This window comes from Lissotriton vulgaris, chromosome 2_1, assembly GCF_964263255.1.
Source record: "Lissotriton vulgaris chromosome 2_1, aLisVul1.2, whole genome shotgun sequence".
Lineage (NCBI taxonomy): Eukaryota > Metazoa > Chordata > Amphibia > Caudata > Salamandridae > Lissotriton > Lissotriton vulgaris.
In genome coordinates this window covers 1,351,479,240-1,351,551,328 of record NC_141687.1, presented here as the reverse complement: position 1 = coordinate 1,351,551,328, position 72,089 = coordinate 1,351,479,240, and the positions used below count along the sequence as shown (strand labels likewise).

The following is a 72,089-nucleotide window of genomic DNA, read 5'->3' as shown; positions in this document are numbered from 1 at the left end:
CCAGTGCTGCTCCTGCATGAGCAGGCCTCTGAAAGAAGGACCTGACCCACTCTGGTAGTGAAGTTGGAACAGGATGGGGTCTCTTCCCCCAAACTTGAACAGGAGTACAGAGCCCCAATGAATGGACTGTAGACAACGTGGGAGGTGCTGCCCTGACCAAGGTGCTCATTGTGGGGGAGACTGGTGCTGGGGGTACCCCGGATGGGCCTTGGCCATGGACCATACCGGCTAAGCTTGGGCAGCGCAGTCATGATCGTGTACATCGAGGGGAATCCTCAGCACCTGTGCTATGGGCAAGGATAAAGCAGTGTGCTCAACTGGTGCTAACACTATCACGCAGTATACTATGCTACCCTCTGCAGCCAAAACGAGACAGACGGGTGCCAGTGACTGGGAAGAAGATGGCAAAACAGCTTGGAACTCCTGGTGGCTATACGGGGTTCTAGGAAGGCCCTGGAAAGCCAAATTGTGACTGTCTATCGGCGTGAACCTTCTGAGGGCGGACTTATGTAAAGTGGCAGGCAAAGTGTCCACAGCCGAGGGAGACATTGTAGAGTTAAAAGGAAAGGTGGCGATCCTTAATCAGCAGGTTGTGCAGATTACCACGTCCACAAGGGCCCTAGAACATCGGGCTGAAGATGCTTAAGGACGAGCTAGACGCAGCAATATACAAATCCTGGAGTTCCCGGAATGTGTGGAGGAGTGTTCAACTGAAAAGTTCCTAGAACAGTGGATACACCTCAATTACCCCCCATGAGGACTGTTGAACTCTTTGTAGTGGAAAGAGCGTACAAGGCCCTGGTGTCACACCCCTTGCCCTGCCCCTATATGCTACTGTATTCGGCAAAACTGAAGGTATTGGCGCAAGGTAGACACCAGAGGAGATGTAGGAATGGTTAGAGATCCAGAGGGAAGAGCTCCCTGCCCGAGAACATTGGAGGCAGAGGTAGGGCAACCTCGCTATGAAAGGGACACAATGTAACATATATTCTACTGAGAATCCTGATGTGACTCCACTGGAGTAGCAAAGAATCACATGGTGATGATGGCACTATGCATCTTGGGACTGTGGAACTGGGGTGGCCGGCATCATCTGGTGCTTCATCAATGCTGGAACCAGGGACTCTGCTGGGAACACTGAACCTAAAGGCGGGTGTTGTCCCGGAAACTATGCTGGATGGAAACCCCTGTCACGGATATCGTCTGGGGGTGACGCACATAAAGACTCTGGTCTGCTGGTTGTGTTCATGTTACAGTTGAACGATTGGAGTGTGCCCGGTTCTTGGACCCAGGATGCAGCAACAATGGGGACGTGAGTGGGCTGTAAGTGAGCTGAATGGCAAAGCGGTGACGCTTGAGGAGGCAGCTGGGAAAGTGGCTGCAAATGTTGATCAATGACCTTAATGCAAACACCACTGGGATTGCACTACTTTTGCCCCTTGTTGGGCATTTGCTGGTTATGTTGATGGGTGGGAAAGGTTGGTAGGCTTATTCAATGGGGAGTTCATATGCCTCTGTTGGGCTGCAGGGGAAGCTGTGTATGTGTTGGCACAAGCATGGGGTGGGCATAGACGACTGTGCAGATGTACATTATTTTTCTGTCGGTGGGGATGGGGAACTTGTTACAGAATTGATTTTTAGTTATGAGGACATGCAGCTTTTTTGGACAGCAGGTGGAAAGCAGAGGTTGACGTGACAATTGAAATACAAAACATTTGGGTATGGCGACGGAGGTTAGATTTCTAAGTTGGAATGTTAGAGCTTTATATACATGCACAAAGCTGCAGGGTGCTCTTAATTCCTTAAACAGAAAAGGGGGTGGTGATGGACAGAGTATCTGAATTAAGCAGAACACTCCTACCCAGTCCAAAGATCAGGGCTTGATCCATCACCGTTTTTTAGCTCACTGCACCATCCCAGCTCAGAACCTGGCTATATGCAAATTAGTCTGTCCCTGGCCCAGTGCATCATGGGAACAGGGCAAACCAAACTGCCAAGCCAATTCTTATACTGGGAAGGAAACAAGCTTCCGGGGACCGGTTTCTGGCATTTCAGCCGTCTTCGGCCCGGCTTGCTTGAATCCTGATGGTGCAGTGAGCAAGGGACTCACATCTGAGTATACCCTTCCACGCTTATGGTGGACAAAATGATTCAGAAAAGGGGGTGGTGATGGACAGAGTATCTGAATTTGGTTTGGTTTGCCCTGTTCCCATCACGCACTGGGACAGGAACAGACTAATTTGCATGTAGCCAGGTTATGAGCTGGGATGGTGCAGTGAGCTAAAATACGGTGATGGATCAAGCCCTGATCTTTGGACTGGGTAAGAGTGGTCTGCTTAATTCAGACACTCTGTTCATCACCACCCCCTTTTCTGAATCTTAATTCCTTAAACGGCATAGTATATCTGTAGCTTCCCTAGACAAAACTCACCTAGATGATATGGTCGCCGCTAGATTGGCGAAGAATTGGTGGGTCAGATATTCCACTCCTATTTCACTTATGCTAAGGTTGTGTTGGTATGGGTGACTCCTGGGTGGCCGTTCACCCTGATTATATGGAGGCAGATGTGAACGGCTGCTATGTGCTGCTAAGGGGGACTGTAGACTGTTGTTTTGTCTGTATATGCTACAAAACTCATTACGCTCTGTTCCAAAAAGGGTTTTTAAGCAACTGAATTCTGTGCTTGTTTCATTGCTGTGGGCAGGCCTTCGCAGCAGGGTGACCTTGAGTGCCCTGACCCATTGGTATGAGGAGGAGGACTCAAGGCACCAAGACTGGACGTATATTACTACGCGGCATGTGACCCATTGGCTTGACGATGGGGACAACTGGGAGAAAAGATTTCTGGCAGGATGTGTCCACTCGGATAAATGTCTGGTGGCATTGATGGATGGTCACGAACGACATGCCCTACATAGTTTGTCGTACTGCGAGCATCTTTAAGCTGTACGTAGAAAGTGCCTACGACATGCCCTGTTTCATTATAAACTTCCTATATGGGTACTTGCTCTGATGCGGGAAATTATGGCTAACATGCCATTCCAGGCATGGAGGGAGGGGGCCTGTGAAATGTTGAAAAATTCATTTCATATGAGCAGAAGTATGGGGACTTTGAACTGGGACAAGGCCACTATCTACACTATGCTGGTCTGATGGACTTCCAACCCCCCCCCGGGCAAGGGTGGCGTGGGACACTGACTTAGCCGAGCCCCTTGGAGACAACACATGCACATCCATAAGTGCACTTACCCATACAGTATCCAGTTATGTATGTTTTGACAACAGGACCAATTACTATATAAGCGTGTGCACAGGACTTGTTTCTTTTCTGTTTGGTTTAGGCCCCCCTATGACAGTGCAGGGGTTGTTTGCTGTCTTGGAAATAGAAGATGGGAGCACACTGCTAGTCTCTCCGCCTTATCGCCCCTCTGCATTATGGTCAATGCAGTGCAAGTGTTTCAAAAAACGAGTCCAAAGTTTAGAAGTGTTTCACCACAATCAGTGCAAGTAAGTACTTGAAGTGTAGTTATTTCTAGACACGAGACATGGCTTGTGTTTCGGGATTGTTTCCCTCATCAGTAGAGACAGTTCTGGGGTAGCAGAGCAGGCCGCCAAACATCCGTCAAAGGTCTCGTTGCCCCTCCGGCGGCAAGTGCGTCTCCAAAAGCTCGTCAGCTTGGATGGCTCACGCGAGCCACTGTAGTACAAATAGAAGATGGGAGCACACTGCTAGCCTCTCCGCCGTATTGCCCCTCTGCATTATGGTCAATGCAGAGCAAGTGTTTCAAAAAACGAGTACAAAGTTCAGAAGTGTTTCACCACAATCGGTGCAAGTAAGTACTTGAGTGTATTTATCTCTAGACACGAGACATGGCTCGTGAGCCCCCAACCTGACGTGCTTTTGGAGACGCACATGCGCGCCTGAGAGGCAACGAAGCCTGTGACGGTTGTTTGGCGGCCTTCTCTGCCACCCCAGAACTTTTCTCTACTGATGAGGGATACTATCCCGAAACACGAGACATGCCTTGTGTTTAGAGATACTGGAAATATCAAGTACTTACTTGCACCAACCTTGGTGAAACACTCACAAACTTTTTCCCAACTCTTCAAGTCATACGCACTGCATATACCAGAGTGCAGAGGGGCGATCCGGCGGAGAGGCTAGCAGTGTGCTCCCATCGTTGATTCTTGTTTTCTGTCTGGGTTTAGTTTTCCTCTGACCTGTTTGCACCGCGTTATTGCTATACCAATAGACATACTCAGTGATCATACAGGCTTGAGCGTCAAATCCTCCTGTCCTTCAATCCAAACCCATTCTCTCTGTCCACACTACATTGTGTATTGGGATACATCAGGAAACCCAAGAAGCTCAAGATAGCTTACAAGTTGTTGTAATGTAATGTAATGTATAGGCATTTATATAGCGCACTACATACCCGTAGGGTCCCAAGGCGCTTCAACCACTGCGAAACCCTTCCTGGCTTCCCTGAGAGATGGTCCCTATTGGGTATCTCCAGGGTGAGACCAGGCATCCCCGGCGGTCTGGTGGGGCCGTTAGTGAAGATGAGGCAAGCTAATGCCCAGAGTTGCCGAGTGTGATCGCTGATCAGAGTGGGCACCGAGGCGAGAGAATTATCGAGTCCGCTGACCCTGGTCCAGAAACCTGCCGCACCGGGAATCGAACCCTGGTCCCGGGCCGTCCTCTGCTCTCGGGTCTGCCGCCTCTAACCAGTGAGCCACACTACTTCACTGTTGCAATTGCTCTTAGTGCTGGCGGAGCGTAGGGTCGCCATATCATGGATAGGACAGCATGCCCCGGATGTGGATGCATGGTATACGAACATTCGTGAATTGGACTCTGGCGGAACAAGTTCATATGAAGTTAAGCCGTAGAGATAATAAGCTGAAAGAGGATCTTAGAGACTGGCGGGAGTTGTGTAATGTATTTTTGAATCCCATACTGGATGCGAGTGAAATGTGAAGGATGAGAGACTTGTATATAACTCTACAGTGGTCTTGCAGAGCAGTAAGATGGCCACTCTGAGTGAGTTCTGCCGGACAAGCCATATATCTGCCATAATTCGTAGAAACTGGGGAGCCCATTAGTATTGCCACTAAGGGGGCTTCGCAAAGGACTCCACTGCCCCCAAATCTGCAGAGGCGTGAACTATGGGGCACCGCCTGCCAGGCCATGAGTGCACCAGGATACACAAACACTAAGTCCGTGGCCTACCTCCTGCACCGCCGGAACTGGACTGCTGCTGACTCTGGACTTGCAGAGCTGGCTTTGGCCAGACGGGGCTCTGGACTGCAGCTGACGGTGTCGGCCCTGCATTGAACTCCCTCAGAGCCTGTGACATTGCTCCTGATTGGACCGGTGAGGAGAGGGGGCTATGGAGGGCTGTACAAGGCAGCAGCTGCGCGGTCCCAAATCGGAAAGGCATACACATTCTCTCCTGAAACCGGTCACTGCCTAGTCTGACACATTGTGCCCCTGCTCCCTTGACCCACTCGGACAGCGCCTGCACTGGTGTTCCTGTGCTGGGCCCCATAACACTACATTTTACACAGACCCTGGTGCAAGGAGGCCATGATGCCGGTCCTAAGCATGCGTTTAGCTTGTCCTGAGCCCCGCAGCCGCCACCTACATCGACCGACCTGGGTCAGAGCAACCGCCAGCAACCTAGAGTGCAGACTTGCAATCTGTATAATAACTGTCGCGGGATGTTACTATGTTTTTTCTCCCCTGCTCATCTACTGACATCAGCACCCTGGCCCACAACGAGTGCAAGGCGCACAACCACTGCTGTGGCTGGCTAGACCTCGTTTGGCGGGCGGCCAGCTTGGCGCGGCCTTAGGATCCATCAGTGCTAGCAATCTCAGGATCTCCGCCATGTGGATTGAGAGTGTTTCTGCCTGACTGGGTGACACCGCAACACTGCCCCCCATGTAGTCTTTCACCTGGTCCTGTGCTGTTCTGGCACCACTTTGCTTAGAATGTATGGTCATCTACCTGTGATTTGGGCCTGCATGTGCCTCTTCAGTGGGACCGATTCGAGGGGGAATGGCGGGCCTGGGAAGACACCCTGCACATAACTGTTGAGTTTATTGCATCACATCTTAGGACGAGGGCCTTATCTGCACACTCACAGCATTTGACTGTTCTGTGTCACCACTCGCCATTATACGACCCTCACCACTCTGAAACAACTGCCTATGTACATGCAACTTTTATTTTTCAATAAAATCTTTTAAATCAAAAAAAAAAAAAAAGTAAGACAATCGATCCCTGGCACACTCACTGCACTCTTCTGCTGGACCGCAGCTGAGTGATAATGACTGATACTTTGATGTCCTTCAAACATGCGTGCCTCACTAAGATCGAGAATTAACGGAGGTGTCCTGTTACTTTGCTCATATTCTTGCAAATGCCACTTCCTTACTAGTGTTTTAAATGGGAAACAGCCACTTCAACGCGGCTGTTTCCACGAATACCCTTAACCACGCATGCAAAACAAAGCAGGCGAGGTTAGCACGCATGGCCTTTACCATGCATACCTTTACAACAAATTAAGTTATATGGGCATGTGTGTGGTACGGGTGGTGGAGGCTATCGGCGTTGTTGGACAACGTGCACCGCGCCTCAGAAGAACTTGTAGAGTAGACGTCATGGAGAGGTAAGAGTGATTTGACTTTTATAAATACAATTTATATTTGTCTGAATAAAGGGCTGGGGGTTGGGTCGCGCAGGGGGCTGTGTCTAGGTTTCATGGCAGAAGAGGGGTATTTGTTACAAGGGTTAGGTGGGGAGTCACACAAGGGTCAGTTTCTAGGGTTCAAAGCAGGGGAAGGATATATTTATTTGAAGGGTTTGGGGTGGGGGATTCGTGCAAAGGTCAATTTTTAGGGTTCAGGGCAGGGGTGGGGTATTTGTTAGTAGGGTTTGGGGGTGGGGGAATCACGCAGGGGTCCATTTTTATGGTTCAGGGGAGGGGTATTTCGTAGAAGGATTGGGGCCGATTGAGGGGATTGCGCAGGGGTACAGAGGGGTATTTTTTAATAAAAAAAGATCTTCAGGCTGGAGGTGGGAGGGTGCAAGGCACCAGTTATGGGACTTGAGGCAGGGGTATGAGATGACCTTTGCCATGAATATGACCTTACCATGCATGGTTTTACAGCAAACTTTGTTGTAAAGGTCTGAGCGGTAAAGATATATTTGTGGTAAAGGTTATGCATGGTAAAGGCATGCGTTGCAACGGAATGTTTTGTAACACCATACAACCGCTTGAAATTGTTATAAGTTGCTCTTAAACTTCTTCCAACATGCAGCCGCCAAGGGATCTCAGGCTCTGCCACCCATCCTCTTTGGCGGGTGTCAGCTACGTGTTACTGCTGTCCAGAGGGATAATTCTCATTTGTTGATATTTTGGGATGGGATTCCACAACCTATTTGGGGGGTTGGTGTAGGTGGAGGGGGAATGAGGAAAGGGTTTTTTCTAAAGTTGGGGCTCTGGGAGGCTGGTGTTTACAGGGTTTGAAAATTTGTTGGCTAATAGTTATGCATAGGTACCTCACTACAGGACGTTTTGGCACATAGCACTAGCACTGCAGACGGCTCTGTCAGACCATACTTGACTAGGCATATAACTAGGAACTCACAGCTCAGTCTTAGATAGGATGTCTCACACAACCTGCCTCACGTGGAATGTACGTGGGCTAAATGATGGGTGCAAGGTTAGACTGGTACATGCACATTTAGTCTGACTCACAATTGACATCTGTTACCAGCAGGAAACTTACCTAGCCAAAACCTCGCCCTTGGGCTTCTCTCACAAGATTTGGGTGGCAACATACTCCTCAACCTACACCAACTGCACAAGGGGGTCACCATCTTAATCAAAAAAGATTTACCATGGCAAACATACCACTGTTTCAGTGACAAGTATGTTTGATATGTTATACTTGCGGGCACCCTTTACTTGCACCCTGAAACGATGGCAGCAATCTATGGGCCCAGCACTGACGACCCAGGGTTCTTCCCATAGGTCTGATATTTAATAGCTGATATCGACCCCTGTACAATACTCTGGGGTGGAGATTTCAATGTCCCCCTAGATGACTCATTAGATAGGTCTGGCAGTTCTCCACTCCCCCACCACCAAGCGGCAAAGACCCTATAAACGATACTCACAAATGATCACCTGACAGATGCCTGGCACGCCGCGCACTGTACTGTACGGGTAGGCACCTGGCTGTGTTCTCATCACAACGCATGGTCCAGAACTGATTTCTGGCTGACCTCCAAAGATGTACACCAATGGACATCATCCATCATGCATTTGCCCCACCACCCTCTCGGACCATGTCCCCATGTAACTAGTCTTACATATCCCACATACTTTCTCCCCTCTCACTCACTTGGCGACTACCACCGGGTAGGCTCCAAAATGCGGTCTTTAAAGAAGAAATTTGCATGGCCATACTGGATTATTTTGAACAATACACTGACTTGGTCAGCTCTTTTTCTATCTATTGGGAAGCTTTCAAATTAGTCAGCAGGGGTATCTGTATTGCCAAGCGGAATGTACTAAGGGCAATCCGCGGATTGCTTACGCAATGGGAGGCTGACATTAGTGACCTGGAATCTGAACTTTTCTAATCCAATGAATCGGTCACGATGGCACAACAAGATGTTCGCTTGCCAGAAGGAAGCGCCGTGCAAGACACATTTTCTCGGTAAGGCGACTTGAGCCCAATGCCACATAGAAGGTGATCGCCCTGGTAAAGACTCTGGCCGGGTTGCTCCGGAAACCCCACACATCTGCCTTTTTCTCAGAACTCCGGACTCCTGAGGGCCAGCTCTGCTCCTCTCCCTCCGATCTCCTGGATACCATGTCCGCATTCTATGCCTGCATTTACTCCACTGCACTAGCAGCGGAGTCCACAAACCTCCGGGCATACTTGGACACCCTCCTGTTGGTTTGGCTGTCTGCTGCCCAATGGGAATTCCTAAACTCCCACATCACCGTAGAGAAAATACCTCAGGAAATTGCTGGGCTGCCCGCAGATAAGTCTCCAGACCTTGATGGACTAATTACTACTTTTAACAAAGAATATTCCTAGATTCTGGCCCTCAAACTCCTCGACATGTATCAGGACGCCCTGGACACTGGTTCTCTCCCTCCATCTCTGAGAGAAGCTGTCATAGTTACTCTTCTCAAACTTGATAAACCGAAAGACCTATGTCCTTTATCCCTTATCAACACAGACAATAAAATATTTGCCAAAGTATTGGCAAACAGACTACTACTACTGCTACCCATGATGGTACATCCTGATCAACCGGGCTACTCTCCGGGGAGATCTCATAATCTCCATACCCTCTTAGCAGTAATGCATCACCTAAACCCACGAGTCACGGCCGCAGCTATTCTGTTGGAAGCCACGAAGGCATTTGACTCACCAAAGAGTCGTACCTCTTCCCACTGCTACAGAGGATCGGACTGGGCACCTGGTTTATTGCACAAATCTGACTTTTATATACTCTCCCTGTCGCTCTGGTACAGCTCAATGGTCTCATTTCCGAGCCCTCTCCAGTCATGCGTGGCACGAGACAAGGATGTCCACTTTGAATATTGCTATTCACAGTTGCTATGGAGCCTCTTGCAGCTCAACCCTGCCAACACCACGCGGATAGGGGCATAGGCTTCTCATCTCATCGCCTAATAACATTTCTTCACGCAGATGATATTACATCCAGACCAATCTAGCTCTACTAATACGTATAGTAGTATAAATTGGTGGCAACTGCAGCATGCATGTGAACTGGGCCACATCAGTGGATTTCCCTTGACGGAAAGCACCATACCCTTCTCCACAGAATGCTCGCTGAAATGGGCCACCGGTCCAATTAAATACTTGGATGTTTGGATTAGCAGGGATCCCAAGCAGTTGTGGCGAGCCAACTATGAATGAGTCGTTGACTCGCTGGAAGATCAGATCCCTGTGTGGGCTAGAGTACCACTATCCTTGGCGGACTGTATCGCGCTGGCTAAAATGCTTGTGTTACCCAAGTTCCTTTACCTATTCGTAAATATTACAATTCCCCTAATTGTCTGTTTTTTAAAACACCTACAGTCTGATTTGATTTCATTGATATGGGCTGGTCATCAACCCTTGGTTACTTATGAATTACTTACATTACCTCAATCATAAGGGGGTGGGAGCTCCAGACTTGCAATTATATTCACTGTGCGCCCAAGCCCAGTACCTATACTATTGGATTCACCCACACCTTTTCTGCTACATGTGGCACAGACAGAGCTTCCCCTTGGCTGCTCACTACGCCTTTGTTCCTCCCATAAGGGCGCAATGCGATGCACAGGCAGGTTCGTTATTCATACTTTTGCAGATCTATATCCTGAAGGCCTCTTTCTCCCCCCCCGCGGTTACTAATACATCTGTCCCTGGTTTGTTAGACACCCTATTGTATTTCCAGATGCGAGCCACCTGCTGAGCTATCCATGCCACCTTCCCTGCTCCTCCACAGACGCTCACAGCACTAGAATATGTCTACACTATCATGTCCCAATGTAAGCTGATAACGTGCCTGTACATTCACATGCAACATTCTGCTCCAGTGTCTATTCCAAAATCTCACGGAGCCTGGAACTCTGATCTCGGCACCCCCCAAACTGATGACCAGTGGACTTTCTGCTGCAGCCAACTTGACCTGCTATCTCCCAATTACCGGCTCCACCTCATAAACTTTAAATTCTTACATCGCTTTTACCGCACACCACTACAGTTATCACAAATGAGACTCATACCCTATTCACATTGTGAGCGCTGCCTAGCACCCCATGCCGACTTCATGCAGTTAGCTTGGGACTGTCCCAAGATTGCTGCCTACTGGTTCGAGGTTTTTCATATACTAGGGTATGTCACCGGCATGCCAACCCCTCCCTCTCTGATCATTGGGCTTCTTGGCTATGTCAAGGATGACTTCTATCAAATAGGAGGGAAGAGGATTCATGGTCCATTCAGTTCCCCTAGTTAGATACTGAATTAATCAAAAGAGAATGGACACTGGTGTCTACTAAACCTTCGGTTAGTCTATGAAAACCCTCATAGACAGCCTGATTTAGTCGATGCGGTGTATCTTTTATCCGCCCCGTCAGGCGTCATGGCATATTCATAGGGTAGTCAAATAACGTACGGTATGCCTGCCTCACCCGAGGCTACCTCTGGTCCAGGTAGAAGTGTCCAGAAATAATAGGAAAGGGAAAAATATAAAAACAGTGTGTCACAAAAAATTTTTTTTTAATGAAAATGTTGGCACTGTTGTTAAAAAATTCGATATATATGTAATCGGGCAACCAGATTACCATATATCTATATATATATATATGGATGCGTCAACATGTTTCAGCTCTATGAGCCCAGCCGGGTCTGTAGAGCTTTCGTCAGGACAAAAAGACAAAAATACATACACAGAAGGTACTTACACAACTTGTGTAGGTTCCTATAGCTATTATGGAATTTCTTATACAGTCACCTATAACGTGGGAACACAAACCAATACACTATATTATGGTATGTTAAATGCGGTGAGTAGGCATAATACTTTTCTTAAAGCACACAGACTAGAATTACTAGTAAAAGGTATGCACCTAATTGTAGATACATTAATAGTGAGAAGGAAGGAGGGCAGGGGAAAACAGGTTTCAAGTCTCAAAACACAGAGAGGAGGCTACTTGTGCAATTCGTGCTTATTGGTGGGGTAGGAGTGGAATGCTAAGAGTGCAGGGTCCCTGTAGTGACAGACTTCTGTAGTTAGACTACAAATCACTGCGTTGGTGTTATTAATGTCGAGCATCTGTTCTACAAAAGCGGGATGTTATTATGCATTTACGCGCTTGATACTGGGGGATGCCTGTTAATATCGTACTTGCACGCATGTGGCAAAACGTCAAATACATCAGGCTATTCCTAATTACATCGAAAGCAAGATGTCCCAAAGCGGGGAATATCTCCTGGCTGTGATTACACGCTTTACAGCGGGATGTGGTTCACTCTGGTTATTAAGGTCTCTCAGAGATGGTTGCAGGCACGAATAAAAAAGCGGCAAACATTCTGCGATTAGAGCATAGTCTTTAACCCTTTCGATGCTGATGACGAGCTCAGCTCGTCATGATGCACAGTTGAGCTGTGCTGATGACGAGCTGAGCTCGTCATGAATACATACTAAGAGCAATTTCCAGCACAGGGGGGGAAAACACCTAGCAGCCAAGGTGTTAAAGTATGTAGCACGCGGGGAATTTATCTTTGCTGCAAATACGCGCTACGCTTGTTACGCGCATGTATTCAGGCGCCCAGCAGTGTATTGTAAATCACAATGAGAGCAAGGTCTCTTACAGAAAGTTGCGATTCTTGTTTAAAAAACGGTGTCAGTGTCACAGTCACAAGTTCGTGCTCAAAAACTGTTGTCAATTACTACGCTGCTCTATGGGTGCCAATTCCAATAAAGTGCATATTTACACACGCGGCAAAATTTCAGAAAAAATACCTTAATAGGCGTTCTTGGAGGCTTCTACAGGAGTGAAGAGTCTCTAGGAGTGGTCTTTGCTAGAAAAATTTACCAACTCGGTTAGAATATAATAGGTAGGACTTCTTACCCGAGTAAAGTCGTCTTCAAACATAATTCTTACCCATGAGGACCAGCTTTCAGTCCCTGTGCTGACTCTGCCCCTGGTTACAGGCGGGGCTCTGCCTACCAGTCTTTAGGCAGGAGTCTAGACACTAAAAAGGACTAAAATACAAACAAGTTAGTCCCTCCAAGATGGTTCCCTCTACCAGTTCAAAAAACGAAATGCTTTATTTATATTTTTTAAACATAAAGGCTCAAGGACCTGGTGTTTACTTGAAAGGGGTGCAATATTAACCAACTTAAACATAATTCTTACCCACGAGGGTAGTAGCAGGACTGTGTCCATGCCCGCCTTTGAGTTGGTTAATATTGCACCCCTTTCAAGTAAACACCAGGTCCTTGAGCCTTTATGTTTAAAAAATATAAATAAAGCATTTCGTTTTTTGAACTGGTGGAGGGAACCATCTTGGAGGGACTAACTTGTTTGTATTTTAGTCCCTTTTTAGTGTCTAGACTCCTACCTAAAGACTGGTAGGCAGAGCCCCGCCTGTAACCAGGGGCAGAGTCAGCACAGGGACTGAAAGCTGGTCCTCGTGGGTAAGAATTATGTTTAAGTTGGTTAATATTGCACTCCTTTCAAGTAAACACCAGGTCCTTGAGCCTTTATGTTTAAAAAATATAAATAAAGCATTTCGTTTTTTGAACTGGTGGAGGGAACCATCTTGGAGGGACTAACTTGTTTGTATTTTAGTCCTTTTTTAGTGTCTAGACTCCTGCCTAAAGACTGGTAGGCAGAGCCCCGCCTGTAACCGGGGGCAGAGTCAGCACAGGGACTGAAAGCTGGTTCTCGTGGGTAAGAATTATGTTTGAAGACGACTTTACTCGGGTAAGAAGTCCTACCTATTATATTCTAACAGAGTTGGTAAATTTTTCTAGCAAAGACCACTCCTAGCGACTCTTCACTCCTGTAGAAGCCTCTAAGAACGCCTATTAAGGTATTTTTTCTGAAACTTTGCCGCGTGTGTAAATATGCACTTTATTGGAATTGGCACCCATAGAGCAGCGTAGTAATTGACAACAGTTTTTGAGCACGAACGTGTGACTGTTACACTGACACCGTTTTTTAAACAAGAATCGCAACTTTCTTTAAGAGACCTTGCTCTCATTCTGATTTACAATACACTGCTGGGCGCCTGAATACATGCGCGTAACAAGCGTAGCGCGTATTTGCAGCAAAGATAAATTCCCCGCGTGCTACATACTTTAAAGACTATGCTCTAATCGCAGAATGTTTGCCGCTTTTTTATCCGTGCGTGCAACCATCTCTGAGAGACCTTAATAACCAGAGTGAACCACATCCCGCTGTAAAGCGTGTAATCACAGCCAGGAGATATTCCCCGCTTTCGGACATCTTGCTTTCGATGTAATTAGGAATAGCCTGATGTATTTGACGTTTTGCCACATGCGTGCAAGTACGATATTAACAGGCATCCCCCAGTATCAAGCGCGTAAATGCATAATAACATCCCGCTTTTGTAGAACAGATGCTCGACATTAATAACACCAACGCAGTGATTTGTAGTCTAACTACAGAAGTCTGTCACTACAGGGACCCTGCACTCTTAGCATTCCACTCCTACCCCACCAATAAGCACGAATTGCACAAGTAGCCTCCTCTCTGTGTTTAGAGACTTGAAACCTGTTTTCCCCTGCCCTCCTTCCTTCTCACTATTAATGTATCTACAATTAGGTGCATACCTTTTACTAGCAATTCTAGTCTGTGTGCTTTAAGAAAAGTAATATGCCTACTCACCGCATTTAACATACCATAATATAGTGTATTGGTTTGTGTTCCCACATTATAGGTGACAGTATAAGAAATTCCATAATAGCTCTAGGAACCTAGACAAGTTGTGTAAGTACCTTCTGTGTAGGTATTTTTGTCTTTTTGTCCTGACGAAAGCTCTACAGACCCGGCTGGGCTCATAGAGCTGAAACATGTTGACGCATCCATATATATATAGATATATGGTAATCTAGTTGCCTGATTACATTTATATCGATTTTTTTAACAACAGTGCCAACCTTTTCATTAAAAATTCTTTTTTGTGACACACTGTTTTTATATTTTTCCCTTTCCTATTATTTCTGGGCACTTCTACCTGGACCAGAGGTAGCCTCGGTGAGGCAGGCATACCGCACGTTATTTGACTACCCTATGAATATGCCATGACGCCTGATGGGGCGGATAAAAGATACACTGCATCGACTAAATCAGGCTGTCTATGAGGGTTTTCAAAGACTAACCGAAGGTTTAGTAGACACCAGTGTCCATTCCCTTTTGATTAATTCAGTATTCTATGTCAAGGATGAGCCACATAACTCCCGCAGACTGGCTGCTATTATGCTCCTGAAGGGCAAACGTAGAGTAGTGATTCATTGGAGCTGGGCAAAGGGTCCAACAGCCCAAACTAGGTCCACCGACCTCATATACTGTCATGAACAAATAACCTAATTCTGGGAACTAATTCCACCAAGTTCTAGACCCCGAGATATCTGGGAACCCTTTACTTCATTCCTCCTCCATAGAAACCAGACACCTCTCACCATATCAGGGCACTCCATGTCTGCCGAGGGACCCATTTGTAACTCATAGTGTGATATTCAATGGCCGAAGATGTTATAGATGGTCAGCTACCTTGTTGCCAGAGACTAATGCATAGACACCTGGGAAGTACGGATGTCAACCCACGAAATACAGAAAATGTTCCATGAATGTGATTGATATGGCCTGCTGTATTGATCTATGCAATAAGTGTGTATTATGTAACTGCGTTCGCTATGTAAATCTCTTTGTTTGAAATGTTGTCGATTTTTTTTTTATGCTTTGTCAACTGTTAATAAATAAATCTTTTTTTTTTCCCCTTAACAGTAACCTGAACTGCCATTTACCGTTCTGTTCGATTGTTAATGTATGCTCTGTTGTAAACGGACACTTGCTTATACCATCTGACAACGCATATATAGCTGCGATTTTGTTAAAAACACAACTTAAGGTAATTAAAATAATATATATGATTCTTATTGTTATAATGGAAAGGCAGTGTTGGCTTTAAATTACTGTGAGGTTAATACATGGCTTAAACACCAAGATGACTAAAAACAACAAAAGAGGATAAAGAATAGAAAATACTTTGGCAAAGATGAGTATTGGTCCACCAAGTCTGGCACTTTAGTGTACTTCTTTTTTGGCGGATTTGCAAATGTGGAAAACAGCCAATGGTTTCGCAGGCTAACTCATTGCCCCATGCTCTATGCAGTGGTGGGTGGAAACACAATGTGAACAACAGTTGAACAGACCATTGGATGAGGAGGGATGACCTAGAGCCCATCTGTGAATGCATATGTATATGTGTATGCATATGTATTTTTATGTTTAGTCTTTTCTTCAACCCCTTGGTAATTCCGCCGCGGCGCTAGGGGGCTGCGTGGCGCCGCCATGCTCGGAGTGGTTACGTCACGGCCCCGCCCACTCAATCAAACCGCCCCAGCAGGCGTGGAATTTATGCCGCGTAGGCGAGGCGGCCGCGCCGTGATGGGACCACTCCGTCATTAGCACAGCGCATCCGTGGCTCGTGACGGAGTGGTTCCGTCACGAGCACAGAAGGGGTTAATACATGAATCTGGTGAGGCTGATAAAGCTGTCTCTAGGCTGCCCTAAAAAGCAAAGAAATAAAAAATTGGTAGGAAGTCCTACCAATACAGAATGAGCCCAGGCATTTGCGTGATTTAAGGTGTGAACCGAGAACAACCTGCTTTCAAAGAAAGGAATATTTCATTAGAACCACAGATAGTGGTTTAAAGATGACCTATGCGCCTAATGTGTATGTACAGATTTAGCCTCTGTGTAGCCTCTAGCTCTGTCTCTTGAACTTAGGTTATGAAAGTTTATGATTGGGGTTTCTAGCTCTGTCTCTTGAACTTAGGTTATGAAAGTTTATGATTGGGGTTTCTAGCTCTGTCTCTTGAACTTAGGTTATGAAAGTTTATGATTGGGGTTTCTAGTTTCTAACTGCCCTCCCGAGACGGAAATGGTTGTGTCCGGTTTCAAGCGGGAACCACTTTTTTGTTGGTGTTTTGAATGTCCCTTCCAAGGAAGGTTCGACCATCACTGTCAATGTGACAATCTTGGCGTGGGCGAGCACACCCCTATATTATCTGGTAGCTTGCAGATGTACACAGTCTTGCTTCATAACCACCCTCCAGTATAAAATGAGGATACCCCCTTGCGTTTTTATGCTTTAGGAGTAGGAACAGTCTAGGTGCTGTATGAGTAACGATTGGGGTACAAAGGCATCAGGGGCCATGGAACTAACTGCCAGTGTAAAAGTTGCAGAACCACCTTTGCTATCTGAACCATTCACAGGTAGAGAGCTGTCACTCTGTTCTGCTTTCATACTGTAGACAATAGCCACCCCAGTCCCGGGATGTAGAGGCAGTTAGCTGAGCAGTGAGAGTATTGCCAAGGACTTCCCTGTGGGGCCCCATTTGGAGTGCCACTGCAAGTGCTGGGGATAGGTCCTAACTGGGCTGCAGATGGGTTTAACCCGGTTATTTCAGAATACTGTTTCTGATTTATCCACTTCCTATTGTTAGATTGGGGGTTCCTTGCACTTACCACCCTGTTTCACTCTGATTCTGCACGTGTACCTTGAAAAAGAAGCCAGGTACACACTTCACGGCTTGTAGATTCATTTACTGGTGAATAGAAGGTTATGTTCTGGTCAATAGAAAGTATATGTTATATATATACTCAGCCTCTGCCTCATACTGCTCACAGCTAACATCATCCACGCGTACCACTCACCTATCACATTTGGATTAACTGGGAGCCACAGAAACAAAGGTAGGACTAACCTCATAAAAAGCACAGTATACCAACCACCCTTGGTAAGTTGCATGAGACTTGTGATGATGTAGATGTGAATTAAAAAAAAGTTTAATGAAGGATTTATTTAATTTGCTTAGATTAAATGTACATAAGATAACGCACAAAGACAAAGATCCTAGTAATAAAAGGTACTACCCTCTGTGAATGTTTTTAATTGTATTGCGTGCTCTCCTATTCATTGATGAGAACAATCTGAAACTGTCTGAAAATTATTTCGAGTCTTAGATTTACGTTTTTATTAATGCATTTGTTTATTTAGCATTGTCTAGTCCAAACGGGCTTGCTAGGAATAAGTAGTTGTACAAGATTTGGGTAATGTACATTACTTAAGGATTTACAGGATGTAACTTGAATATGTGGCCCTTTAATGGATAACAAAAAATCTGCAATACTATGATTTTGAATGATTTTACACACTTTTTGTAAATATTTCATCTGTTGTAGATTCAAGTGTGGAGGCTGTTCTTAAACTCTGTTGCAGTACATGGTGATAGGTTTTATTAGCATAAGCGAGCTCCTACAGTTGTGATCACACAGTGTGTGCCAGTGGATGCCATCCTTGCGGTTCAACTGGGCATCATAGCAGGAATCATACCACCAGCCGCCTCCGTGGAGATCTGCACATTCAGAAGAGGTTGACCTGTCGTTATCCCGATCGTGAGTTGAAAATTTCATATTATCATGCATGTTTTTTGTCCTTGAGTTGGTCAAAGAGTCTCCCGCATCGCCTTGATATGTTCCCAATCGCAGCGTGTATCCATGATTTGCATCTTTCACAAGGAAGCTGTCGTACTCCGCGTACCTGGTTCTATTATTGGAATCTGTCAATATGATCCTAATCTTGTACCACTTCTGTTGAGTCAGCAGGTGGATGTAGTGGTTGCCCAGCCAATGGTTGTCCTCGATAAATCCAAACCCATACTGGTACGTTGACCACGATTCTGCCCAGGTCATGTCGGTATCAAAGCGGTTCTTCTGGATCACGGTCCACCCATCACAGTCGTGCATGTAGCATTGGACTACCAGTTTTGGAGAGCCTACTGGGCGAATGACATACAGGCCGCTCTCTGTGTGCCCCAGCTTGTAGAGTTCGTCACAGTCTTTCGTGTAGAATACTGTAGGATTAAAAGAGAACAGCATAACAAAAAAATTGATCATCAGAAACTGGAAGTCATCTGTATTCTCTACTTATTTTAAACATCCACGAGCACCTCTGCTTAAAGTCAACATACACTATCAAGATTTTACTAGCATTTTACCTGTTATCAATCACATCTAAGGTATCATTCGCCATCTTCAAAGACACACCACAGACATCAATAGTAATGCACATTAACAAAAAATCAAGAAACCAGACACTCTGGTAACAAACAATCATGCAATCACAAATACAATTTTAGCGTATTTCACTTATTCTCAGTAGCTAATGCGAAAGCAACACATATTTTGTTTAAAAGTGTCTTTTATTTTTTAATCATAACATGGAGTTATCTCCAATGAGATTCTTCCCATTGGTCTCCAGCCCTTAAATTCCTGCCATCCATTCTAATGCCCCTGGAAATATGTTGAACGTCATTGGTAAAGTGTTACTACATACCCACTCTCTGGCACCAGGCATTGCCACTCCCAGGGTGTTTTTACTTTCCCTAGTTATAATTGGGGCTCCCAGTTTTCCGTTTTTACTGCTTGTTACAGAAAAATACAGGCACAGGCAGAAAACAATTTATTTTCCTGTCTGTATTTATTTTTAAATACAGGAAAGTACAGAAAATAGACTTTCTTCGGATGCTTTTTTTCTACTGTCACTCATGAGTGCCAGGTCAGTAGCTGTACAGATTATGAGGTGGGGGAGATGAAAAAAAGACAATAGCTTTCTTGATTAAGCTTAATAACACGCAGATCTACATTTATTTATGCTATTCTACAATGCAAGTGTTTTCAGATAACTCTATTGCACTGTATACCATTAGGACATTCAAATGCGAGTATACCTTTATCATTTAAATAAATGTGGAAAAATACCCATTGCACCTTCATATATACAGTAAACTCAAAATAAAAAGGGATAAATGCAAAAAAAGAGCAAAACGAAATATGGATAAATACAGACGGAAATGTTTGAAAAAATCAGTGCCATAAAACCTGGAACCCTAATTATAATTAATTTATTTGTCGTCCATGAGTTCTGAGAGACACCTATATGAATATGTACTCTTTGAGATGACATTAAAATATTTGTTCTCCTTAAGTGCAGTCTAGTACCTGCTACTTTATAACTGCCAGATGTCAAAGTTTGAAGTATTTGGTGTAGTAATAACAGGAGAACCTTGATTGTTAGATATTTCCTTCGTGAGATGGTATATATAAGGTAGCACACCTGAACCTAATTCAATTATTTTGTGTGCTTCCACTAATGTTGTTTACTAGGTCCATTCTCCGCACAAGAGGGGCGAGGTCTGACCCCTTCCAACAAAGGTATATTAATTGGCTAAGGAACGTGTAGCCACTCTCACAGTTAACTGCTGATTTCAGGTGTTGGCTCTGGTCCTGTTCATGGTTTGTTACTAAAATGTGGGCCCTAAACAGCCTAAAGTAACCATCATACTGATTTAAGGATTCATTTATCTTGGGAAAAAAAATCCATTGCATTGGCCATCTGAGTGCATTTTAGGTGTCCTAGGTTTAGTACATTTTGTGTTCCTCGCACATTTAGCAATGCAGTCTTTGCGGATATACTTCAGAATATGGCAAATTATTTGTGGTGCTTCTCCTCCAGCAGGAGGGCATCAAAGGCAACTGATCATGTGCCCAATCTACAGAAACTGACTTGCTGATAATACCAGTGGAGTGCCTGTTTGTTCATGATCCTCAATTCCAGAAGTATTGTTATTTTTCCTAGACTTAGCAGGCAAATATCAAGTCTCATTAATTGCCATTGCAATGAGAAACACATTACTGTGTAGGGCCACCACATAATATGTTCGGTTTGTGGTCTTCCTTGTTCTTCTTAGCCCCTTGTTATAGATTCTTGGAAAAGTCAATCATGGTCCATTACGAAGCCAGCGAGAAGCCGTGCTCTTATTATATCAAACGGTAATTTTTTTCTTTTGAACATATGAATTCCCTTAGCTTACTCTCAATGCATCCTTGGCACTGGATAAGCCTCATTGTGAATCTGGTTACCACGTGAAACCACATAAGCCACACAACCATACCAGCTTCCACCGCTAATTGATAAGTAAATCAGGATAGAACAACATACGTTCACATGTGTTCTTTAAAAATCCAGGTAAACAATTGTATGGTGAAGGTACAGAGTAAAATAATTTCCTTTGGATTGGTGGCAGTCCTGCACTATTTCCTATTCAGAGATGAGGCAAGATCACATGACAGAACTCCGCCATAAAAATGACCTATACATGGTTGCAATTTGTTATTCCTGAAACTCTAGAAAATTTAGAAAGGAGCAGTTATATCACACATTGAAACTGAATAATGTTCTGCCTGGTTCCTTCTTGGGGTGTCGATGTCTCATGTTATGTATGAAGTTGTTTTCCTGTAAATCACCATTTTATTAGAGCTTTTCTTGCAGTACACTGTGCTGAGAGCTTTGTCAAGTAGACATTTTCTGATGCCAGGTCATTCAAGATCTTTCAGGCAAGGTTTGTCACCTCTTTTGAAAGATACGGTCACACCTGATCATGCATGGTGACTGCAGTCAAGCTCGGCCTACTTTTAGCCGCCACTAGAAGCATCCATCAAGACATTTACAGACACAGATTGAGAAAGATGCCACCTTTAAACTGTGGGTGAACATCTGTTTGTAAGAAGAGCCAACACTGTCTTTAAGGAACATCGAGTTACGGTGGGTAAGTAGATGGGGAAAAAGTGGCAAGAGCAGGCTGTGTAAAGGGTGTAGATTGTTCCTGGAAAATGTGTTTTTTTTACTTTGACATTTCAGATTATTTTATATACATGGCAGACCCTTACCAAACCTTTGTATCAGAAGGATAACATTCACCTAAATAGACAAACGTTTTTCATGCTGAAAAACAACCAACTTTCACCCACCCCGAAATGCTGCAACATGTTCAATCAGTCTACAAAAATAACTACTAAGTTCAGTTTCCTTTTTATCAAAAATTGAAAAAAAAGCAACAACAATTCTCGCCATTATATTGGTAAAGCACCAACCATGCCCAAGGGTCCACATCCAGAAGAGAGGTGAACCAGTGCCCGTGCCGCTCTTCAGCTAACACGCCGAAGGCGGCGATTGACGGCGCATTTCGCCCGATAATCGCTCCCCCAACACTACAATTTAGGATCTACGTCCCCTGGTATTTTTGAAGGCGCACCCGCTGCTCTACCTGCATACGGGCACTTTTGTTCTAGGATCTCCACTATCCTGGAGTCTCCCTTTTTACTTACCCTTGGATTGGCTAAGAATATCTGCTCTTATTAATCATTATATCAAAGAGGGGGAACAGGGGTTGGACAATTTTTAACGGGGTCCAATGTACATGTCCTATGACGTAGAAAGCAACAAAGATTGTACAGAGTTCCCCAAAAGGGATTTAACTAGATTAACTCATTAGAACCTCTCTCTTAAGGGGTGTGATAGAGCAGGGAAAGTGGAAGTCCCTTATCGGAATCAAGGATGCCTCACACAAGTCAAAGGCTGGATGACAACTGTCACCCCACCCGATGATTGTCCAGTGTCATCATTGGCTATCCTGCTCCTACGGCAGGCTGGCGATGCAATGCCCGTCGGGCAGCACAAGAATGCTGCACTTTAGCGGAGATCTTTTATTCCTTTAGCCAATGAGTGCATGTGTGTGAGGGACCTAGGGAGTGCAATAAGTGAGCGTGAGTGAGGTTAAAAAAGGTCAGTAGAGTCCAATAGGGGAAACTTTAATAGCATGGCTCACTGCCTTGTTAAAAACCGTGAAAAGGTGAGGGGTATCAAGGCGTGACGGTTAGGGTAATCAAGCCTTATTCAACCCTCAGTCCAGGTGTGGTCGACATGTTTCTTGCCTCTAAGGCAATTCATCAGGACCAATTGCTCATAAAATTGCTAATGGATTCCCCAGTAATTAAGGAATCAAGTATACGACCTGTGAAGTGTCGCAGAATCAACCCTTCATTGAGGCCCTCCCTGGGACCGCAGTCACTGGTTGGATGTCCCACCGGCTGACCTGGTGGGGCCAGTGCTATGCGGTTGGTACCTGACTAGCTGCTGGCAAGGCGTGCAATCACCTACCCCGCCCACATCGGTACTGCCGCAGGATACGCCGGTCGTATACTTGATTCCTTAGTTACTGGGGAATCCATTAGCAATTTTATGAGCAATTGGTCCTGATGAATTGCCTTAGAGGCAAGAAACATGTCGACCACACCTGGACTGAGGGTTGAATAAGGCTTGATTACCCTAACCGTCACGCCTTGATACCCCTCACCTTTTCACGGTTTTTAACAAGGCAGTGAGCCATGCTATTAAAGTTTCCCCTATTGGACTCTACTGACCTTTTTTAACCTCACTCACGCTCACTTATTGCACTCCCTAGGTCCCTCACACACATGCAGTCATTGGCTAAAGGAATAAAAGATCTCCGCTAAAGTGCAGCATTCTTGTGCTGCCCGACAGGCATTGCATCGCCAGCCTGCCGTAGGAGCAGGATAGCCAATGATGACACTGGACAATCATCGGGTGGGGTGACAGTTGTCATCCAGCCTTTGACTTGTGTGAGGCATCCTTGATTCCGATAAGGGACTTCCACTTTCCTGCTCTATCACACCCCTTAAGAGAGAGGTTCTAATGAGTTAATCTAGTTAAATCTCTTATTAATCATTACCCTGGCCAGCCGGGTTGGAATTATCACCGCTAGGCGATTCATGAAAATATTCCCACATGTTACATTACAGCCCTGAAGACGTCACCGGATACTTCCAGTTTGACGAAGGACGTGTTGGCTGGTTGTGCCTATCAATGACTAAGATTAAATTAATTGAAGAATTCTACAAATCTTGAATGGACCTTCTGTTATATAATTGTGTTATTACAGACATTGCTAACTAGCATATTTACCCACATACGTGTGCCAGGGGTTTTGTTTTTCATGCCTAAGGGTGCGTTGTCTACATTCTTCCCCGACTATCAGAGCTTTTCCAAATCATCTACTTCAAGAGACCCAAAAGACCATTTCAGATAACATTCCCGAAAATGTAACCATTTACCAGTTCGAAACACTCTTCTCCTACTAGAATAAAAATTGAATTGCTTTCACACCTACCTTTCAATTTTTGCATCAAATCACTGTGTTGTCTCCTTCTAGTGCATGCGTTTCTCTGGTCATCACCATGTTGACATCACACAAATATAAATGAAAATATATGCTGCCCTTTACATCCAATTCATTTCCATTTCTAAATTAACCTCACCATGTTCCAAGGCCAGATGTTCTTGCTTTGCCAATGCTTGTTTCTTTTTGCATTTAGTTTAGTAATGCACTGTTTTATTGCTTGCCCCTGCTGAACTTTGAACAGGAAAAACCTGGACAATCATTGGCAAATCCTTTAGTAAAAATGAGAATTTTGGTATTTGGAAACCTTGTTTGAGTGTATTAGCCACTCTCGTGTCTTCTTGTGTAGTTACATCCTCGCAGTGATTGTTTTACTTGCTGAAGTGGTGGACTATTTGGAAGGTTCACAGCCGGACGTATGCCATTTTGTTCAGTAGCGTAATGCAAACTGATGAGACAGCCCCACCCCCGATTGTGAAGATAGGCCCATATGAGTTTTTAATAGCTCACTTAAATTCCTTGACCCTGGGTTAAATTACACCTTCACCGCCCCTCCCCCCCCCCCACAGGATTCGGAGACCCTCAATGGTCGGAGCCTCCTTGCACTGCAGGGGCTGCATGGGTCTACTTTGCACCCCTGATGTTGTTACTGAAATGTAGGCTCACTTAAGGACTTCATGAACTTTTCACCGTTAATCCTGGAGAAAAATAGTCAAAACGGCATTAAAAAAGTATTTTTTTTTATTTTCTTGATTTATATTAATTGAGCACCAGATTTTAAGATTATCTGAAACCAAAGAAGCATTCACAGACTAAGTTTGCAGTGCGATGGTCCACTGTTGAGAACAAAGGTGCATGTTTTTGGCACGCTTCTGTTCCCTCCCTGTCTGCACAGCCACAGGACAGAGGGTTAGATGGATGCAGGGCACAAGTCCTAAACAAGCATTTACAATGCAATGGTTTTGCCTTTGTTAAAGTTAGAGCTATTGGCATTGCTCTTGACATTATTTTTATTTATGTTTTTTTCTAACATAAATAAATGGCATTGTCATTTACAATGCCAATAGCTTAATCTCTCGCAAATGCCACACACAAACACCCACAGAGAGCCCCCCCACACACACACACAGAGCCCCCCACACACACACAGAGCCTCACACACACAGCCACACAGAGCCCCCCTCACACAGAGCCCCCCCACACAGAGCCCCCCCACACACTGCGAGCCCCACCCACTGCGAGCCCCCCCACACACACTGGGGATCAACATGAAAATAGGGCAATGACTGAGTTAGACCAAGAAGCAGGGGGTCAGTGTATTCTGCACTCCTCAATACGTTGAATAATAGTGGGGCTCACCAGTCTATTGTCTTTGAATAAGTCAATAGGGACCCCATTTAGGCCCAGCACTTTGATACCTCCCTTCAGGGTAATTTTGGGGAATCACTACTATTTATGCTTCCTGGCATACACCCACACAGAGCCCCCCCCCCCCCCACACACACACAGAGCCCCACACACACACAGCCACACAGAGCCCCCCTCACAGAGCCCCCCCACACACACCCACACAGAGCCCCCCACACACACCCACACAGAGCCCCCCACACACACTGCGAGCCCCCCCACACACTGCGAGCCCCACACACTGCAAGCCCCCCCACACACACTGCGAGACCCCCCACACACACTGGGGATCAACATAAAAATAGGGCAATGACTGAGTTAGACCAAGAAGCAGGGGGTCAGTGTATTCTGCACTCCTCAATACGTTGAATAATAGTGGGGCTCACCAATCTATTGTCTTTGAATAAGTCAATAGGGACCCCATTTAGGCCCAGCACTTTAATACCTCCCTTTAGGGTAATTTTGGGGAATCACTACTATTTATGCTTCCTGGCATATCTATTAAAGTGGCGATGTTGTATTGCTTATAAAAAAGTGCCACACATTGATGCCGTGGGGTCATTGGGTCCATACACCTATCGGTCTCTTCAATCGGTGAATTTACAATTTTCCCAAAAAATTGAGAGTATTTTCTTTTATTGAAGGGAACGGGTGTGTTTGCTTAAAGGGCTTTCGTGACATCAAAGCTAGGATTAGAATTGATACCAAGAGCTAGACATTAGGGCGGCCTCCCTACTTCGTGTGCCTGTAGTGGGGACTGCTGTGCCCCGAAGCTCCAGATCCGCGCATCACCACCGCGACCCGGGACTCATAACCGCTACGAAAACACACCGCCAGCGGCCCGGGACCCGTGAGCAGCATCGGAGCGGCCGCGCTGGGATTGGCTCGCTCAGGGAGGCTCGCCTGAGAAGGACGCGCTGCCATTGGTCCACCGCCAGGGTCTACACGAAGGAGCCGCGCTCCTATTGGCCGAGGACCGGAGAAGCGTGCGGCGTCATCAGGGGCTCGTCCCGAGAGCCGCGCACGGATTGGACGCGCGCCTGTGCCCCTCGAGAAGAGGCGCTGCTGCCGGGGAAGTCCTCCTGCCAGCCCCTGGGCCCTCGCGTGACTGCTGCCTACCCCGCGTGTGGCAAACTCGTCACCAGAGATCCCCGACTGTTGTGGGGGCATAACGAGGAGCACGGGGAAGGTGACCGGAAGCGCTGAGAGCGCAGGAGAGACGGGGATCTCGCTGTCCACTCCTCCTCCGGATGACGTGGCGGAGGCTCGGCCGGCTGGGCCAATCCAAGCGCGGCCCTGGCTGGAGGCACACGGCTGCTTCCTTCGGGCCGGATCTCGCTGCGGGCAGCATCTCCGGTCTCCCTCACAACACGGGAGACCGGCAAGGCAGGAAATGGCTTCCCCAAGGAAGGGGGAAGCGGAAACCACGTCCTCCCGGCCCCGCCCACAACCAGGCGACGGGCCGGACATCTTCTTCCGGTGTTTCAAATGCCGGCCCAGATTCGGGGGCGTTCCGGAGAACAGGCTTTCGGCTGACGTCGCCAAAAGCCAAAAATTCTCGGAAACGCCCCCGAATCTGGTCCTGCATTGATGGACAAACGTGTCTTCCAATGGCTAACCTCCATTTATGGAGCTAGCCAATGGAAGACGGGGGCGGATTCCAACCCCTATACTATACTCATTAGGTTTTTCCTAGCACATGCGTACTTCGTACGCATTGGCTAGGCAAAACTTCCTAGCACATGCGTACTTCGTACGCATTGGCTAGGCAAAACCTAAAAAAGAAGTGGGGGACGCTGACGTCACAACAGGAAGTGACGTCACGAAAGGTGGCTTGTACCATCAGACTCTTTGCCTCCCCTCTCTCACCCCTTAGATGCGATTGCATCAGAGAAGCCAGCGTGTGCGCAGTGTTCTGAATGGGCTCCGATCTCGCCCCAGAGAGGCCAAAGAGTGAATGTGTGGCTCTATTTGCTCCAGTTACCGAGCTCCCGGTAAAATAAGTGGGGGGACGCCGTCCACCCGCGTGGTACCCCGACTCGAGCCCTGGATGGATGTGTGAATAAAACTTTGAACAGTAATGTGCATAGCGGATAAATACTACTTCCTTAACCAGCCATAAACAATGTCTCTGTTGTTAACCCTTTCAAGTGCCCCTGACGTGCATCACTTTTTTAGGTGTGGCTTGAAAATATATATAGAGCGGGCTTTGGCTCCACCAAGACTAGTATTACACTCTGTTCACATGCTGTTGGCCATATGGAGTATCCTTCCACCTTCCAGGAAGTGTGCCCATTAGAATCCATGAGGGACTATGTTACATCAGACAGTACACTCAATTTTCACGCAGTTCCTCACATCCAGTCCTTTATCCCCCTATATACATTCTATAAAGAAATATATCAATTTTTGTAACTTTTTCCCAGCGTAAAAGAACTAGCTTTAATGTGATAAATAGCATTTGGGCATGCAACACACTTGAACAGCATTTGTGCATACCTGTGTTTATTTGTTTTGGCACATTGAATCTGACCAATTGCCTTTCCCAAAGCTCTTTTTATCTTGTCAGCAAGTGAACATTTAATACCCCAGCTGGCACTGAATGAAGGTGAGAAGAACATTTCCAAACACAGATCATGTTTAAGAACAGAAGACAAAAGTTGTGTGGTCTTTCCTTATTGACAAAGTGTTTTGCCTGGACATTACACAATATAAGTTCCACATGCCAGGACGACTACTGTCAAACAGCCTGTGGGCCTGGTAATCAATGGGTAGTGCATTGTATTACCACCAAGTGCCTGCCTGTTGCATTGTTTTGTGCAGATATATTACTGCCAACCGGATGTCTGTCTTTAGTTTGTGATGATTCTTAACTATGCATGTTTTATATATTATTTATTTTATATTTTATAGTATCACCTTATGGCCTTCCTGCAATTTTTACACATTGAAAGAAATAATCAATTGGGATCATCCTAAATCACAAACACGAACTTGTATCCGCTCTAACTGAATTCCTTTCGTTTGACGTATTTATGTTGCGTATTTATGTTTCGCCATTGTGGTATGTTCTTTTGCTAATTAACATGCCGTAATTATTATTGTGTTGTGTATATATTAGTTAAATGTGATTTGTTGCCAATCCATTCTGTACTCTTTGTTTTCAATCTAGGATGGTTTCACCACTGCCCACACTCCACACATTGCTGGTAATTTTTAAATCCGTAGTCTCTGTTGTGCTTTTTTTATTTGATCTTTTATCCGAGTGTCTGTTGGGATGAGTGTTTTTTTTAGTGCTTTTTTAAAGTTTTTTTATTTATTTTTAAACTGTGTACAGCCTATATATTCTGCATGTGTTAACTCTGACTTTGCCTAGTAGTGTTTAGGAGAAGTATTTTTAAAGTGTAGGATAGCATTCAAAGTTTGTAGGTTGACCCGTTAGAAGTCCAGCATCAGAGCCGAAAGTGTATTGGAGCGATCTGTAGCCAAGAAAATAGAGCAGCTTGTGAGTAGTTTGTGACTCCTTTCAACACTTGCTTCAGGCTAAGGCCCAGATTTATAAAGGTTGAGCGATGCCCTCGCTCCTTGCAAGCCAATGCAAAACCTAGAAAGATTTACCATGCTACGCAGAGGCTCCCTGCATGGCTTGGTAAATCTGATGTATTGCAAGGCAGCACAACTCTCTGCCTTACTTTACAGTGCACCCCAAAGGGGTTACATGGGTGGTGCGTGGGTGTTCCCATGCATCTACCATGTATCCTGAAGAATTTCCACATTTACCATAACTGGTAAACCTGGGAATATCAAATTTGTGCCTTCCCGATAGAGGCGCAACAAGGAGAAACATCTTATTTCTCCTCGTTGTTTTCTCTTTCTAAGTGTGCTGTATTCTACATTGGCTGAAAGTCACTTATTCCATCCAAATGTTACAGTTGGTTTTAGGGCTTTGGGCTGGGTTTCAATTGGTTTTAGGGCTCAGGGCACCGATTTGTTTCAAGACCTTGGGTTTCTATTAGTTGTATGGATTATATTTTATGTTTCTATTAGTTCTAGGGATTAGGGCTTGGGTTTCTCTTGGTTCTAGGGCTGAGGGCCCTTTTTCCCCCAGGGTCTACATCTTCTATTAGTGCTAAAACTTAGGGCTTGAGTTTCTATTATAAGGATTACAGATCCATTGGACCTGGCCACCCTATTACATGGGTCTCCCCTCTTAATTAAACAGAATCTTTAGGGTGTGCATGTAAACCGGGCGCAGATAAGGGTGCTGCTGTCTGGGCATGGAAAGAGCCTAGGGCCAAGAACTCTTCACCTCCACCAGCAAAACTCCAGGTATGCAATCAGCCACTCATCAATACAGGCAATATCTACTAATCACTCCTAAAGATCATCAATACTAAGGACCCACCCTCATAATCATTAACAGAGTGAAGAAAGCTACAGATGAGCTACTAGTGGCTAATACACAGAACCAATGGACAGCAACTAGTCACTTGGCAACATTACAAATATATATTAAGTAATTAGAAATTCAGCTTATGGGACTCGCATTCAATTCCTCAGGAAGAAAACCACCCTAGGCCACTATCTCACCATTTTGACATCAGTAATCACAATTAACCACTACCAGCTCCTTAAGAGAGGATTACGCGCCCCCAGACCTAATACCACCTCACAAGGATGTAAAGCACATATACCTATGCCACTCATAGATTTATCAAGAACAAATCCAATCAAACACACCAAAAGCACACACATTATCTAAAAACAATACACTAACTGAAAAACCTCAACCCAAACAACTGACATGCACAATGTCACTTACGCGGAGGAAGTAAAATCAAGGGAATGCCCAAATGCATGATTCCTAGGTTCTCTGATTTTACCTTCCCACCCAGAAAGCTATAACAAAGCCAGATTCCACCCCTAGACCTCCTACTCCTTTGCTTCTCCTTCTATACTAGACCACATCTCCTCAAAACACCATCACACCAATAGGATAGTGGCGCAACAACTAAAATCCTTACTCTTCAATGCAAGGTTCACGAGCAAAAAATGCTTCAACATATTTGATCTACTCTCATAAACCTCTACAGGACTCACTCTCATTACAGGAACGTAGCTCAGCGAAGATTCTACACCCACATACCATGAAGTCATCCTACCTGAAATTGGAATCATCAACAAAAATCAAACTGGCAAAAGTGACGGAGTCCTGGCAGTCGCTGATAGAACATCGTAAAAATATCTGACTTCCGAAGCTTCATTATGAATTCTTGCTGGTAAAATAACACCCCACTCCAACTCTCGCTTGGTCCTACCACTTATTATATAGAACACCACACAGTAATACAAACTGTAAACTTGCCCTAATACGTACAGTGGCCAAGTATGTTCTTAACCACTGAAGACTATAAATTCTAGGATGGGTTGAGATGAATAAACCAACTACAGACAAAGCAATCATAGCAACCTTGAGGCCGTCAACCTCTAACAAATAGTTTACGTCTCAACTCACTCTGGTGAGTGTTATATTTGCTGTCCTGGGACAAGCCACACTAATAGACAACTCTCCAATATTCTGGTGTGACCACAATATCATTACCTTTCAGAACAACATTCCTATCAATTACAAATCTTCAAAGACAGCAACAACCAATAACAGCAAATGCACAAACAATGGAAAAAGCTAAACAAAAAAAAACTAGACTTAGCAAAACTCAACTCCATGTTCGAAGAACCTCAATAAAAATGCAACCTCAAGACATACACACCTTCTACAACTAGTTCTTGATAATACATGTCAACAAGCTCACAGCTACTACACAATGAAAACACTGCAATGCACATTCCCATACCTTATATAACAATAAAAGCTACAAGCTATCCTCGCACTCGTAATCTCCAAGCTCTACTATGCTGATAGCCTATACTTTTGCACCTCTAGTTTCAACATGTAGAAACTATAACCAATCCAAACTGCTGCCACAAGACACCTTCTCCGTCTCTACCTAAAATAAGTCATGGCTCCAGTTCTGCAAACTCCATTGTGATGAATAATGTTCAAGGCATCTCTGCCGGTTTAAAGAACCTGCCGGGGATAACAACCAATACATTTACAAGTTAAAGTCAGGCAACACAAGCAAAATAGGATTTTGCCATACTATAAAAAATGTATAAGAGGTGCCACTTTCTCAGTACAAGCTGCTTATCTCTGAAACTTACTAACAGCCAAGATTTGAAATATTCAGGCGCATTTGCACTTCAGAAGACCAGTTAATGTCCGTTCATATATAACCCTCCAAGCGCTCCCTTATATTAATACCTTAACACTCAGGGGTCAAGCAGATGATTTTACTCTGAACAGACTGCATTATAAGTCCCTAATGCTGCTTAATCCTCTTAAACTCACTTAAGACAGAACCCCACAGGTCAGGTCTATTACCCAGGACAGTGCCAGTCCACATCAACAAACCAATCATCACAAACTGAACACGCAGGAAATAACTGAAGAGATCAGCCTCCTACCATTGGCAAACAAATTAGACTAATTTAGTCCAAATTGTAGGTTTATCTACTTACTATGGCCACTTCTTGACCTCTCACTATCCCAGCAGACTTCCCATCATTTCTCTCTCTAACCTATGCCTGCTCAGAAGCATAAACTTTGAGTCAAAAACCTCTGAATGGACTACCCAGCTCAGTAAACAGCTTAGTGAACTATCAACATAAGAAATACCGTAAAGGGAATTGTAGAGTTGCTCAAAGCAGCCATCTTACTGGACACCATAAACTGTGGGCCAATCTCTCACACTTCTAAATCTATCAAACTGCTAAGCGTTGCGTTCCATAACACTGTAACTGCACTTCTCTAATCATCATGCATGACATGGAAACACTTACCATATGAGATCAAAATAAAGTCCACACCCTTCCAACGACACACTCTACTTTGTGTCGCTTGCTACATACGTAGGCAAGTGCTTTAGCACCCCATATGGAAGTAGTAAGTGCTATATAAATCTTACAGTACAATACTACATTCCTGTATTCTCAGTGTAAAAACAGTGTGTATATTTCCTAAAAGTAGGACTGATTATATATTTTAAAACTGTTTCAAAATTGCTATTTGGAGCTCAGATATATGTCATACCTCCTAACAGGACAAATAGGCAAGAAAGAAACATATGAAGCACTGTACCTTATCCTGACCCATTTTGCAAGTTTGACTTGATTCTGAAATTTGTATGAAAATTGTTTGAAGAGTTCTAATTTTTTTATAGCATATCGGTGTCTGTATTGCGGTGACCATTTTGCTGTGCCTGACTTTGTTGATGCGTTTGCAACCAACCGTTGATTCGTCGCCTCTCTCTTCCACCTGTAGGGGGTGATTGAAGAGAGGGGCTAGTCTGCATTTATGTAATTAACAAAACAAGGCCAATAAAATGGTACAATTAACTGAAGACACCATAATACCCAAATCTAATATATTTACATTCATCAGACTGAAGCAAAAATAGCCTACTGTTTTAAAAAAACTAAACTAAACTGGTTATTCATCTCAGCACATTTTTAGAGGTCCTGTCCACTTAAGTCCTAGCCATTATGTTAACTATTATTAATCGTTTGCTTGCCTTTGCTGAAAATAAGTTATCAGCCAAATTGAGATCTGCTGGACTATCTGAGACACGCCCACTTGATGTATCTTTATAGCCTGAAGCAGCAGGCTCTCTCAGTATTTCTGATTGTCAATCCTCAACCAATCATAATAGGGCTCTGTGGTAAGACAATTCTGAACTGGTTGTTGTGCAGCGATTCAGAATGGTCCTGTCCCTAGTTGCCCTGCCTGTCATGAACTGTGTGTGATGCACTTGCATTAAAGGTCATGGTCTGTTTTAAGATCCTCCTTGATTTGTTTGTGTCATCAGATGCAGAAACAAATCCTGGAATAGGAAGATAAACCCGGAATTTGCGGCTGATTCTCGTGGACAGAAACAAAAATCACCCCCACCTACCTACAATGTGCCTTGATTAATGTATATCCCTTTGTCATACTGTGGAAGCTGTCCGGAAACAGCGCAGGGCTTCTGGTTGTTATCTTGAATATTTGGTGTCTGTCTCGTGCTCCAGCTTAGAATGACATAGGTAGATGTTTACTTGGTTGATTGGTTAGACTTACCTATTTTTGAACCCACCAGTGTTCTCTTAAAATTGATAAGAACTGGCCCAGCAGAGCCAGTTCCCTGTATTTTCCTGCACTTTAGAGCAAGCGGCGCAGCACCGAACATAGGGTCTGTTGCTGCTTTTTCAGAGCTTGGCTGTTCTAAGTCGTAGTAGGAGCCCTGCTGTTGTGTCCTGGTGGGAAGATTGCAGTTGTAATGCACTAGAGTGAAGTTTCCTACACCTAAGAGCAAAGTCAAGCTGACTGGCTGTACGTGCAGGATGCTTGAGGAACTCAGCCTACCCTGGAGTATGCTATCTGCTGGCAGTGACCGCCCCTGACATCATCTGCTGTACCCAAGGATTAAGGATCTGCTTGAACCACTGAAAAAAGGTGTCTCTTGCTTAGCATAAACTTCCCCTTCACCTGACTGAATTTTTGGGCGTCTGTATTAACTAACTTCGATATTGAAAAAGGACATGAGGGTTTCTTCCCTTTATTTATTTATTTATTTATTTATTTATCGCAATTTTTAAAGCGCATCAAATACCCATACGGGTGTCTCGGCGCTACTGTTACAGATCATCACTACAGTAGGGGAAAGATTAGGAGGTAAACAGCCAGGTTTTGAGACTTTTTCTGAATTTTAGCAGCGTGGGGGCAATTTTAATGTGGAGTGGGAGAGTATTCCATAGTTTGGCGGTTGCGATGGTAAAACATCTGTCTCCCCAGTTAGTTTTTTTTGTCCGTGGGACTTTTAGTAGGTGGGCTGATGCCAATCGTAGTGTTCTCTGATGTTCCACTGGGCAGAGAGCTTTTTTGGTTCTTGGGGGGTGGCACTGGCTTAGACTGGTCGCCCTGGTTCCAGAACTGTTTTAACCATCTCCCTAAGACCTAAAGCTATGAAGGTATCATGACGCACATATACTTATGATGCCCCTAACATTAAAAACAATTTCCAGTTGCAGTTGGGAAGCAGTGGGTACCTGAGGTCCCATGAAGACTCCCTAAAATCTAACTGTGGCCATTTGTCTTTGAGATTTGGGCCTGAAAGGTTAGTATCCCGTGGATCCTTCTTTGGGTGCTATGTCTTCTGCTAGTAGTAGTACTTCAGTATTGTTGTCATTGGAGCCATGACCTTATAAGCCAACCAGACACTAGCATATTTACCTTTTTGATAACCAAAAATCTCCCTTTAATGGGATAGGAATCCCAGTTCACTTTAGGCTAGTTGGTTTTGGGGTATTCGAAGATTTTTGTACTTTTTTAGCCTCCTGAGCTCAGGCACACTAAGCTGATCTCCCAGGAACACCACACCTCTGAGCACAGACGCATGAAGAGCCGTCAAGCAGGGCCCACTTGATACATTTGTAACAGCCAGGGGCGTAACACAGGCCCCTGCAGCGTGGTGGTGGGGGGGGGGGGGGGGGGGGGGGGGGGGACGAGCTGCAGAAGAACCCCTCAGCACAATTTTTAGGCCCAAGAACTCCGGCTTAAACCCAGAGGGTGGCCCTCTGTGTCAGGGGCATAACACAGGCCCCTGAAGCCCCCGCGGTGCGGGGGACCCTCACCCTCCAGGGGGCCCTGTCAGCACCGCACTTCTGCTGGGGAGCTCTAGATTGAGTCCGGAGGGGGCCCCTTCACGTACCCTGCAGGGGGGCCCCCTCAAGGTTTGTTACGCCACTGCTCTGTGTACGTGGCAGGGGGGCCCCCTCCATTTTCGTTACGCCACTGATAACAGCTACCCTAGTACAAAACTGAGATTGAAAGGCTTAGAGAGATTGCTGAAGACTTTCAATTTCCAACCCAAAGATTAAGACTGTAGGACGGTAAACATGGCTGGTATTTTGAACAAAGCATTTTATCGCAAAGCGCTCATAAAACTTTCAGTCCCAGTTCCAAAATGTGTTATGACAGTTTTGTCCTTTGTGTTTGCTTTTTACCAGCCTATTAATGAGGACCTTTTATTTGCAACCATAATCGCTCTGAATGGACATTGACTTCTCCCAGTGGTGAAACTGTAGCTGATTTGCAAATCTGCTGTCACCACCTTGAATAAGCCTTGGTTGCACGATTAGTGCGTTCTTCTTTCTACCTGAGGCCTGAGGGCATGGCTGGTGGAAGGTAGGGTCCACCATTGGCTACCACCCAGTAAACAATGATTGTCTCATGACCCGCGTTCTTGCTGCACTAAAGCATATTTTTAAGTTCTCAATTTTATTTTGAGTTTTGGAAAAGGAAATAAAATAAATGAAACAGAAAATACAACATAGTATACAGAATCAGGTAGTAAAAATCCAAGATCAACATGGAATAATATATGATACCCAGGAGGCAGTTAATAGAGTCTTCTTGGATTTTTACTCCTCTCTGTATACGGAAGATAGGGAAGATATTCCTAGGCTGGATATTGAGAGGGCTATGGAGGAGTTTTTTAAAGATATGGAGACAATCAAAATCTCTCAAGAACAGGCTGAATTTTTGGGCTCTCCCATTCAAATGGAGGAATTGGAGCTGGCTGTTAAATCTTTAGCCAACGGCAAGGCCTGTGGCCCAAACGCCGTTCTACTGGAATTCTATAAAATCTTTCTGGATGATATTAAATTGTTTTTCCTCGAGGTCCTTAGGGCAGCGCAGAAGGGCATAGTGCCGGAATCATGGCAAAATGCAACTATAGTCTTGTTCAACAAAAAAGGGAAACCAGAGCTGCTCCCGTCATCATTCAGGCCGATATCATTAATTAATGGAGATTCGAAAGTTTATTCTAAAATCTTGGCTTGTCGACTTGCGCAAGTGATTACTCCGTTGGTCTCCATATATCAGCATGGATTTATTCCAGGCAGGAACACAGCGGACCATGTCAGGCACTCCATTGCATTGCTAGACTGGGCCCATGTCACGAAATCTCCCCTCGGGTTGATCCCGTTGGACGCCGAGAAGGCGTTCGACAGGGTCTCCTGGGGGTTCTTGTGGGCGGTACTTAGATGGAAGGGATTTCCAGATGAATTTGTACATGCAGTCTCTGCTATGTATCTTTCCCCAAGGGCCCAACTGCGTATCTCAGGGCAGCAGACTAGCTTTTTTTCTATTACTAGGGGCACACGACAGGGGTGTCCCTGTTCACCCCTGTTGTTCGTCCTATATATAGATCCGTTTCTCTCTAAAATCATGGCCAATCAGGCTATAGTTCCAATTAGGGCTGGTGACATCTCCCACAATCTGTTAGCTTACGCTGACGATATAGTTGTGATAACATCTGATGTCCCATCTGAATTTTTAGCACTGAAGGAACTAGCTAAACAGTTTGGAGCAGTGTCGGGTTATAAGCTCAATGTTTCAAAAACGCAGGTGGTTCAGACTCCCGATATGCCTATATCCGATGCTCCAGTTGTTCCTGAAGCTACATATTTAGGGGTGCGGATAAGGTCCACAGTTGATAGGATTCCAGACCTAAATATCCTCCCAACGATAGAAATAGTCAACACTAAATTGGAGAGACTTGACAATCTACATTTATCCTTATATGGACGTTGCAGCGTCCTTAAAATGATAGTCCTCCCGAAATGTTTATATTTGTTTAGAACCATTCCTTTGTTATTTTCTCAAAATAGCTTGATTAAGGCAGAGAGGGTGTGCAGTAGGTTTTTGTGGGGATATAGGCGACCGCGACGAGCAGCTAAGTGGATGTATCTTCCTCGAGATCAGGGGGGCTGGGCGGTTCCCACCCTTGTTATGTATTACTGGGCAGCAATGTTGCAAGCTATGGGAGTGCTGATATGTGGAGATAGGGCGAATGTACCTATGTCCAACGAACCTACTATATATGAGATAGGGTTAGGTGAAGCTGCCAAGGGTATACTGTTGGAAGTTTTTGAGCCTAGTTATTTCAAAAGGACACGCTTCAAAGTTCTGATCGCTGCATGTTCTATCTGGCGGAAAATTAGGAAAAACTTAGACATTCCAAATTTGAATTTCTATACACCATTCAAAAGCAGCAGAGTGTTTCCTAGTATCTTTCAAGACTATGTAATGCTTGGCTGGCAAAGGAAGGGTGCCTATACGCTGGGTGACCTAGTAGAGGATGGGCAAATTTTAACATACAGTGACATTAGGAATAAATATAAATTACCCCCGCGCGATTTCTTTAAATATTTGCAAATACAAAGCTTTGTGTACAAACAATTGAAGACCTCACCAGCTATACTTGATAAATTACCAATTATTGAGATGATTGGGAAAAGAAGTAGAATAGGGGCACTTTATCAATATATAGTATCAACCTTCCCGGATGACTTGTCAGTACAAAGTGCCAAGTGGGAAACTAAATTAGGACGGACAGGTATTGACTTAGCCCCGGTAATGGAATTTGCCAGTAAGGTCATTGTATCAGGTTCGTTGATGACACAAAGCTATATGGCCATGTTAGATCTTTATTATACGCCAATGAAAATCGCAAAATGGGGTGCTAGGAAGGGCAATACCTGTGCTCGCTGTAATTCATCGACCGCGGACATAATACATATGCTTTATGCTTGTCCAGTATTAGTAGGGTTTTTTGACGACATTGAGCATTTTATCAACTCCGCACTCAAGATAAGTTGTTTATTGACTCCAGCACTAGTAATATTCGGGGTTGACGTCGGTAATAGCTCAGCTGGTACTCACTCCTTTTATAAATCAGCTCTTCTATTTATTGCTATGTCCCAGGCACGTCTGTGTATTACATCTCAGTGGTTATCTGCGGAAGCCCCAACGTTCGCACAATGGCGAGCAAGACTGTTAGCCCTTCATAGGTTAGAATTTTCTGTATTTTCTTGTAAAGGGGGGAGGAGCCGGCAGTTAGCAACCAGGATCTGGGTGCCGGTGGCTGAATGGGTAGGCTAAAGATTCACTGTGCTACGGGGTATTGACTGATTTGTGTTCTTTCTCTTATGATTATTGTTTACTATCCCCTTGTTGATATTGATTTCTATTTTGTAAACCGCTACACAAGTGCCTATCAGTAGATTATTTACATGGATGTGCAATGTTATTTTTTAGCAATGTTTTTTGGGTTTAAAAACTAACTCTGTAATGTGTATTGTAATGTGTTTCTCGTTTATTAAAAATAAAAGAAAAAAAAAGAAAATACAACATGGAACATTGTGTATTGCATCAGAATTCATGTTAACATATACACAGAGCTATACCAAGCAGCAATTATTCTGGAATTAAATTTTTATTAGCTATTAATAAGAGAATCCTAAATGAAAAATTGCCATTGGGATTTTAGCTTAATTAAGTAGTACTACTGTAAGAAACAAAATCATACCCTCAAAACGAAAAAGTTCCATGTACACACTACACGGGAGAAGACGTAGGGGGGAAATGGATGTGATATTCAGGGGGAAGCGAAGATTGTAAAACATAGAAGGCGTCAGTGAGGGGTTCTAACATTGTATATTGTATCTCTCTGATGTCTACGGGGAGCTGATTTTCTGCAAACATAGTTCTAGGCTGTCCCACATCGGTCTAGAAGGTCCAGAGGCGTAGCCATTATTAAACAAAATATTGTCTGAGCTCTTTTTAAACGAACCTATACCCACCGTGTGTGATGCAAAATGTTGTCAACATTCGTCCACTGACACAAGATAGTCTTAAGCACAATGGTTAAAAGTTAGTCAATAAGAAAGATATATGTGTATCTCAGTCAATATAGAGATTACACGGAGTTAGTTAATTTTTTATGTGTAATATATCATTCTCACAAAAGGCATATTAATGGCCACAGATAATAATGTCTTAATGTACATATTAAATATTTGGGGCACTAGTGAGTGTTGTACAGTCAAGCAAAGAAAAGAGGAACTGACAAGGCATAACTCTCCTCGTGTGAACAGCCAGAACTCTTTGGTCTGCATCCCATTTGGCAAATGGCTGCCTGTTTGTGTTTGATGAAAATCAGAATTTACCTGTCCAGAATTGCAAGGCAAGGAAAATCAAAACGATACCCCTACTATGCAGGGGGATAATCCAAGCATGTCAGGGACATTTGTTTTGGTTTTCATTAACCCCAAAGCAGAAAGTTTTGTTTCCGAAATAAAACAAAATCTTACTTCTAGGGGGCGTGGATACCCAGCGTAGCGAGATGGCCGCTAATTAGGTCCGCTCCGTCTCGCCCTTCTCATCCCCGTAAATCTGTCACATTAATCCGGCCCCCGAGGACAGCATCAGTGAGTGGAGTACCTGCTGATCCCAACAAGACCAAAATCGCGGCTGAGAGGGTCCTGTGCCCGAAGTTCTCGCCGAAGCCATTTGCGGCCTGAACAGGAGGTGCAGCCGGGCAGAGCCTCCTGTCAAGTGTCGCGCATCAGGCGTGACACTATCGCGTTAAAAGTGTGGTGATCCGCACCAGCGCACTGAAATGCAAAGTCACGCATTTCCATAGGTCACAGATCTTTACTTGCACTTAACTCGGGCCCTGGGAATGAGGACGTGAAAGGCTGCAGAGAATGGCCTGATAACAAGGGCCCCATCATCACCATTCACGTAGAAGCTCTATGCAAAAGATGATCATGTTCGGCTACAGCGCAATTCCAAACATCCCCACACAGCCTCGGCTGACACTAGATTACGTGGCAGGAAGAAACTGTGTGATGTTTCCGGTTACGCAATGACGTCCCGTGTTACCAGAGCATTACCACAAACGCTGTAATAACTCACTGCGCAGGCATATGCCAGGTTGGAAGTTATTCGTCCCTTGCTAAGAGGAGCAGATCTAGTGGAAGCCTGAAAACTATTGCCGAGTTCAACTTCACACGTGCTAGACCGCTCATTTCACAGAATGGTGCTCTGCTCCTGTCAACGCCTGTGTTAGGTGTAGAGGTGTGATCTACATTCACTGTTACAAAATGTGGGTTTGTTTTTATAAAATGCAAGTTTGCGTGGCTGCACCGTTCGCCGAGAGTCTACAACGTCCTGTTTGGTATTTCATTTCTAAATGAGGCTGGCTTATTTTGTCTTCCTTAACAGACAAAATCACCCTAATATTAAAATGCGCAATGTATGTGCTTAAAATTATTTTAAAGGTATTATAAAGCGTCATCATCACTGTGCTGAGCGTGTTCCAGCTGTGCTCACTGTTTGACTTTCTTTGTTGCTGTGGATGCACTGATTAGGCCCTGCCACAGTGCCCGGTGCCCCTCCAGTTCGGTGAGGACCAGGACTCTCAGCTCAGGCAGAAAAAAAAAAGTCTTGAGAACGGCCCTTCACTACCCGGCGTGTATCTCAAACAGTGCTTTTCCATCTATGGGGCCTATGCCAGAATGCAGCTGCTGACTCCTCTCAGGTCGGGTCCTCACTTTTCAAGGTAGGAAGGATTGAAAAAATATACCGGATATTAACATTTGTTCATGTACACATATAGCCATTTGTATTCACTTTTAGCATGACTTTACATTTTTCGTTTATTTTACGTATCAGTCAGGTATCATTACGCGAAGCTCTAAAGCACGTTTTCCCACTGTTTGTAGGATGAACTAATGAGGGAGAAAATACTGACTTTTTGTGATTTTCTTTTTCTAAACTTCAATCGACTGGTACAGTAAAGTGAGAGTTTTTGGTTGCACAAATGGGTGTAAATTCTGATACTTATATGTTTCCCTGGTCTTCATTACTTTATTTTGCTCGCGAGAAAGTGTCACTCATAGTAGTTGAATGTCACTCATAAGTACACTGAAAAAATGAAAATGCCACTCATAAGCAAGCTGAAAACTTGGCAGCTATAAGCCGAGGGCGTACCGACGCACGGCGGTGAACATCTGACGCGGACCTGGGCTCTGGGCCCACATTATTGCGACCTGAATCGTTGAAGCCCCTGGGAGAAGATCGACAGTGGGGCCCATACCAGAGGGGCTGAGGCAGGCGAGATACCCGTGACCAGAAGTGCGACCCCCGACCACAGTGGGCCCTGGTGCAATTCCACAGGTGGCGCGGTACACATATCAGCCGCCGGAGACTCGAGTGCTGGGCCTCTGCCCCGCTGCGCTGACAGCAGTGCACAGCCATAATCACCGGCAGACTCCTGAGAGAGGGAGGGGGAGGGGGCACCGTGGCGGGCGGCCCCTGTCCATCACCGGAGCGTCACCTATTGAGGAGGCGAGGAGGCGGCGAAGTGTCGCAGCAAAGGCACTGGCTGGCCTGAATTTGGTTGGAGGCCTGCACACCCTATATGCCAACTCGAGGGATGCCCCTCCCTGTACTTGTGGCATAATTTCTGCGGCAGCGGTGGGTGACTGCAGTACCTGCGCGCTGAAGCCCCAGGACCAGGCCGCCTGACGCGCCCCTGACCTGGCCTGGAGGACTGGGAGACCTGTGAGGCAGAAGCGGACCTGGGGACTGGGACCAGTACATTGGCGCTGCCTTCCTTCTGCAATTGGGTGGCACCCTCCCACCGTCCATACTTTGCTGCTCGGCCACACCTTAGCCACTGGGATCCAAGGGTGACACACCTTTTAGCCGGTAGGCTGGTATAGAAGGGGATTTAGAGATGCTGCACACCACCGCAACCCCAGTACTGGGCCTGAATTGGAGAAAACCAAGAATTCTGGGACAAAGGGCTCCAAGGTAGTCCAGCAAAACAAACTGGACTGCTAAGCGTTCCCCAAAGCATCACTTCAGGACCAGCTGGCCAGGACAAGGCGGGAGGTGGACTGGAAGAGAACGCCCCCGAACCAACACTTAAGGACGTCCTGGAGGCCTTATCTGGGGTCCGATTATCTCTGGAGCAAAGGATGGACACGATCTCCTCAGAAGTAACACTCATCAGGGCCGACCTCACAAAAATTAACGAAAAAGTCAAGCAACTGGAGATCACAACAACAAATTTGGTGGTGGTCACCTCGCAACTCCAAACCGAGATCCGCGACTTACAGCTTTTCCGGAAACTCACGAAAGCAAGCTAGACGACTACCCACCGTAATAACCTATGAATCCTAGGGGTGCCGGAGCGAGCAGAGGGACAGACACCGGATCTCTTTGTTGAGGAACTCATTCTTACTCATCTACAACCCAAAGGCCTGTCCAAATTCTTTGTGATTGAGAGAGCGCACAGGGTCCCTGGGGGACGACCGAAGCCCGGGGTTCCCCCGCGGCCGCTGTGAGGCGCGAAATCCATCTGTCCCTTTAGAACTTTCTCCTCAAGTTACTTATTCTCTAAGAATTTGGATTTTAGGGAGCATTTAACAGTATAACTGATATCATAGCGTCTTTAAAATGACTTGGAAAAGCTTTTTACTTTAAGGCAATCTCAAAGCAACACAAAATAATTAGTGGCTTGTTCCACTGATTGGGCATGATGTCTTTCATTTCTTTTTTTGGCAGTGCGCATATAGTGCTTATGCCACCTGAGCGTTGCTTCACAATGCCTAAATGCAGGGCAGGCGCTAGGCATGGGCAGTGTGGGTAGCTGCCCAGGGCCTCGCACTCAGCCCAGCAGCATGGGGCCCCGCACTGGTGGTGTGTTCTGTTGTTTCCCTGGCGATCCATTTTAAAGAAAGTTGTTGCCTTGCAATTAGGGTCCATGGGAGGGCCGCCCCTCCCCAGGCCTCTCGGGGATGGTGTCTGAAGGCATAGGGGAGGGAGACGCTTCCTCTTGTCCCAATTGCAAGGAGACTATTCACAGACACTGCGGAGGCCCATTGTCCAGCGTTTTTGTGCCCCCACAGGTTTAACTTTTAGCCCACAAGCAATTCTCACACCTATCGATCTGAAGGTGTGCAAATTGCTTGTGGGCTAAAAGTTAAAACTGTGTGGGTGCTAAAATGCTGCACAATGGGCCTCCCACAGTGTCTGTGAATGGTCTCCTTGCAAGGGGTCACTTATGTAAATTAGAGCGCCCTCGCACATTCCCTTTTAGCCCAGGACCTCGCAAATCCTAGGACTGGCCCTGCCTAAATGAAAGGAGTGGAGGTAGGTGGGATATTACAAATTGTGTGTTTGAGACTCCTGCTTGGATGTGGTGCACTGTCAGTAGCGAGTCTTGACTGTGTAGTGACCCTCATGCTGTGTGAGGGCAACTGGTGGACAAGAACAGGTGAGTTTGAGTACTTTCCTCAATCCTGGTAACAGCCTCATTCTGAGTTGCGCACTTGCTGTAACATTGGGCAGAAACTCGGTTTGTGCCCAGGTTTAATTCCTAGGTTTTACATGAATTGCCTTCAGTCCTGGGTTATTTGCACATGCAATTTCATCTAGGTAATATTTGCGCAAAATTGCCTAGGCAAAATATTGGGGTATGGGCTGGACTATTTCCACACATTTTTTCCCATTACAGGAAGAATACTCAGATTTGGAATCCAAAAAAGATCCCAAACTGTGACGTAATGGTATTTCTGCTGGCTTTTTTTTTTAACTCAATTTCAGTGCAAACCCCAAAATGAGGCCATGATTCTTCAAGTATAAGGGTAAGGGAGGTCCAACAGCTGCACCTTTTTAGGCAGGAGGGATCTTCTTCTCTTCCCCAATCCATTAGGGTTTAGTAGGTTTTAGGGTAATCAAATCCAGAGATGCTGACCAGAGGTTTCTTGAAAATTCAAGGCACTGTGGACAGTGTGCTGTGTTTTGAATTGTATTCTTCATGTGAAAGGATGTATTTGACATAGAGAAAGAGCTTTCTGACACAGGCTCTAGCTTGTGTAGCTAAAGTCCTGCATTCTGAGCACAGCACTTTGAAGGCCGGTGTACCCTCTTGGAGTTACTGATGTATGGGTGGGTATTACCAGCCAGTTACGAATGCGACTATGAGGGTCCACATAGAAATCAGGAAGCACTGGAGGAACCAGAAGGTGGAGATCAGGTGATATGAACTGGATACTCCATGTTCCTGTGAGACTGATAATTCTAACGGAGCTGGCAATGCCTGTCGTTGGCCCCATCAGAATTAAATGGTCCTCATGGATCCGGCCCTCCAGGACCGGTTTGGAGACCCCTGCGCCTAGATTGTGTAATCTGTACACCGTGTGGATCCTAAAATGGCAGTGTATACATTTTTGAAGTCAGACTTCACAAAAGTCTTGGAAATTGAGAAGCTTGTGCATCCTACTGGTTTAGCATGAATTATTGGCCAGTCCAATAAAAATGCATCAAAATGGGTTTACAATGTTTTAACTCGAACATAAGCCACCAGCCATCTTTTAAATCTAGAATGACATTGTTAGGAAGGCAGAGATACAGGGAACTTCAATACTCGATATAGATTTCCCTGATAGTTAAAAAAACACAGACAAGGAAGTTTTGGAAATGAGATACTATCAGCAAGTGTGTGCTATCCAGCTCGCAGTAGCAGCTGCTACCTAACCTGTTTGGTGAGGCGGGTGGGGAAGAATGGGGGATAGACTAAAGGAAAAAGAAAAAAGAAACACTTACCTGTAATGGCTGGCCACCGTCTCTCCTCTGTCATCTTCCATGTTCCTGCAGTCCCAGCAGGAAGCACCCGGCTCCCAAGAGCCCCTGAGCCAATCACAACCCTGCAATGCAGCATTGTGATTGGTCTGAGTGCCATGGTTCGGCGCTCAGGCGGGGAATGGGATGCTTTGCATGTTCCACACCAGACTGTGTAATGCAGCCTGGTGGGGAAGATGCAAAGTCCTGCGCACTTAGGGAGTGTAAACCACTCCTTGCCCTGAGAGCCACTGACTGAAACAGGAAAAATAAATGATAATAACAATAGTTATTATCATTTTATTTTTCCTTTTTTTCAGTGGGGCGACGCTCCTCCTCCTTAGTGGGGGAGCCACCACTGCCAGCTCGAAAGAAATGGGTATCATGAAATACGATACCAACAACGATCCGACAAACAGGAATTTTACCTTCCAGCCACTGGGAAGAGGAGAGAACGAAAACCACGCCCCCGAATCGGAAAATGTTGGCGCTTTGCTGAAGCCATTTCAGCCCGACCGCCGCCGGAAGAAATCGTCCTCAGGTGAGTACTTGCTGTCCTGCCCCTTCGTTGCTCGTGCTTGCTGTCCTGCCCGCCTCGTTGCTCGTGCTTGCTGTCCTGCCCCTCCTCGTTGCTTGTGCTTACTGTCTTGCCCCCTCGTTGCTCGTGCTTGCTGTCCTGCCCCCTCGTTGCTCGTGCTTGCTCCCCTGCCCCCTCATTGGTTGTGCTTACTGTCCTGCCCCCCCCTCGTTGCTTGTTCTTTGCCTCTTCCTTACCCTGTCTGCACGTTACACTAACAATGGTTTAGAGGCATGAACCGGAGCACCCCTGGGTAAAAGCAGCAGCGCAAAGAAGGCAATGCCTTCTCCTGTTTGGCCATCACAGGTCCGTCCGAGCCCGAGGACCGCCCAGCCGAACACATTCCTGCATGGTACATGCTGCCTTTGTCCTAATCTGACGCCGGGAAGGAGTCCCCGTGACAGCGCGAGCGAGTCATTCATTCAAAGCGGGTGAACTTACCTAGGGGATGGGGGCGGACTCTATCCGATGTAGTAGGCAGAGCATTAAGGAGAGCCCCGGCGTGAGACAAGCGGATCCTCGCGGTTTTACCGGGTGATGGTGAGCTGCTGCGAGCCGCAGCGACCGCCGTAGGAAAGGAATGAACCGATTGAAGCGGAGCAGGGAGCGGCGAAGCGGCGCTGCTTCACTGACACGGGTAGCAGCCAAGACCCGGACAGGCGTGCTTACAGCACAGCTCGTTTCAAAGCCCTGGTACCGCCAGGGGCTTTACGTAGATGTTCTGTCCAGCACGGACACCCTCAAATACAAACGCATCCATTAAGAGTGGAAAAGTCATTTTAATCGCAGGGCTCTGTTCAATCTACGTGTTCTGTATAAATATAAAGCAATGTACGTAACACCGATAGGTTTGAACCGTGCAAGCATATTATGAGTGAATGTTCCAGAAAATCAAGGGGTTTTAAAGGTGTACTGTAACGGAATGAACATTTAAAGCGTTACTTGTTCACGCTTCGGGGTTTGTGAAGCACTCTGATACCTTCGGGTAAAGTTCCCCGCCCCTGCTACAGCTTCCGCTTCCTCCCAGAGACCCTGCACCTTCCCGCACCTTCCTCTTTGCGGCCTGAAGTGGTCTGCTTTTCTCTCGGGTTCAGGATGGCTGGTGCTGACGGAGACGCTTTACCCCATTGCCGTGCTGATCAACGAGCTGCGGAATGAGGATGTGCAGGTAAATCTTCAAGGGAAAAGAGAATGGTGGTCTGCCGAGGTTTAGGGGCATGGTAGAGGGTATGTCTATCTTGGAGGGGGAGAGGTGGTACCGGGGGCGTGGCCTGGTCTCACCTAGGATACCTCAGTGTTTGGCCTTGGTGTGAGGGAATGAATGGGGTCCGGTGTCGGTGTCCATTAGCTCTGTGAAACCGTAAAAAGGAAATTCGGGTCCGTTTTTTTTGTGCCTCTGTTCCCTGCTTCTAATCAGGTTTTTGTGCCTCTATTCCCTGCTTGTGCCTCTGTTCCCTGCTTGTGCCTCTGTTCCCTGCTTGTGCCTCTTTTCCCTGCTTGTGCCTCTGTTCCCTGCTTGTGATCCGGTTTTTGTGCCTCTGTTCCCTGCTTGTGCCTCTGTTTCCTGCTTGTGCCTCTGTTCTCTGCTTGTGCCTCTGTTCTCTGCGCGTGCCTCTGTTTCCTGCTTGTGCCTCTGATCCCTGCTTGTGATCCGGTTTTTGTGCCTCTGTGCCCTGCTTGTGATCCATTTTTTGTGCCCTGCTTGTGATCCGGTTTTTGTGTTGCTCTCCTGCCCCCCCTCGTTGGTTGGGCTTGCTGTCCTGCCCCCCCTCGTTGCTTGTGCTTGCTCCCCTGCCCCCGTTGCTTGTGCTCGCTGTCCTGCCCCCCTTGCTGTCCTGCCCCCTCGTTGCTCGTGCTTGCTGTCCTGCCCCCCTCGTTGCTTGTGCTTGCTCCCCTGCCCCCCGTTGCTCGTGCTTGCTGTCCTCCCCCCTCGTTGCTTGTGCTTGCTCCCCTGCCCCCCCTTGCTGTCCTGCCCCCTCGTTGCTTGTGCTTACTGTCCCCCCTCGTTGCTTGTGCTTGCTCCCCTGCCCCCGTTGCTTGTGCTTGCTGTCCTGCCCCCCTCGTTGCTTGTACTTGCTCTCCTGTCCCCCTCATTGCTTGTGCTTGCTGTCCTGCCCCCTCGTTGCTCGTACTTGCTCCCCTACCCCCCTCGTTGCTTGTGCTTGCTCCCCTGCCCCCCTCGTTGCTTGTGCTTGCTGTCCTCCCCCCTCGTTGCTTGTGCTTGCTCCCCTGCCCCTGTTGCTCGTGCTTGCTGTCCTGCCCCCTTGTTGCTTGTGCTTGCTGTCCTCCCCCTCGTTGCTTGTGCTTGCTCCCCTGCCCCGTTGCTTGTGCTTACTGTCCTCCCACCCTCGTTGCTCGTGCTTGCTGCCCCCCCTCATTGCTTGTGCTTTCTGTCCTGCCCCCTCATTTCTTGTGCTTGCTCTCCTGCCCTGCTATTGGCATTGTAAATGACAATGCCATTTATTTTTGTTTAAAAAAAAAAAAACATAAATAAAAATAATGTCATGAGCAATGCTAATAGCTCTAACTTTAAAATGCAGAGACCACTGCATTGTAAATGCTTGTTTTTACATTGTAAGTTGGGTCTCAAAAACCGCAAAATGCAAAATGTTACTGGAAAAAAACAATATTTGCTGAAGAAGTCAAGTGTTTCAGTAGATCAGTTGGATGCTGTGATATTACATGTTAGAACGTGAATTAGTTCATTTCCAATAGGGTAACTGCCTGATACACATATGAAACCAAATATAGGCCCGCACAGCTATATGATAAGGAAGTGTGCTTTTCATTCACATCCTACTTGTAACAAGTATTGACAAGGTGTGAGAAGTTGGCCTGGTATATGATGTCCACTAATGAAAGTAGGGACCTTGCACCAGTCCAAATAACCCTTATGGTGATTTAAGAGGTCAAAGATAATCTTAGAAAGCTATCCAAGTTGTAGCTGTGGAGAGAAGCCTTCAGGCTTAGTCTTCAAGAAATGTAAGCAGCTTGTTTTACCAGAATGTAACCTTATTGTATTGGTTAAATTAAAGGAGAACCACACAGTAGTCCTAAAAATATGTATTTATTATTATAACACCCTCTAAATACCTCACAGTATCTGCTACACGCAGACAAACACAAAGCCCACAATACTGTAGCACAGAAACAATCATAAGTAGTACTGATACACAGTGGGCTCCCGGGTGAGACCAAACCATATACTAAAATAGTGGTCTAAGAACCACGACTCGAGTCAAGACAGTGTCTAGAGGTTGTAGAATCGCTGGGACCCCAATGAACCACCCAAGATGGGTAAGGAGGGAACCCACGGAGGATGGGTGTAGTGTGAAAACATGACCATGTGCTACGTACAATTCAATGGGAGAGTCGTGGTTACAGTTTTAAAGTTTAGGGTGCCTTCTCAGTAGATTACGAAGAAACCCTTTGGATCATACGAGGCTTGGGAGCCACCCCACACGTGGATACTGGAGTACCAGGGTTACCTATCCCAGGGAAGCCGGGTGCATAGGGCTGAAGTGGTGTCGGAAAATGCTGCCAATCTCAATGAAGGACTACAAGGAAATGCCACTGCGGGAAAGAAGAAAAGTGTCAGTCGGAATCCAAAGGTGGATTTGTGTTGAAGAGTACATGAAAGCAGAGGGAGCAGAGTCTGGGTTACTCAGGAGTCACCAGGGGCTCGGTAGACGAATGCCCACCGATGTCGGGTGCTTCAAGTGTGATGATGAAGACCATGACTCTACAGCTGCAGGGACCAGGAAACCTCGAGGATGACCAGGAGCCGCATACGAGCTGTCCCACGAAGGATGTCTAGTGCTGAGGGGTCGGTGTCTGGCAGGAGCACCAACAAGCCTTGGCAGCGGCAACCCACAAAGAAGTTTAAAGAAGTGTACGGTCTGGCCCAGCAAAGACTAGGGGACTCACTACAGCAAGGGGAGTCGGTTAAGACATGGAGCAACCAGGGGAGCCAAGAAAAGTAGTGTTGTCCCTCAAATGGCCCCACAGGCCAAAGGGCACAGGAGTCGCAAGGAGACCTCTAGCAGTTTCACAAAGTAACAGCTTGCAGGGCACAGAGTGCGAGGATGCTGAAGTCCTTTGTACGAAATGTGCCAGAGGTTGGGGTTATTGATAGCCCAATGCACTTAGTTGGGGAATGCCAACAAGCATATGCACTTACAAAAGTATGCAGTGCACAGGGGTTTGGGTTATGCGTCCCCACGAGGGATACTGGCTTCAAACTTTGTGAGAGGGCAGCGCGACCTCAAGGAATGTAGGAACCCACCTCCTGTGTTGCTGGAACCTTCAGAGTCCGCAGTAGTTCAGGATCAGTAGACCGATCAGTTGCGTTACGGTGCCTGCGAATGCAGGGGAGTGACTCCTTCACCCCAAGGGAAATAACTTCAGTTGTCCTTGATGCTCCACAGGTCCTGTATGGAGCCTGTATGGTGCACGGGCACAGACGATGCTTTGGACGGAGAGGGAGACAAAGTCGGGCCCAGTCGAACTCCAGCATAGTCCAGAGTGTCCAGATGGTGGAAGATCGGTGGTTTCTTGTTCAGAATCTCGTCCACGTCGAATCTAAGTTCCTACAGCTAGGTTGAGGGAGGGTTGAACCAATTCTGGGGACTCTCCCAGGGGAGGGTCAGGACAGTGGGGAGGATACTCCTCTGTCCTTTGTCCTATGTTTCACGCCAGAGCAGGAGCCAACGGCTACCAGGAGTGGTTTGAACTGGACTATGCACAGGGACACCAAATGTATCCCTTGTGCCGACCTTCAGGCATTTTGTAAGTGCACCCACCCAGCCCCAACACACTAAATCCTCTCTGGGAGGTGGTCACACCGCCCTGTGACAGGATGCCTATTGTGCTGCCTTCCACTGCTCAAGCTTGGCTTAGCAGCAGGAGTGCAGAATCATGTATCTGGTTGGCAACAACATTTGTGTGCTCTCCGGGTTGAGAAGGCTGGTACCGGGAAGACCAGGGACCCCACGAAGCTTACTTCAGAAGGGTGGAATCATACCTCCCACACTAGTTCCTGGTGTGGAGGTATGATTCCAAGGTGTCTGATACCAAACACAACATGTTTTGTTGCAGCCGTTTTCAAGATAGCATTTTACGCGAGCATATAAGGCACCTCTACCTATGTGTCTGGCTGCGTCGCCGGCAACCTGGGAGACTGGTCTCCGAAGGCTGCAGGGGTGCTCTGCTCATGCAGGGGCACCCTCTAACGTAAAACCCAGCACCCTGCTTTCAGGATTGTCAGGGCCTGCTAGAGGGGTGAATGATAAGTTTTAAATGTAGTGACCCATAGATATAGTAAACCTATATCTAATGTAAGTCGTGCCTGCACCATCTTACACAGGCTGCAATGGCGTGGCCTCTCATGGGTGGCATAATACATGCTTCAGCCCATGGGAGGCCTCTGGGGTATCTATGCCCTGGGTACATGTGTACCATATACTAGGGCCTGACAAGGGTACCCCATTATCCAATCTGGAGTTTACCTAAGTACATGGTGTGAGAAGTTGGCTTGATATATGATGTCCACTATTCTAGTGGGCACCTTGCACCAGTCCAATCGACCCTTATTGATGGTAGGTTATAAAGTCAACCTTATAGAAAGCTATCCTAATGGTAGCTGTGGAGAGCAGCCTTCAGGCTAAGACTTGGAGACGAGTTAAGCAAGTTGTTTTACCAATTATAATCTCTTGAGTGATCAAATGAAAGCACACCACACAAGGTATATATCAAATAGATATGTATTTATTCTAAACACAACCCATCTGCACTCTTTATGAGGTCAGAGGTAAAAGTACAATACAAAGAACTAAGTTAGCATGCAATAGGTTGCACAGTATACGTTATGCCCTAGAGGCTTCACAAACCATATACTAAAATAGTGGTATAAGAACCACATGAGAGTTAGAAATCAGGCCTAGGGCCTGTGGAATCGCTGGGGCTGTCTAGAACCAACAAATGTTAGGATGTAGAAGGCCCACGAGAGACGCGTGCAGTGTCTAAACACAGCCGCGGGTTACCATTGACTTTCTACAGAGAACGAACAAGTTACAAAGTTATTGTTTAAAGGTACTTCTAGGTGAACTACGATGGAACCCTTTTAGACTAGGACACTTCGAGAGTCAAGACCCACGGGAGCACCGGAGTACTCATGTTACCTCACCCAGGGAAGCCGGGTGCATAGGTGCCTTTTGGTGTCGGGTTTCGTTGTCGATTCCTATGGAGTGCATGAAGAAGTGCTGCAGGCGACCAGAGGAAAAGTGTCCGGGTGGATCCAAGGGTGGATCGGAGATGTGAAGAACCTGAAAGCAGAGGAGACAGAGTCTGGGCCACTAGCCAGTGACCAGGATGTCGACAGGAAGCTGCCAGCCAATGTCGGGTGATTTCAGCTGAAAAGGTGATGCTTGTCTCTTCAGCCACGAGGACCAGGAGGTGTCAACGACAACCAAGAGCTGGATTTGAGCTGTCCCACAAAGGATCTAGTTGACTGCAGTGTCGGTATCCGGATTGGACCCAACAAGCTTTGGCAAATGCAATCCACGCAGGATGTCGAGATGGGCTTCGGTGCAAACCAGCAAGGTCTGAGGAATTCTCTTTTGGGGAGAAGTTGGAGCAAGCCTGGAGCAACCAGGAAAGCAAAGTAAATCAAGGATTGGTCTTCTGGAGGCTCACTAGCCAATGGACTAGGAACCGCGAAGACGCATCGAGCTGAAATGCACAAAGTGGGCCCACAGGACACTCGTTAGGTGTGGGCCTCTGAGTTTCGGTGCAAAAGGTGCTCGGGGCTGGGGCTTCAAACAACCCAATGCACAATTTCAGGATACCTCGGGAAGTAGGTGCAGGGTGCAAAATGCAGGATGTCCAGGAGTTCTGGTCCCACGTCTCTCGTGTCCGCTACAGGTCTCAGCTTTGCTGGGAGCGCAGGTCAGCATCAGAAATGTGTGGAAATCTGTGTCCTGTGTCGCAGATTCTTTGGTATTTGGCGGGAGCCTCAAAAATGCAGACCGGCAAAGATGCCTTTGGTGTCTGTTTGAACAGGGTGGTCACTCCTTAACCACAAGGGAGATTTCTTCCGTTTTCCAGTCGATATGGAATGTCGAAGGTCCAAGGTATATGTTGCAGAGTTTTGTTCAGGGTGATCTAAAGTCCTAGGGACTGGGGCTCTATACTTATAGTAAGTTTAGGTGGTGGACTAACTCTAAGGTCCCGCCTATGGGTGGACCTGGGGAGGGGGTGGTTACACCTCTTCCCCTTTGTCCAGTTTCGCCCCAGAGCTGGGGCTGAGCGCCCCAGCAACCGGTGTGAACTGGGAAATGCATGGAGCACCTTGTGTGCCCCAGACAGTGTCTGAAAAGCATTCACTGAACGCAACCCTCCCTGCCCCAATACACTAAAGCCTGTCTGGGGAGGTGCCAGCACCTCCCTGGACAGGAAACCTATTGTCCAGGCCTCCCCTGCTGGAGTTTTGTCCAGCAGCAGGAGGGCAGACTTGTGTCTGTGGCAGCAGCATCCATTTTGTGATTCTGGTGCTCTGTTTAACTCTAAACGGGTTTAACAGTAACTACATGTCTTCTCCCTCTAGAAGGGTGGAATGCTACCCCCCGCTGCCAGAATTGGCGGGGGTAGTATTCCAAAGTGTTTGACACCTTACACGACATGTTTTGATAAATCCAAACCAAAGTTAGCATTAACCGCGAAGATTATAATGCACTTAAGAGTATATGGTATGGCTATATCATAGAACAGCTATAAGGAGATGGTTCCGAAAGCTGCAGGGGGGCTCAGCTCATGCTAGGGCACCCTCTCACACAAAACTAAGCACTCTGCCTCCAGAAGGCCAATTTCTCACACATGGCATAACGTTTTAGGGAGAAAGCAGATAAACTGGGGTCCTAATTAGCAGGATCCCAGTCAGACTGGTCAAAAACAGTGTAGCATGAAGCAAAAAGTGGGGGTAACCATAAGAATCAGATCCTACTTTCCTATAGAAGGCAATATATTATTATTTTTGAATAGCATATGGAGAATATTTTGTATTAAGCTTCACTACAAGGCAGCAGGGCAAGCTTTTCTAACACAATAAAAGCAGATTGACTAATGGAAATGGGAGTGGCAGTGTATCTGTGTGTGAGTGTGACAGAGAACAAATGTACGAAAGAGATAATGAGAATGCGTGTCAGTGTATGTGTGTTATGTGTGCAAGTATGCTGCACACTTAAGGTTATTCCTGCCTTATGGGCAAGGGCATTAATAGAATATGGATGGGAAGTGTTACCTATGGCAAACTGCATGCCCTGACATGCTTCTATTAAGGCATCATCATTGGCTTTGAGGACTCGAAATGTCTAACTGAGAAAGCCTCTAGCCCAGTCCTACCCAGCAGCAGGGACAGAGAACACGCGCCATCACACCTGGCCACAGGCCCTGACTTGATAAACCTAATTCTTAGCAAATTAGGCGTATCCATAGCAAAATGTTGGTAATGAAATGTGAGGAAATTCTTATCATACTCATTATTTAGAGGGTGTCAATGGAAGAATGCTGACCCTTGTATACTGGAGGGAAATTTTAGTGGTACCCATGGCTGTGGCTGAAGTATCCGTGGTAAATTTCTGACTCTGTCATATTGAATGTTCTCTTTGGCATAAGGGGCTCACCCATAAAAAAATGATGACCTTGGTATAGTGGAAGTAATTTCTGACTTAAGACATTTGAAAAAAACTAGATCAACTCTTAGGAAATTCAAGGCTTCCCTGGTGCACCATGAAAGTACTGGAATATGTCATGAATGCCCATAAGGGTCTGTGGTGTTTCAGCAAATTTGATCCGAAAACTTTCAAAAAATTCCAGGGGAGAAGTCTACTCTCCCTTAAATAATCTACAATACATCTGTTAACTTGTTTTGCTGGCTGGTATTTGCGGGAAGTATCACAACCCACCACTTACATAGCTCTTTTTCTTCATATAATGAGTATGAGGTTTGCTCTCACCCCATTTCTGGAAATGCTTGTCCTGCCCCATTGCTGGGAGCAGGTCTGGCTTTAGGGTGGTGCAACTGGTGCAGTAGCACCTGCCTTTATCTTTGGTGAAGGGGGAGGCAGGGGAAGCTGGATTTAAAAATTATTTTTGTTTTAAAAGCGCATGAAATTCCTTGTGCATCAGGTAGGTTGCTGGCAACAATAAAAATATCAAGATAATTCTGGTGATTATTGGTCCTACTAGTAAGAGTTTAGAATTTTGTCTAGTTGCAGTTTTGGCTCATTGTAAAGTAGCACCATTGATCCACATTCAGTCCATCACTTGTTGTTTTTGTCATTGTAAAGTAGCACAGAGAGTACATGTACCTGCTGCGGAGAACATGTACCATGCAGATTACAGAACTGGGTGTGAGTGATCTATGAGTAGCACTATTAAAAAAATAAAATGTACTTCAGAGAGAGGCTACAGAGAAATGAGGTGCACTATTGGAGGGTGGTAGTGAGTGAATTCATGGAGAAGGAGGATGTGTTGGAGGGGAATGTCAAAAAAGACTCATAACTGCTGCTGCCATCAGTGCTCGAGCAGGCCCTGCCCCCCGTCTGAGGTCCATCTCCGTGCTTCACTGACAGAGGCCCATCCATGGAATTCCAGCCTCAAGTGAACTTAACGTAATTGAAAACAAACATTGGCAAACGTAATAGGCCTGGTTTTGACAAGCAAGTCATTTTTTTTTAAATTAATATTTTTTAAACATACGCAATATTCAAAAGAAGTGGAAAAAATGGGAAAAGTAAAAACTGTGCCAAGAAGTCTAGTAACGTACCATACACTAGGCCTGCCACTGAATTGCACATAGCGGACTCCATTTCAGGTGGCTCTAAATGCTCTCTGTTTCAGGTGGCTGGTCGCATTTAAAATACCATCTATCTCTGCCAATTTATGATGTGGGCAACCTATTGCCTCGGCGTGTACGCCTTGGTGGGTGGAAGCAAAATATGAGTGACACTTGATAGACCAACAAATGAAGAGGGCCGGACTAAAAGTCCTGGTATCTTTGTATATATACATATATATGTGTTTTTCGTTGTGATTTTTTTTGTACATTAGCTTTAGCTAATTCTAGACCAGACCTAAGACTAGTAAATGGCTGTCTAGGGAGGGAGCGCTCCCAGCCCTGACAGCCTCGAGAACGTTATTTTCTTGCACCACAGGGCCCTCTTTTGGCTATGAATATTTTGCACTTTGCAAGCTTAGCTGTTCACGCAGCTGGCATAGTTAAAAAAGACGCGGAGTTGTGATGTCTGGAGCCTTGCAGCTTCGTCCAGGATAATTTTTGGGGAAACACCTGAAAAGTGAGGCTCGTTTGCACTTTAATTGGACTGGTGGGTGAGCATGCTGAAAGCAGTCGTGTACTTTGTTTATATCACGGATGGATATGTTTATGAGTTTTTGGGTGAAGGAGTGGTTCGAGGTTTTTTTGCGGGATGGGAGTGGGTGGGCAGACTGATGGGCGAGTGGGCAAGATGGTTTTGACTAGAGGTGGGCAATGAATGCACAGATGAATGAATAAACGGATGGATGAATGTAGTGTCGGGTGGACGGATCGATGTACGGATAGACTGAAGATTGGCTAGGTGTATGGATTAATGGATGAGTGTGGGTTGTAGGCTTGAAAGGGTAGTATATGGATCGGGGTTGCATGGAGGTGGAGTAGAATGGACGTGGATAGATAGATGAATGGATGGGTGGATCGATTAACAGATAGATGGACAGATAAATACATTTAGCTTGTGGATGGATATAGATAGTGTTTTTTATTACACAGGATCACCGCGGACTTGTTTCTCAATCACCCCCTCATCGCCTGATAATCATTTACAACCACTGGATTTTTTTAAAAGAATTTGACATTAGTAATGTACATTCTCACACCATGTTGACCCTAAGTTACCGATTCCTAGAGCCAGTTATAGAAAAACAGAGTAAATTAAGAACTATAAAAAGATATTTTAAAGAGACACGGTTGGGTGCTTAGGGCAGGGTGGAAACACGTGCAAACATATGAGGACGTCTCGTACCTGTTATCCTCGCTTTCAACTGCCCCGCATTGAGGATGTCTGCCGGGTCGGATACCATGTGTATGTTTTCTACGTCCGCCAGGTAGGGAGGGACTTTCAACTCTTTCTTTCCCGACACCGAGGCAGCGACGCAGAGCAGGAGGATGCTGCCCGCCAACCACCCTCGCACAGGGGATGGCATTTTGGGGATCTGGAAGAGAGAGGACAACAGCGCCATTAGAGCTTAGAACTGTGTCAGCGCCTTATGATACATTCACAGTTCACTGTCTCTCACATGTGGGCTGCAGCCGGAAGGAGAAAATGGAGTGTTTACCACTGCTTTACTTTTATACCGAAAAACGACACCGGTGACGTTTTCCTCCTGGTCACATATTAACAGGTGTGCGGGTTTACGTGCACTGGAAACAAGCCTTATAGCAGCTGTTAAACACGCTCAGTTTACTGTCCTGGTATTCTTTAACCCCACAATCAGGTTTATAAGGCATTAAAGATTTTTTAAGAAGTACAGTAAGCAAATAAAGGTTTTACAGGTGTGGCCTTTTCCAGTTTGGGTGTGCAGGTAATCAAAGTCAAACCCTGACATCTGTGTTGCACTGCACAAGGATGCGGGAAATGTCAGGGGAGGAAACACACAGAATCCTAGAGGAAATTCGAAAGTTTTTCCTCAGAATTTATGCAGTTAGAAAAATATGAGCGAACTGTTGCGTTTCCTGGGGCACTGGGGTGCGCATTAGTGAACAGCACAGAATGTACCACATTAAACATGTGCAACTGCTACTTGCAACGTACTTGAAGTGAAATAAGTCTGTCGTTAGCCGAGAATATTCCTAAAGAGACGAAGCATGCTCACCTGTCTCTTGGGGTTTTGAACAGCGAAAAGATCTCCTCAACAGTAAGACACAGAACAGTACCACGTGGTCACCAGCAGTGCTAGCTTCCCTGAACACAGAATATGTATCACGTGGTCACCAGCTGTGCAAGCTTCCCTGAACACAGAATATGTATCACGTGGTCACCAGCAGTGCTAGCTTCCCTGAACACAGAATATGTATCACGTGGTCACCAGCAGTGCAAGCTTCCCTGCACACAGAATATGTATCACGTGGTCACCAGCTGTGCAAGCTTCCCTGCACACAGAATATGTATGACGTGGTCACCAGCTGTGCAAGCTTCCCTGAACACAGAATATGTATCACGTGGTCACCAGCAGTGCTAGCTTCCCTGAACACAGAGTATGTATCATGTGGTCACCAGCTGTGCAAGCTTCCCTGCACACAGAATATGTATCACGTGGTCACCAGCTGTGCAAGCTTCCCTGCACACAGAATATGTATCACATGGACATCAGCAGTGCAAGCTTCCCTGAACACAGAATATGTATCACATGGTCACCAGCAGTGCTAGCTTCCCTGAACACAGAATATGTATCACGTGGTCACCAGCAGTGCAAGCTTCCCTGCACACAGAATATGTATCACGTGATCACCAGCTGTGCAAGCTTCCCTGAACACAGAATATGTATCACGTGGTCACCAGCAGTGCAAGCTTCCCTGCACACAGAATATGTATCACGTGGTCACCAGCTGTGCAAGCTTCCCTGAACACAGAATATGTATCACATGGTCACCAGCAGTGCTAGCTTCCCTGAACACAGAATATGTATCACGTGGTCACCAGCAGTGCAAGCTTCCCTGCACACAGAATATGTATCATGTGGTCACCAGCTGTGCAAGCTTCCCTGCACACAGAATATGTATGACGTGGTCACCAGCTGTGCAAGCTTCCCTGCACACAGAATATGTATGACGTGGTCACCAGCTGTGCAAGCTTCCCTGAACACAGAATATGTATCACGTGGTCACCAGCAGTGCTAGCTTCCCTGAACACAGAATATGTATCACGTGGTCACCAGCTGTGCAAGCTTCCCTGCACACAGAATATGTATCACGTGGTCACCAGCTGTGCAAGCTTCCCTGCACACAGAATATGTATCACATGGACATCAGCAGTGCAAGCTTCCCTGAACACAGAATATGTATCACGTGGTCACCAGCAGTGCTAGCTTCCCTGAACACAGAAAATGTATCACGTGGTCACCAGCAGTGCAAGCTTCCCTGCACACAGAATATGTATCGCGTGATCACCAGCTGTGCAAGCTTCCCTGAACACAGAATATGTATCACGTGGTCACCAGCATTGCTAGCTTCCCCGAACACAGAATATGTATCACGTGGTCACCAGCAGTGCTAGCTTCCCTGAACACAGAATATGTATCACGTGGTCACCAGCAGTGCAAGCTTCCCTGCACACAGAATATGTATCACATGGACATCAGCAGTGCAAGCTTCCCTGAACACAGAATATGTATCACGTGTTCACCAGCTGTGCAAGCTTCCCTGAACACAGAATATGTATCACGTGGTCACCAGCTGTGCAATCTTCCCTGCACACAGAATATGTATCACGTGGTTACCAGCTGTGCAATCTTCCCTGCACACAGAATAAGTATCACGTGGTCACCAGCAGTGCAAGATTTCCTGCACGCACAGAATATGTATCACGTGGTCACCAGCCGTGCAAGATTCCCTGAACACAGAATATGTATCACATGGACATCAGCAGTGCAAGCTTCCCTGCTCACAGAATAAGTATCACATAGACATCAGCAGTGCAAGCTTCCCTGCACACAGAATATGTATCACGTGGTCACCAGCAGTGCAAGCTTCCCTGCACACAGAAAATGTATCATGTGGTCACCAGCTGTGCAAGCTTCCCTGAACACAGAATATGTATCACGTGGTCACCAGCTGTGCAATCTTCCCTGCACACAGAATAAGTATCACATGGTCACCAGCAGTGCAAGATTTCCTGCACGCACAGAATATGTATCACGTGGTCACCAGCAGTGCAAGCGTCCCTGAACACAGAATATGTATCACATGGACATCAGCAGTGCAAGCTTCCCTGCTCACAGAATAAGTATCACATAGACATCAGCAGTGCAAGCTTCCCTGCACACAGAATATGTATCACGTGGTCACCAGCAGTGCAAGCTTCCCTGCACACAGAATATGTATCACGTGGTCACCAGCTGTGCAAGCTTCCCTGAACACATAATATGTATCACATGAACATCAGCAGTGCAAGCTTCCCTGCACACAGAACAAGTATCACATGGACATCAGCAGTGCAAGCTTCCCTGCACACAGAATATGTATCACGTGGGCATGAGCTGTTCATGCTTCCCGGCACACGGAATATGTATCACGTGGGCATCAGCAGTGCAAGCTTCCTTGCACACAGAATATGTACCACATGGTCACCAGCAGCTCAAGCTCCCCTGCGCACAGCGAACAGAATCACATGGTCACCAGCAGTGCAAGCTTCCCTGTACGTACAGAATATGTATCACATGGTAAGCAGCGCAAGCTTCCCTGCACACAGATTAAGTATCACATGGTCACCAGCAGTGCAAGCTTCCCTGTATGTACAGAATATGTGTCACATGGTCAGCAGCGCAAGCTTCCCTGCACACAGAATATGTATCACATGGACATCAGCAGCACAAGCTTCCCTGCGCTCATAGACTATGTATCAAATGGGCATCAGCAGTGCAAGCTTTCTTTCACACAGAATAAGTATCATGTGGGCATCAGCAGTGCTAGCTTTCCTGCACACACAGAAAAGGTACCACATGGACTTCAGCAGTGCAAGCTTCCCTGCAAATAGAATAAGTACCACGTGGGCATCACCAATGCAAGCTTCCATGCACACACAGAATAAGTACAACGTGGCATCAGCAGCTATGACATGCAAGCAAAGTGCAACCTTGACAGACATGCATATAAAAGCATGGGAGGTGTACCGTAGAGCATCAGCAAAGGCACAGCCCCAGCTTACACGCATGCCACAAACACCCCATACAGACATGTATGTAGGTATAGTATGTACAGTAAACTTATATAGTGCATGCTGTCACCCAAAGGGTATCCTGGCGCTTTACACAGGCAACAGCTCTGCAACATCCCACACACAGAATTGGTATGCCACAGGTAGTAGCCTTACAAGCAAGCTTCATACAATCACAGCAAGCAGAGGCTGAGCAGCAGCAGAGCAGGATTCACACAATACAAAGACACACACAATAGGTACAACAAAAGTACCTGTGCAGACATGTATTACATGGAGCAGAAGGAGCTGGTTCAGTAGCAGTGCAAGCTTCCCTCGTGTTCACAACCTAGCTACATCAGAGGCAGCTGCATTGCAGAAGTGTATACCCCTCTGGGCAGTCCCTCTCGCATCAGCTCAGGACAGCAGATCGCGATCAATGTGGAGTTATAGGAGGAAGACAAGAACTGTCCCTACAGCATCTCTTGAAGCTGGTCTTAGCCAGATGTTGGCAATAGCACCGGTTGGGGTGAAGAGGCACAGGCGTAGACCTCAGGTGTTCACGAGTATCAGAAAGGAAGGTGGAAGGCGCAGAAAGGCGAATCAGGCATAGGTGTAGGGGACCTCACTAACAGGTCACAAAATTCATGTCGGTCAACAGGGCCTATCAGTTGCCTCAAGACCAAACTTACTAAAACAGACAGGAGCAGCTACCCAATAAAGAATCGAGCTCTGGGCTAATGTCACTTTACCCCACATGCTAAAGGGAGGCGGAAATGTGCAGCAGCTAAATATCCTTCAAGCCCCACAGCCAATAAATAACTGGTAAGCGTTTTACCTGCCAAACCCGTGCCGCAGTACAGAGTCCCTTAATCTCCACAGCCAATAAACAATTAATAAATCCTTCCTCAATCAGTTCCTAGGCCAAGAGTTACAGCAAAAGTCAACAAGCATTTACAATGCAATAGGTCTCGCATTTGCAAGAGTTTGAGCTATTGGCATTGTAAATGACAATGTTTTTTATTTGTGTTTTGAAAACCTGCAAGCGGTGCGTAAACACCCACTTTGTACTTCGAGTCTCTGCTTATGAGAAGTATTAACATGAAAGTTGGGACCCCCTCTAATGTTACTTTAATGGTCGGGGAAAGAGGGGAAAAGCAAAAAACTAACAAGAAATAAGTTCCCCCTTGACCTCAAAAATTATAATGGTATATATCCAACACTGTGACTCTAATACTTTAGTACAGTAGGGCAAACAACAAGAAAGAGTTTTTTTTATAGCTTTGTCATTTTATTCTTTTTTTCTTTTTAGTTATATTACTTAGTACAAAAATAGTTTTTCCATTTATCGATTTATCTCATCAATTCATATATTTTATCAAAGAACACATAATATAAAACACATCATTTTGTAATCTCATCTATAAAAAACTAGTTTTATGCAGGGAAAACAATATACAAAACAGTCAACACTCTCACAAAAACAAACATTCCTTGTTCATCATCCATGCTACATTCATTCTTAGATTCTGCGTCTGAGGGATCGCAGATGGACGTGCAATTGATACGCAAGGTCGACGCGTTTCGGCAGTATGGACCGCCTTCCTCAGGACCTGTATTGCAGAATGCTCAGACACAAACAGTATTTCTATGGCCCCTGCATAATTAGATATCTTTTATTTGGAGGAGAGGATTCCTTATCAGATTTGTAGCATTGGTCGTCAGAACTTTATTTTTGTAGTACTACCTATTTTATCAAGAATTAGCTTTTTTCCTTTTTTCCTTTCTTGTTTGTGCAAAGGCTTGTTTTTAGTGTGTGTTTAGGATCCGGCTTTATACTTGTTATCACAAAATCTGGGACTTGGAATGTAGGATTATTATCTTGCTGCCAAGGGCGTCCAAGGGCGTCCTTGGCAGCGTGAGCAGGATCTTCTGGACCGGACGACAGTGGACCCGAATACATTCAAACAAAGTTTCCCTGAAACCTTCAAAGGAGGAGCCCTGCCTCGTAGCGCTGGTGTTCTTCACCACTGAATACCGTTTCCAATGAGAAAATGTGTCAGACTTAGAAATAAGATTTTGATCGGGTCCACTATAACAACATAGCGACTATTAGCGCTTGTAACCATCAAGATAATAATCCTACATTCCAAGTCCCAGATTTTGTGATAACAAGTATAAAGCCGGATCCTAAACACACACTAAAAACAAGCCTTTGCACAAACAAGAAAGGAAAAAAGGAAAAAAGCTAATTCTTGATAAAATAGGTAGTACTACAAAAATAAAGTTCTGACGACCAATGCTACAAATCTGATAAGGAATCCTCTCCTCCAAATAAAAGATATCTAATTATGCAGGGGCCATAGAAATACTGTTTGTGTCTGAGCATTCTGCAATACAGGTCCTGAGGAAGGCGGTCCATACTGCCGAAACGCGTCGACCTTGCGTATCAATTGCACGTCCATCTGCGATCCCTCAGACGCAGAATCTAAGAATGAATGTAGCATGGATGATGAACAAGGAATGTTTGTTTTTGTGAGAGTGTTGACTGTTTTGTATATTGTTTTCCCTGCATAAAACTAGTTTTTTATAGATGAGATTACAAAATGATGTGTTTTATATTATGTGTTCTTTGATAAAATATATGAATTGATGAGATAAATCGATAAATGGAAAAACTATTTTTGTACTAAGTAATATAACTAAAAAGAAAAAAAGAATAAAATGACAAAGCTATAAAAAAACTCTTTCTTGTTGTTTGCCCTACTGTACTAAAGTATTAGAGTCACAGTGTTGGATATATACCATTATAATTTTTGAGGTCAAGGGGGAACTTATTTCTTGTTAGTTTTCTGCTTATGAGAAGCACATACGTAAAAAGCATTGTCATTTTCAATGCCAATAGCTCAAACTGTGAGACCTATTGCATTGCAAATGCTTGTTTATAAGGCAATCTTTTTTTTTTTTTTTTAATGCAACCCACAGACATTACGGCACCCAAAGGCAAAAGAGGGACAGATAACTTTGGCTTTATTTTCTATCTTCTAAGTTGTTGAAGGACCATCACCGACCTGTGTCTGTAGCGTATACCTACCATTCTCTACTAATCTCCCTGCTTAAAAGAGACTAAGACACTGGGCAACGTTCCTACATAGAACATCACTACCACTAGGTAAAACTGTTCATTTATTCCTCCAGTCTCTTTAATAACTTACGATCGCCACCTCCGAACTAGAGCGACCATCTATTCCACCATCCATTGTATATTATTCCCCTGTATGAGTACTATCTCTTCTGTATTCCTTGTAAATGCTGTCTGTGCAAACTTTGTAAAGCGATCTGATGCCCTCGGATCAGGTTTGCGCTATATAAAACTCAAAAAATAAAATAAATAGTGTAGACTGTTGTCTTGACAGGGTTTTTGGCTCTATTTAGCAGTGATATAGACTTTGATCTTGCTCACATCTAGGATATGTATTCTTAGCTTGTGTTGGCCCTTTTAAGCCCTTTCTTCCAGACCTAGAAGAGGCCATCTATTGCCTATTGGCTTTGGCCTGTCATTATTGCTTATAGTAGAGGTTGGATCCTGTGGTCCTGACTGTATATTACACATTGGTATGGTTTATGTATGTACTCTGACAGAGCTAAGGGTTATTTCATCCTTCTCAGGCGTATAGGCCCAGAACTAGAGGGACTCCATCTTGATGGAGCTGAGAGGCTTCAAGGGTAAAGGTAAAGTTTATAGTTAAAGCTGTTGTTCGCTTGGAGAGAACCGGCTCAGGCTGGCCCTTATCGAAAGACTGTATTTTTCTCCATTCCGAAGACACAACATCAGGCTGGCCAGCTGGGAACGTGTCCTTGGTACGGGGAGGTACAAGAATTTGGTGGGCGGCAGGTTACTGGCCGTAACTTTCCATGAAAGGACAAGCTTCCATAATAGCGAGCTGCAGGAGAGAAGGAGAGGTCAGTTCAGCTTGTGCTCAGTCCAGCTTGGAGTTCAGCCCAGCTTGTGTGCAGTTCAGCTTGGAGGTCAGTTCAGCTTGGAGTCAGAGCAGTGTGGTTCTTGCAGAGGAGAGAACAGGATGTCTGCTGGAGCTGCAGAATAGAGTGCAGTTCTGGAATGGAGAAAGAAGGCAGATGATTGCTGAAGCTGAAGAGAGAGAGCAGTGCAGAGAGCATCAAAGAAGGCTGTCAGCTGGAGCAATTGAACCAGAGGCGTGGTGATGTGGTGACGGAGGGAGAGACAGAGAGAGCCCTGATCCCACCAGAGTCAGAGAGAAATCTTCCTTCTAATAGATGAGGTAGTCTGAACTAGTCCCCTTTACAATTACACCTTAATCTTGTTCTTATTCCCTAGGCTATTGTATGTATAATCTTTTCCCTTTCAGCGGTGTGTTAAAAGTTCCTGTTACCCCGCAGATAAATTGTATGTCTAATCCTTTTCTTTCAGCGGTGTGTTAAAACTACTGTTAGTCATAGAGACCCCATAGATTTATATATGTGTATTGCATCATTGTCAAAATAAAAGTGACCCCATTTAATTAGTGAACTAGTGTGCATGAGTTTTTTTATGATAAAGCTAGCCTGTCTTCTAACCAGTTGCTGTTGAGCCACTGATGAATCAGAAGGGAGTAGGAGCGCTTAAATCAAGGAATAACTCAATCACATAGGGTGTATATCTTTTGTCCCCATACAGTGAAGGTAACCTTACGTCCTAGTCAGGTATTACTGTTTGAACAGATGTTACCCCTGATCAGGTAAGTAATAGTGAATAATTAGGGAGATAGGAGACCTGCAACTAAGGGATAAAGTGTATACATATTGACCTATTATTGTAGTAGCGAGCCCTTAGTGAATAGAGAGAGAGACTTCCCAACATAGAGAGACAGAGAGCTGAAGGTATTCATAGGAAAGTGGTCGTCATTGGTAAGTGGCGTTAATGAGAGCGCTGGGGAGGAGACCAGCGTGGAGGCCTGCCAGATTGTGGGCCGTGTGTAAATGAGAGCACCTAAGACAGAGGGGTGTGTAGGTCTGCCGGATTGCGGACCGTGTGTAAATTAGAGCACTGGGGCTGCAGACCCATGTGTGTAATGAGAACACCAGGGAGGACACTGGTGTGTAATGAGATTGTCTCTAGAGAAAGAGGCGTTAATGAGAACACTGACTGAGGTTGGTGTGTAATGGTAGATAATCAGAACTGCCCCAGGGTAGATTAGTCTGGACCCATGTGGTCGCGAGACTATAAGGTATGAGTGTGGTGTAGGGCATCGATATCCTTAGTAATCAGTGAGTATTCTTAGTATCCCTATAGATTTAGTGGTGTTTCTGATAATATGAGTTTGTATATTGCGAGTTCCCCATCCTCAGGTAGGTACCCAGGTGCCTGGATAGATGGTCCTGAGGAGGGAGATGGTTACGTTCCGACCGGGTTAGAGGGGCTCTCAGGAGCTGATCCCATCTGGTCCAAAAATCCTGTCGGTACAACTGTGAATAAACATCCTTAGAGTAACAGGCAGCATGTAAATACGGAGTGCTGTTTTTGTTTCCAGGAACCTGTTAAAACAAAATGGTCAGACTGGTCTAGTCCCACACCCGTTTTATTATGGTCGTTGGAGGATGTGGTGGGGGGCGCTTGTCTGCGCAGAAGTCATTTACAGTGCTCCCAGCATCAGTAATGCAGTCATTCTGGAGGCCTTGCAGCTGGGAGGGGAGGTCAGTGCGAACCAGACACAACAACACAGTGGAGAATGACGGGGATACCTTGCGGGGTCTAAACTAAGTGAATTGCTCATTGTTCACTGTGGCACGGGTTGACATCACACTGATAGTCACCCCTAATACTCTGTGGAGGACTGGAGAGGCATCGGAGAAGCTTTGTGGGGCCCTAGGGATTCCTGTATCAAGGAATACAGCGGTAGCATGAAGTATGCCTAGCCATATCCGTTGGAGGAGCAGGCGCAGAGAAGTAAGTGGGAGGAGCTTGTCATGTTCTGAGGGGTTGAGAGCCACGCGGGAGGCAAGCTCACCGCTGTAGCGTGGTGATTCGAGCCTGCGCTCATTTTGCTCGCCTTACCAGACCAAGGCCAGGGCGAACTGACAGGAGGCCTTCTTCCCTGGTGTTGTGGCGGGACTACTGAGGCACTATCCACGCACTAGCTCAGGCGGTGAAAGAAGCGCAACACCAAAGTTAACAAGCAGGACTTCTGCTTTCACTTTCTGGCAGAGAGCGAACGAAGACAGAGCACCTGCGACAATCACATCTTGACTGTAGTCAAGGTGGTGACCGGTAACGCCTGCTCCTTCTCTAGCCACTGGTGGCCCAAGTATCTAACCCAGCTGCAGGCCCAGTTATAACTGAATTCTACTTGAACCTATGGGATGGAATTGTCACTGTTTGTGGGTATACCCCAAGGAGGGGTCAGTAATTCCGATACCACCCCACAAGCAAGGTTTTGCAGTCTCACGACCAGCCTTAAACTTCAACTCTCACCTGTTTTCTGAACCATGCAGGTGGTTTAACACAGATGCACATCATGGCATAAAAGCCGGAACTAGAGTAGCCTGGTTTAGCCATTACAAATTAACGTCTACATGTACCAGAATGCAAAGCGAAAATGTGGCCTAGACCAGCTACTCACACATGGTTCCTTAGGGACTTGAGAGCTTTGAGGGTGACCCGGTTACCATGGACAGTTATCATTCATGGGCATAATACGATGTTCTAATACATTCTGGGTGTTGTAGTATAGGTTTGCTTTAATTACATTTAAACACCTCATAGCAACAATTTGATGTTGAAACCCCAGAACTGTAAACCATGTTCCTGGGTCGCGACAGTCACCCTGCCCCCAGGTTCCAAGTAGTTTGTGGGCGATCATTGCAGAAGCATAATGTGCAAAGTATTTAAATAGCTTATGCACCCTCAAAACAAATTTAGCTTTCAGCATCATAGATGTGGCCTTGGCTGCAGTGATGTGTTCAGTTCTGGAAGCCACTGCTCCATAAAGGTTAAAATAAACTAAAGACATTTTGAAATTGGAAAAAAAAAACAATACTGGAAGTGCAAAGGGTAGAGCAGAGATGGGGTGAGGGGAGAAGCGAGGGCTGACAATATGGATTGTCTAGAATAAGGAAGCGAGAGTGAAGCCATGAGAGAAACAAAGGTCCCGAGAGGCATAACCAGTATGTGCTGTTTCTTGACAAAGGAGGAATGTTAGACTGGTGGCTTACTGTATCAAAGTTTATAGCAGAGCTCTCAAGCTTTACAGCTCCATGACTGTGCAACCATCCATTCCTAGCATTTTCTTGTCATTCTCTGAGACGTAGGCATAGGTTAAACAAGACCACAAATCCCAGCATGCAAAGGGAAAAAAGCGGGAACGTATGAGCTATTCACGAGTAGAACTGGGAAAGTTGGGAGCTATGTTACTCCTAAAATCGGACTTGGTGTATGGGGTGGCCGGATCAGATTACACTATTTTCCCACAAAGTCTCGAACAACCCAGGATACAAACCTTGCTCTGCCCGCTTGCACGCCTTGCGTTTAGGACGTGTGGGAGGGACACAGCTTCCCAGCTCGTATAAACGCAGAGTAAGTGCTGGGGTTTGCATAAGAAAGGCCAGAGAGCTGCCTAAAAAGAGGCACCAGCTGCTACCACGGTGCCCCCTCGCCTCCTTCCCTGACCCACAACTCGTCGTTAAGAACAGCCAAAGCGAAAGTGATCGCGGGGAGGCAATATCCGCGCGCTAATTCAGGCGGTGAAAGAAGCGCAACACCAAAATTAAGAAGCGGCATAGAAAGGATTGTGAAAAAAGAAAAAACTCGCCCGTGAGTGGTGCGCTCGTGCCACAGCGAACATGTGCTTTTAATTATCGCACCAGTGTCTGGGCACGTTAATTGAAACCACATGGGCTGTGGTGCATGTAACAGATACCAACAGGCCATGTGTGGAGCAACGCTACCACCTATGGCCTGTTGCGTGGTCTGTTTAAAAAAACACGCACTCAAAGCCCAATCACAGAAGACCAAAGTAAAAACACACGCACAAGCGTGTACAATTCCAGGGTCCATTTCAGAACCCCGACAAAAGGACTCTCGCTGCGCGTGCACTGCTGCACAGTGCATCGCTAGGCGCGTTCTTCGGGTTGCCCATTGCCCAATTAGGGGACAATAGATGCCAGTCAAGGTGTTGTTTTTATCCTAATGTGCAAGTTTGTTAATTTTTTCTCAACGATAAAGCCGGTAAGTTGTAATACTTTCAAAGTATAAATTCTTTTCAGAAAAATGCAGTTCTTGTTTGAGAATGTCGAAATATACTTGCACAGTTGATGGTTACTTTTGTATTTGTAAAACAAATACAATTTTAGCCCTGATAATGTAAAAGATAGACAGTGCAAGACAAAAGTTGAAAGTTCAATGTAGTCCTTTGGAGGAAAACAAGGTTAGTAACTTACAGGTAAGTAAGCAGTCTTGTAGGTCAGCCTCGGGCTGGTAGCACTTACACAGGGCAAGGGTCAGATAGGCAAAGAGAGTTCACCCTCAGCGGCCATGGGGCGGCCGGGTGCGATGATCAAAGGGAAGGTTGAGGCCCAATGTAGTGCTATGGAGACAGGGGGCACTCCGATGAGCACCGATCACAGGTAAGTAACTGCAAATTTAGGGCCAGGGCTCAGGGAGTCAAGATCTGCACAAAGGGGTGACAAGGGAGCACTCTGGCAGCATGGTGCAGTGTGCAAAGTAGTGTTGGGATGCCAATGCAACTCAAGGGAGGATGTCAGTCATGAAGAAATACTGCAAGCTCAGCTCAGGAGGGTTGGAGAGGAGACCCAGTGACTGGAAGGCAAGGTTGGATGGCTGCTGGACACAGGGACACCGTCGGTCAGGCATCCCAAGATCAGAGGGCTGCGGGTGCAGGGGTGTCTTTTCTTGTTGTGTTATCTCACCAGATCCAGTCGGGAAGACCCTTCAAGTTGAGGCTGCAGGTGTTGAGGTGAAGATTGGAGGAAGTCGTCCAATGCGGGATCCCAGTTCGGGATTGCCGGGGGACCTCTCTGTGGTGTTGACCCACTCGGTCTTGGGCCGAAGGCAATAGGTGCAGAGTGGTTGCAGACAGGAGGTTCCATACTGATCCAGTATCTGGGCTTGAGCTTGTGTTGGACAAATCCGGTGTCCATGGGAGATAAGAGTCTGTCTTTGAAGGCAAGGCAGGTCTCTGGGGTTTCTGGAGGCTTTTGGCTGCAGGACATGCCGAGCTCAGCTTGCAGGAGTTCCGAAGCAGGAGACAGGCCGGTGGCACTGGGGCAAAGCATTTTCATCATCCTTTTCTCTGGAACATAAGTAACTCTTGGGTCTTTGCTCTTCTTGTCTTGAAGAGGCAAGGTTCAGTGGTGCCCCTAAATACTAGATTTAGGGGCATTACAGGGGTCTGCAGGTCAGGATCAATGGGTGTCTTCCCTGGCATGTCTACACCCCTCAGGATGCCACCCTTAAGTGGGAGGGGGGCATATATCTCTTCCTGTTTGTGTGAGTCCCCACAACTCCAAGATGGAGGGAACTGTGATGTGTGCGTCACTTCGCCTCCCCCACCTGAGGAGTGGAGTTGGCACACCATCCTTCCTGGCTAGGTTTTCCTGCTAGTACTCTCGCCCAAATAGGGGGTCAGAGCCAGTGGGAGCCAGTTGCTGATAGCAGCAAAAGGCTGAGGTAGCCAACAAAGGCATCAGGCCTTTGAAACGTCCTCTTCATGAACCCTGCCCATCCTGGGGGAGGGCATGACATCTCTGCCCAGGATGTGCTTTGTTTCCAGTAGGCTCTCTGCCTAGGTGTCCAGAAACCTGTCTGGTGGTGCCAGATGACAGGTAGTCATTCAGGAACCACACCAGGGCTGGTCATTGTTTAGGGGGCATCTCTAAGATGTCCTCTGAGTGCATGTCACATTAAATCCAACACTGGAATCAGTGTGGGTTTAATGTGCTGAGAAGTGTGGTGCCAAACTTTCCAGACTTCAGTAAAGCCATCATGGAGCTATGGAGCTCGTGTTGTCAAACTCCCAGCCCATGTACTCAAAATGGCTCCACTGCACTTACAATGTCTGTGAATGGCACAGGCACTGGAAGGGCATATTGCTCGTGCAGCTATGCCCTCACCTGTGGTATGGTGCACCCTGCCTTTTGGACTGCAAGACCTGCTGGAGGGTGACTTACCCATGCCACAGGCTGTGTTGGTGTGAATGGCACACAGGGATGTGTGCCATGTCGATTCTTCAGTTTGGTCTGTACCAAAACATGCAGCCTGCAATGACAGTGTGTGGTTGTTAAGGTGAGGGGTCTCTGCGGGTGGTATAATACATGCTGCAGCCCTCAGAGGCCCTCTCTGGTCACAAGGCCCTTGGTGCGAGGGGTACCTTTTACAAGGGGCTTACATGTGGCCCAGAGGTGTGGCAATTGTGGAAACAAAGGTACAGTTTTGGGAAAGAACACAGGCGCTAGGGCTCGTTTAGCAGGATCCCAGCACACATACTAAATGAATGACTGACAGAATTTCGACTACAGAAATATCGACCTACAAGAATATCGAGTCAACAATATCGAGGGCAAAAATATCGACATCCTATCTACAACATGGTAAGTACAAAAATATCGGAAAAAAAATATCGATGTAAAAAATATCGATGTTAAAAATATCGTTTTTTTTTAATATATAAATGTAAAATTAAGTCTATAAGACTAATAAATAAAATAAACATATTTAAAAGTATCTAATAATGTTTAAAAGTAATAAATAATACATATATATTAAGAATACATTAATTAAATATATACAGTAAATTTGTAATATATATGCACTGAACAATAAGTATTAATAATTATTTTACGAATTTATAAATTAATGAAATATATTCTAATTTACTAACACATTTACAAACATAAAAGAGTAACATAAATAAAATGTAAGTAATATAAAAAATAAAATAAACATTTGATATTTTAACAATTAATTAAATAAAACGTTGGATAGCGTAAGGGTAAAAATTTCTATTCCTACTCCAGAGAGTGCAACAGTAGGGAAAACTGACCCTGAACTCAAAAAACACCCCTTTACCCAAGAACTGAAACTGACCCTGAACCCTAAAAATACCCCTTTACCCAAAAACTGAAAACTGACCCTGAACCCAAAAAATACCCCTTTACCCAAAAACTGAAAACTGACCCTGAACCCAAAAAATACCCCTTTACCCAAGAACTGAAAACTGACCCTGAACCCTAAAAATACCCCTTTACCCAAAAACTGAAAACTGACCCTGAACCCTAAAAATAACCCTTTACCCAAAAACTGAAAACTGACCCTAAACCCTCAAAATACCCCTTTACCCAAAAACTGAAAACTGACCCTGAACCCTAAAAACTACCCCTTTACCCAAGAACTGAAAACTGACCCTGAACCCTAAAAATACCCCTTTACCCAAGAACTGAAAACTGACCCTGAACCCTAAAAATACCCCTTTACCCAAAAACTGAAAACTGACCCTGAACCCTAAAAATAACCCTTTACCCAAAAACTGAAAACTGACCCTAAACCCTCAAAATACCCCTTTACCCAAAAACTGAAAACTGACCCTGAACCCTAAAAATACCCCTTTACCCAAGAACTGAAAACTGACCCT

At 45.7% G+C, this 72,089-nt stretch overlaps 1 protein-coding gene across 2 annotated transcripts; it reads right to left on the bottom strand.

The window, feature by feature from the left end:
- Window positions 1-17,827: 17,827 nt before the first annotated feature.
- Window positions 17,828-56,986, bottom strand: LOC147732594 (fibrinogen-like protein 1-like protein). 2 transcript variants are annotated; one of them, XM_086957115.1, is made up of 3 exons: window positions 56,813-56,986; window positions 56,539-56,728; window positions 17,828-18,716 (listed from the first exon to the last, which is right to left on the bottom strand). In XM_086957115.1, the coding sequence occupies exons 2-3, from the start codon at window positions 56,717-56,719 to the stop codon at window positions 18,067-18,069; spliced, it is 831 nt and encodes a 276-aa protein (XP_086813241.1). In that variant the 5' UTR covers window positions 56,720-56,728; window positions 56,813-56,986; the 3' UTR covers window positions 17,828-18,066. The 2 variants fall into 2 exon arrangements, with proteins under 2 accessions (XP_086813241.1, XP_086813240.1); XM_086957114.1 differs by lacking the exon at window positions 56,813-56,986 and having other exon boundaries at window positions 56,539-56,755.
- Between the last annotated feature and the right edge of the window lie 15,103 nt (window positions 56,987-72,089).

Bases quoted from the DNA above. Each gene is read 5' to 3' on its own strand.
- LOC147732594 (XM_086957114.1), bottom strand. From the start codon at position 56,755: ATGGCGCTGTTGTCCTCTCTCTTCCAGATCCCCAAAATGCCATCCCCT. The intron at 18,717-56,538 runs GTACGAGACGTC...TTAATCCTACAG, and splicing joins GTTGAAAGCGAGGATAACAG to TATTCTACACGAAAGACTGT.